Source organism: Furipterus horrens, unplaced genomic scaffold (genome assembly GCF_987537825.1).
Source record: "Furipterus horrens unplaced genomic scaffold, mFurHor1.1.pri manual_scaffold_2, whole genome shotgun sequence".
NCBI classification, from domain to species: domain Eukaryota; kingdom Metazoa; phylum Chordata; class Mammalia; order Chiroptera; family Furipteridae; genus Furipterus; species Furipterus horrens.
Genome location: NW_028327172.1, coordinates 203,653,296 through 203,719,667, shown reverse-complemented (window position 1 = coordinate 203,719,667; position 66,372 = coordinate 203,653,296). Strand labels below are relative to the sequence as shown.

Genomic DNA, 66,372 nt, shown 5'->3' with positions numbered 1-66,372 from the left:
GGAGACCGGATATAAAACACCAGTTAATCAGCTCAGTACTAGGCAGTTGGGGAAAGAGGGGAAGGGTAGTTATTTGGACCAAAGTATCTGGCCATCCATGAGGACACGAGCTGCAGGCCACATTCAGGCCAGCACTGGCACAAGTCCTAGAACCAGAAGCCACAGTGGTGATGATAAGTGGTGGCAGGAGTAACAATTATAATGACAAACGTTTGTGGAGAGGTTAGCCCTTTACAGAGTGTTGCCACATACAATCCCATTGCTGCAGTTGAAAATCCTTAGATACATAGGGCCTAAGGGCCATGCAGGATCCATCCATCCATTCACTCATTTATTCATTCACATATTCACAAACATAGAGCTCTAACTTTTTTCCAGGTACTCTGTTAGGTAATCTTATTGGCCAGGATTCTCCAGAAAAACAGAACTGATAGGAGGTGTGGATATAAAGGGACAGGTTTGTTTATTGTAAGGAATTCACTCATGTGATTACAGAGGCTGGCAAATCTAAAATCTACAGGGAGAGCCAGCAGGCCGATGACGACCCAGGAAGAACTGATGTTGCAGTTCAAGTCTGAAAGCTGTCTGCTGGCAGAATTCCTTCTTCCTCAAGGGAGGTGAGTTTTTGTTCTGTTCAGGCCTTCAACTGATTGGATGAGGCCCATTGACATAGTGGAGGGCAATCTGCTTTACTCAGTGTCAACCAATTAAAATGTTAATCTCATCCAAAAACACCTCGAAGAAACATCCAGAATATTTGATCAAAACCTGGGCACCATGTCAAGCCAAACTGACAGAGAAAATTAACTATGATAATAATGAAGGGACGGAGGTGACTAAACCCAGCCCCCAAGAAGATCACAGACTAGCACTAGAAACAACAGCGTGCATTAGAATAGTCGTACAACACACCAAGTGATGTGGGCTATGAAAGAGACACAAACAGCAGTGCTAAAAATATGAATGCATTTCCTTTGACCGTGGGGAGGAGGTGAAGGAGCAAAGAGCTCATGAAAGGCTTTTGGGAGGCGGAGAGTTTGGAGTGGGATCCTGAAAAACTGTAAGAATTTGGATGGGTGCAAATAAGGAAGAAAACATGCCATCAGGTAGGTGGAAGAGCACCCGCAAAGAAAGAGAGATTAGAATCTGTTCAGGGGGCAGGCAGCCAGGAATATATTGTAGTTGCGTAAAGAATTAGCAAGCTATATGGCAACCAACAGGGTATAAACAAAGGGCATTTCATTGCAGCCTGATTCTTTCTTGCCCAATCCCACCTTTCTCTTATCTATAGTCTGATTTATTTCTTTGCAGAAATTGCAAATTGTGGGAGGCATGCATTCACTGGGTTTGCCCCAGCGCCCACTAAACCCCACCCACCGCTTCTTTTGGGGAAGCCCCTGCCTCTCCGGCTCCCATACTCTTCCGTTCGCTCTCCACTACTGGCTCTGAGATGGACCATGTGACCCAGCCCTGAGCCAATCGGAGCCTCACACTTGCGCTGTTAGCGTGATTGGTCAAGGATGACCACGTGACACCAGTGTGGTCAGTTACACCCTGTGAGCTGGACTTCGCTCTCACTCTCACCGCGACTGTGAGAGGTGAGAGGAGGGGAGCTGATGTCCCCGCGGAGTCTGAGGCTGAAGCCCACACACGGGCGGGCAGAGCAGAGAAGGGCGCGGTGCTTCCCGGTACCGTCAAACACGACCCGCAGCACATGGAGGAGGCGACACAGACAGAACGTGAGCCCATCAGCATCGAATGATGATTAAAACCTTGAAAATAACATTAACCACAGCCATTGATTGAGCACTCACTGTAAGTCAAGCACAAACGTATTTTGTCTCTTTTACTCCTCTCGGCCTTGCGAGGTCATTTCTGTTATCCTCCATTTTACAGCTGAGAAACAGCCTCAAAGACTTCACGAAACTTCCTCTCAGGAGGCAGCAGTAAAGTCAGGTTTCAAACCCGAACCTCCTTGATGTTGAACCCAAAACTCGTGCCACCTCGGTGGATCAGAAACACCTGGGAAGATGTTCAGAAACGACATAAATCTAGAGATTTGGGGCACTTGGTCTGGAGTGGGGCCCGGCACTGGTATCTTTTCCAAGCTCCCCTGACACGCCTACGGGGCAGCCAGGTTGGAGAGCCCAAGGTCATAGAGAACACAGTTCTTATCTCTCTCAGGTAGTGTCAGCCACTTGCACAAAGCCATGTGACTCCAAACTCCTGGCAGCTCAGGGCAACCCTAAGTTCAACTAAACACCTCCATTTGTATCACACGGGCCAGGCCACCCTCGCCATCTGATCCAGGGGAGTCCCAGTGAGGGGTAGCGGATGGGCCAGGCGGAAAGCAGAGAACGCTCCTTCTCTTTTTTATTTGGCCTGTCATTTTTAGAAAACACACTCTATAGTACTAGGCAGTGACAAAATGCAGCTGCAGTGGGGAACTCCGGGGACAGCGGCTCCTGGCTTGTCACCACTGTGATCCCCGTTCTGTTCCACAGCACTTACAAGCACACATGTCCCTGTGAGGTGCAGGGAGCAGGTATGCGCTGCTGGTCCCGCAGCACGGAGAGCAGTGAGAGGGTCAGCAGAGGGACTGGGATTTTTCTTTGGTTTTTCAGTTGTTGGAGCAATGGGGCTAGGGGTGGGGGTTGGTTGTTGGTTTTCTGTGGTTGGCCAAATGTAATCATTCGGAAGTTGCTCTCTGAACATTCTTCCTTGTTTAAAAAAAAAAAAAAAAAAGCCTGGATTGCAATTTTGTTTTTATGGCCTCTCCCTTGAGATCAGCTTTTATTTCAAAAATAAAACCCAGCACAAAGGGTAAGGAAGCCTGCAAACCTTTGAGGATGGCTGCATAGCACAGGGTTTCATTAAAACACTTCTGCAGCTCCCGTGCTACCGCTTGTTCTGAAAAATCTCCAGTTTCCTTGTGATCCTGTGACTTGCTCATGTCTAGCACAGAGCCTGGCACATAGTTGGTGTTAAGCAAACATTTTTTTGTTTGAAAGAACAGCAGAAAAGAATGCCTATTGACCAAATGGTTTCCTTCTTCATGGGCCAGATTCTGCAGGGACTTCAGTCTTAATGAACCGTGAAATGAGTACCAAACTGTTCAAATTTTGATGACATATTTCACCATGGAGAGAAAACTTAAGAAAAAAATGCAAAAAAAAAAAAAAACTATCATACGCTTATTGTTAGTGTTAAGGTGCTTCTACAAACTAACAAAAAGCCTTTAATACTATAGTCTGGGTAGGGGAGAAAAACAGAATAATAAGTGCAATGCTGGGGAGGATGGTATCTATATCTAAAAGGCAACAGAGAGATGTTTGGGCCCAGAACCCAGCTCTTAAAGCCTTCCCCTCAAACAGGTCATTATCAACATTCTTTGGAGACAACCAAGGATGAATTGACTCCTCTGTGCTACATAGCCAAACTGTATTTCTCCTCCTTGCTCAAAAGGCTATTGTGGCTCTGATAAATATTTCACAAGCTCGAGGTCCACCAGGTCTTTATTATTTTCCAAATTTATATTAACCCATCACCAAAAAGAGATAAAGTGAGTTTGGCATGACTTGTTTGTAGTGAACCCATGATAGTACTGGATAGTATATGTGTGCCCCAACTGTCTAATGTCTTCATAAGGGATTGTTATCACACTGCTCAGGAGTTTCTACAATTCCCCCTTTTCTCCTTGAAGAGGAAAAGCTCTTTTCATCTCTGGCTCTCTCCTACCACCCCACTACCTCATGATTCCTTACGGCACGCTGACCCCAGTTCCGTGGCCACGTCAGCAAGTTTTTCAGTGTCCTGGGTTACAACGTAGCTGAGCCTTAGGAATGGCACCAAGTGAGAGGAGCTTGATACACTTTCCTGCTTCTTCTGGTCTTAAGAATCAGTTCACTGTTCCCTGTACTGATGTTTAAAGGCAAGCCTCCCTGAAGGAGCGAGAGGCCACGTAAATGTGGTCAGGTATGTTCTGGGCCTCCCGTTCACCGGCTCGCGTTCTGCATGACAGCGGCAGCATTTCCTGAAGAGCATGCAGTACGCGGGGCATCGTTCTGAGGGCTTTACTTCCAGGCTCACCGGTGACTCTTGCACCAACAGCTCAGTGAAGTAAGGATAGCTATTAACCCCCTTGTGCAGGTGACGAAACTGAAGCACAGAGTGCGTAATTTGTGTGTAGCACAGCTGGCATTCAATCCCATGTCCTGAACCACTACGCTACACTGATCTGGAATTATGGAAGTTGATTTTTGGTGTCCTGTTAAAATTTTTCTGCATCAGAGTTGTTTTAAAGCTGTTTTAGGTGGCTCCAGCTCCACTGACTGGCCCCTGTGTTCATGGAGGTCTAGCCTCCTTCCCCCCAGCCCCCAGTTTCCTGCCTCCTGAGCTCCTGGTTTAGGGCCCCTCCCTGCTTTGCCCATCTCAGCTCATCACAGCCAGGGTTGCTGCCCTTTTCCATTCTTTACCAGGACAGCCAATCAGGCTTCTTTGCTGCCTCCTGTCTCATTCGCCATTGGTCCTTTCAGGAGCCACAGGCCCGGACTAAGTCGGTAGTGACAGCAGTCTCTTCCCTGCAGGCATCATCCACAGGGAAAGACTTGCTGTTATAGGATGAATTGCACACACACACACACACACACCCCACCCCCAACAAAATGCACAGGTTGAAGTCCTAACCCCAGCATCTCAGAATGTGACCTTGTTTGGAAACAGGTTAAATGCAGATGTAATTAGTTAAGATGAAGTCAAACTGGAGTAGGATGGGCCCTAATCCAATAGAACTGGTGTCCTCATGAAAAGAGGAAGTTTGGACAGACCCACACAGGTAGAGGCCGTGAGGAGGGGTGAGGGTGAAGGCAGAGATCGGGGCGATGCAGCAGAAGGCCAGAAACACAGAGGATGACCAACCCCCAGGAGCCAGGCGAGGCCTGGCAGTGGCTCCGTCACAGACCTCACAAGGAACCAACTCCGCCGATACCCTGACCTGACTTCCAGCCTCCAGAACTGGGAGACATTACATTTCTGTTGTTTTACCAGAATTTAAGTACTTGGTTACCCTAGCAAACGAATACACTGGATATGAAATAATAAAGAGGAAAGAAGGAAATCCCAGTGAATGAAACCCCTGGACTCCTCACTTAGGTGCCCCCCTCTCAGGAAGCTCCCCGAGCCCCAGTGTTCCCCAGGAGAGGGGGCTGGGGCAACTCACAGGGAAGAGCAGGTCAGGGGACAGGGCCAAGCCGGTGTCCCAAAGGTCATTTGCTGCTTACGTTTACTGGGGTGCCTTCGAGAGGGCGCATTGTGAAACTGGGAGGAAGTCACCTAAAGGCTCCCACCTGGGCCCCATCCTGCCCCACCCCCACCCGAGTCTGGGAGAGGTATTCTTCCCACGTGCTCCACAGCACCTACCACTTCTCCATCTTCACGTCCTCACAGGGCTTTGCTTAGCAGCTCCCCCACTAGACTCAGCTCTCAGGACTGAACTGAGGTCAGGCCCATACCCACTCGGTCCCCATTGTATCTGCATGGCTAATTGTGTGTCTGGCCCACCCCACATCTCTGCCAGGTGGAAAGATAGGTGGATGGATGGGTGCATGTGTGCATGATTGACTGGGGGGCAAAGAACTAAGATGGAAAAGAAGAAACAGCATATTTTTAAAAATAGATTTTTTTAATGGGGAGGTAAAAGGGAGAGACAAAGGAAGAAAGAGAGAGAGAGAGAAGGGTGAGAAGCATGATGCTGAGCCACCTTTCTGATGTGCATCCACAGTTCCTTACCCGATATCTCGGGACCAGGTAGTCCCCTGTTCAGAACGTTGGGGGTTCTAAGAAAGGTGCTGTGGGGCATAGCCCATACGGGGTAGCCTCTTGTACACGAACACACTGGTATTTCTGCAGCAAGAATGGAGGACCATTTACACCAGGTAGGATCAATGCAGACTGGAGAGACTTGCACAGGTGTCAAGTCGGATTGCAAAAAACTTGAGGTTTTCAGAGGTTTGGGATAATGTTAACAGAGCGTGGCTCCACACTGGCGCAAGGCCAATCTGAGAGCACCTCTGCTCACATTTCCCATTTCTAAGAAGGGAAATGCTCACGGCACAGAGCCCTTGCCTGCGCTGTGTTCTAAGGTCACAGCCGGGGGGTCCCCAAGAAACTGTTGGGGACAAACCATTTGTTCAATGTATAAAAAGGGCTTTGTTCTCAGTCAAAGCCAACTTGAACAATGAGAGGCCGGAGGGAAGACTTCTCATTGAAAATCAGATCCTTCCTTTAGTTCCAGATTCCTCCCTTCCTTTTCCCCCTAATAACCTACATTTTCCATTGTTCTCCTTTTCTGGGAAATAGTTCTTCCCAGCTGCCCAGAGCCCAGCTGTCCCAAGCTGCAGACAGCCTGGGCAGTGTCTGGGCGGGGCCCCCAGGGGACCTCCTGAGACCTGCTGAGCATTGAGAACGTTCCCATCCTAAAGGATTTGTCCTTGGACCTGGCTGAGCTTATTCTCAAAAGACTCAAGACACCTGCAGACATACATTTGCTGTCACTCAAGGGTCCAAAACTCATGCAAGCCCAACTCCCTCTGTCACACCAAGGGGTGAGGGCTAGACTGGGGCACAGGAAGGGAGGTAAAATGCAAAGCCAGGCAGGCCTGGCCTCCAGTTGTGTCCTTGCCACTTGCCTTGTGACCTTAGGCATGTCATTTATATCTTTCTCAGTTTCCGTATCCCCTCTGCTTTGCAGGATTGTTGTGACGACTAAGCCAGATAACATATGATAATACATGAAAAGCCTAGACCCTTAATAAGTAACAACCTTTCCTCTGTTTACTGATCCATGAACCATCTCTTGATACTTCCTGAAGCCAGTGGCCCACTGTTTCATAGGTGGGGGTGATGGGATGTTGAACTTGGAAGACTTTTGGAGCAAGGCCCAAGTTTCTCTTGCACTGGTCCACACACCCCAAACCTCAGGCAATTCCACAGCTTTTAGGACCCTCCACGGATGCCCCTTAGAAGGTTGTCCTGGATTTGGAGTTAGTTCCTGTAAAGGTAGGTTGACCTCAAAACCACTCTTAGAAAATGTCAATGCTTAGCAGCAGTCCATTAATGCTCCCATCAGCTCATCTGTGAGCTCATGGGGACTGGTAGACCCACCCCCCAGGACTGGTCCTGCCTCAGCACAGACACTCCCCTGTGCCTGGGCAAATCTGTACTGGGCACAGCCCCTCAGAGACAGGGAAGGGACTTGGCCAGCAGGGACCACTGATATTGATGTCCAGGCAGCACAAAGCCCTCCTCAGCTTCCCAAATCTCAGAACACACCCATGTTAGGTTAGGTCTAGAAAGACTGGCTAAACATGGTCCCTATATTTGTGCCATGTTCTTGGCTCCCGGTGTTTCTGTGGAATCTTCATGGTCCAAAATAGTTGCTTGAGCTCCAGCCATTACATCTGTGCTCCTCGTTTCCCAGGGGCCTCCCCAGCCAGTGTTACCATTACTGAGACAGTTTATTGATATGTGTGGTTGTTTCAAACATGTCCACAAACTCTTTGATACTCTTACACGGAAGGGCAGAAATCTGTCACCTCTCTCCCTGAATCTGCGCCAACTTTGGGACCGACTTGTTACCAATAAAAGGCAATGGAAGAGAGGCAGCATGAGTCAGATCAGAAGGATCATGCAGCTTCCAGCTGGTACTCAGGTCAGGAGGCCGGCTCAGGAAAGAGGGCTGGGGGAAGCAGGAGCAACCACACTTCAGTCCCTGCCTTACCCACTCCATCCCATGTGGAAGGCCCCCGACCACTGCCAGAGCTGTCCCTGGGCGCGGAAGAGATGACTGACAGGCGGGGAGGCTGATGGAGTGGGGACAGCCAAGGACAGGGCTGACCTTGTTCCTTTGCACTTCACCCCAGGGCTTCACCTGCTTCATCAGTGATGCTTCTCACTAACCACCACCTCATAAGGCAAAATGTCACCTTCGGTCCTGGTCAGCGGGAGCGTCAGCAGTCCTGTGGGCAGGTGCCCGGAGTCCAGCTGGTGAGTGGGGAACTTCAGGCCAGGGAGGCAGACACCCCACTCAGCCTCTTGGGTCCCAAGAGCCCTGCTCTCTCCCCTGGACTGCAACCTTCCAGGCTCAAGGGTGTAGAATCAGCCAGGAAGGTTGGTCTATAGAGGGTTCAGAAGCAGGTGCCAAGTCACAAGCTCCTGCTCCTGAGAGAGGCGAGCTGGGAGCCTGATATGGGAAAATCTAGGCCACATGCTGAGTGGACAGACTCAGGACTTTTTCTTGGATTGGGCTCCTCAGCAGCTTTCTGTGCTCCCAGGCTTCTCCCGCCTGCCTCCATCCCTGCCTTCTCTGCTGACGTAGGAGCCCGGCAGACGGTGACCCTGGCCTGGGCTGAATCCCCCGGCTGCCAGGAGCAAGGAGTTTCCACAGGTCACAGTCTCTTAGTCCTCGGGTATAAAAGGTGCATATCTGGCTAACAGACAACCCTCTGCCCGCCCCCCCCAACCCCCCCATTAGGAACGAGGCTGGTCTCCAGAACATAGGCATGCAGAGGGGCGGGCAGGCAGGCTTCTTCCCGTGCCCTGGGATCGTGCTCGTAATATGCTAAGCACGGTGCTCTGCGTCTCCGCAGTCCTGCGAGGTAGAGACTATCAGCATCATCCCCATTTTACAAACAAGGACACTAAGGCCAGAAGGCAGAAGCTCCTTATCCTGAGTTCCTGTCAGCACACCAAACAGGCCGCCTATTTTCATTTCGTTTGGGCCTTTCTGTCACTGACAAGTTAATATTTTATAAAGACTTATCTTTGGTTAAAAAAAAAAAAGTATTCCTGTAGGCAGGACTGGATGTCCCTTCCACACACAATTTTTCATTAGCTCCAGGTGCGGAAAAGTCTGAGGTGCTTTTAAGAAGATTAGAATCCCCCTTCGATGTATTTTGAGAGGACAAACTATCCTCCGAACCCAGCATCATCGAATCATGACATCTCCCATCTACTGAGGGCCAAGTGTCTAACAGACACTATGCTAGACACTGTACAGTCCCTGCACTTCACCCTCCAGTCCCTAAAGGCAGAAGTCACCACTGCTCTACCAGTCTGTGGGCACGGAGGCTTACCCAGGTATCTGTCCCAGTCACATCAGAAAGGGTGGCCAGCTCTACATGAGGGTCAGCACATAATGGCCTATGACAAGAGCCAACCCAGCTTCCTATTTTTGTATGGCCCACGAACTAGTAATAGTTATTACACTTTCAAGTAACTGAAAAAAAATCAAATGGAAATAGTTCACAATGCATGGAAATTATATGAAATTGAAATGTCAGTGTCCATAAATAAAGCGCTATCGAACCACAGCCACGCCCATTCCTTTAGATACCGTCTGTGGCTGCTTGCGAGCAGCTGCAACGGGGGCCTCATAGCCTGCAAAGCCTAAAGTATATTTACTACCTGCCTGGCCACTTACCAAAAAAAAAAAGCTTACCAATCCCTGCTCCAAAGTGCAGGATTGTAACCCTTATTCCAAAGTTTCCAAGAAAGCTCTAAGGCCCGCATCCGAGCCCTGAGCACCAGGGTTTCTAGATCCTTCCCCTGGAGTGAGGCCAGATAAGGCATCTAAGTCACCCAACTTCTCTGGGGCTTAACTGCAAAATGTGAACCATCAACACGTCCTGCCTGGCTCCAAAGCCTGTCAGAAGATGAAAACAAGATAATGTATGTGAAAGCACTTTGAAATCCAGGAAGCACTCTATAGAAGCGGGAAGGATTACTGCATGATTTGATTCAGAGAAAGGAGGCTGGGATGAGGGAAATAAGCCATCTGGGGGAGGGGGTAATTCTGCCTTGCTTTTGTATGATTCATTAATAAAACAGACCACACCTGCTAGACGTGGTCTTTGTTGCAAACCCCGGGCCCCTCACTCATGTAGCAGTTTCCTTTGGTCCTGAAGACTGGAATCATTCCTCAAGTATTCAAATTTGGGGCCAGTGCCGCTGCCTCAGAGAAATGGCGGGCCCTGCCAGGCTTGGCTTCTTTCCAAGTAGTCTTCATCACCCCCCACCCCCGCCCCTGCTCCTGGGGAATCTTAAAGGTGCTGGGAGGACTTCCCTTCCCCAGACCCGCCCAGATTCATTCCTATCTTTACTCCAAATGTGTTAAAACAACTATTTCTGGAATAGGCTAGCATTAAACCCTGTTGGTTATTTCTCTAGTGTGAACAAGTTAGTTGTTCATTTGTTCGACAAATATTTACTAAGGTTCTCCCATGTGCTGAGGAGAGGAGTTAAGTGTAAGTAGATCAGTGATCCTCAGAATGGAGGCGATCTGGGGGACAGGCAGGGGAAGCTAACGGGGTGCCATCGAATCTGGTGCCGCTGCCACTCTGCTGAACCAACCCCGTTTTTCAAGGTGTCTAAAAAAGTGCAAGGTGGGGAGCAAGGAGCAGGGAGAGCTCCTGAAGGTATGGTTAGGTTCAGAATAGTTTTGCAATTGAGAAGGTCAAGGGTGTGAGGCCCATTTTGAGTGTGAAGAGGCACTTGGGGCTGCTGGCTGGGAACTCTGGCCGGGGCCACTGCCACAGAACCTCCTCCCACTTACCGGAAACCTGCTGCCCGGGGCGCTCTCAACACAAAAGCCAATCTGTAATCTGACAGCAGCCCTGCTCTCCCATGACTGTGCCTGAGTCCCCCCGCTGGCACCGTGCAGGCCTGACACGCAGCCCATCTTTTCCAAGTGAGAGACAAACAACACTGTGTGCAGAATTGGATGTTTATTTCCACCATCTGCGTGGCAATACAAGTTCAAGTTATAATGGCATCCGCTCTCCATCAGTATTAGGGAACCATTTAAACATCCACAGCCATTTACTGATTATAAACACACACTAAAAAAAAGGCGTCAAGTGGCATGTGGCCCTGCACCTGCTGCCTTTGTGTGCCTTAGTCAATTTCATGCCTAGGAAGCCTGGGCTCCGTGGGGATGGCCGTATAAGCAGTATGGTTGGTTGTGGGTTTTTCTTTTTTTCTTTTTTTCCTGGGGAACAGCATAAACCAAGTTGGCTCAAAAAAACAAAACAACAAAAAAAAAAAAAAAAAAAAAAAACACCCCACATTGTAAATAGATGGAAATAAATGGAAAATAGACAATGATTATAAATGCAAACAAAAATTGCTTATTTTCCCAATGTTAAAAGGTGTATTTACTTATAATTAGTACATTAAAACTGAAGAGTATTTTTATTGGCCTTCAAGAAAAGTTAGCAGGGGCTGCTGTGTAAAACGCTATCTCCCACTCCAGAGCCCTCACGCCCCGACCCTGGACAGTTTGAGCCGCTGGCAGTGACAGATAGGGGACAATCTGGTGAGAGCAGGCATGGGGAACTGAAGGAACAAAGCGGAATTGATGCATTTTACAAGGAAACAAAGACCATTTACCTAAAAGGTGTAAAAATGTTTTCTTGGTGGCTCCTGCCTCCAAGATCCACCTCAGTCTGTCCTGAAATTGGCGGTGTGGCTTTGGGTCATTGTTCTCAGAATCTGTTTTCTCACTGGAAAGAGCTCCAAAGTGGGGGTTTCACTAGAGCCACGTACCCAGGAGCTTTTTGGGTGGCCCATTTCCAGGTCACTTCTCTAAGCAGAGGGTTGTTTCGGCTTTTTCTTTCCTTTTCCTGTCAGCTTTCTAACTGTAAGTACTTCCTGCCTCTATGGTATAACAGGACCCTCTTACTGCCTGTGACCACAGTTTTTGGAGGGGGGAGTGGGTAAGAACATTCAGCTTTTTAGTAAGTGAGGGAATGTAGTGTAAAGCAAAGGGAATAGTTAATAATATAATAACTCTGTATGGCGACAGAACGTTCCTAGACTTACTGAGCTGATAACTTTGTAAGGTATACTGATGTCTAATCACTATGTTGTACACCTGAAACTGATGTAATATGGTGTGCGACTATAATTTAAAAATAAATTTTTTAAAAGCTAAAAATAAAAAATAAAAAAAACGAGTACAAAAGTTTTGTGAGGGAGCAGTGCCCTATGAAAGAAAAGGGGGGAAGCAGGTTGGGCAGGGAGAGCCATCAGCCTGCGATGTAGGCCCCACAAAGTTCAACCGGCCCCCAGGGGGCTCTGAATCCAAGACTGCCTGTTAGAAAAGTTGCATCGGATGGAAGCAGCCAGGCCCCTGTACACCACCTTGCTCCGACATTGACTTGGGCTCAGAAAATGAGTTTGGAGTTCACCAGGAAGCACCTAACAGCGGAGGCCGTCAGCTAAGCACACTACCTGCAGCAGGAAGCAAGTCTTCACTACAAGGGGGAGTAGAGCAGTACTGTTTGCGTCAGCCACCCGGAACAGAATTTTTAGAGCTTTCTTCTAAAAGCAACGGGAAACCACTGAATAGTTTCAATCAGACAAGCTGGGATTTCATAGTTACATAAATATTTAATAATGCCTATTGAGTCATTCACACAAAAGTCAAGTGTCTGTCATGTGCCAGGTGTCTAGGTGCTTGGGATACATGAGTGAACAGAACTAAGATCCTACCGTGGAAAAGCTTATGTTCTATAGAGAGGGCGAGAGACAAACAATAGGACATAATAAATATCTCTATTACATAGTATGTTGGGATTCTGCTCCTCAGTTGGTCCATGGGTTTGCTAGCAATGCCAGCCTCACCCCAGACCTACTGAATTCAAATCTGCATTTTACTGAGAACCCCAAGTGAGTCTTATGCACAGTAAAATTGAGGCTCCACTCTCAATTTTAAGACAACTTTTAGACAATGTGAAAAGTGGGAGAGGTGACTACACTATTAAAAAAATGTACTCTAGATTTCCAGTCAAGATGGAGGCGTAGACAGACACGCTTCGCCTCCTCACACAACCACAGGGAGAATTACAACTATATCTCTAAACAAGTAACAAGCACACAATTTACAGGTGCCTTTTCTAAGACAGGGAGTCAAAGCAGCTCCACCTAATACAAAGAAACAAACACAGGGAGGCTGCCGAACTGAGAAGACAAAGAAATATGGCCCAAATGAAAGAATAGAACAAAACCGCAGAAAAAGAACTAAACAAAATGGAGACAACCAACCTGTCAGATGTAGAATTCAAAACACTGGTGATCAGGATGCTCAGAGAACTCACTGAGTTTGGCAAAAACATAAGGGAAGAAGCGAAGGTTACACTAAGTAAAATAAAGAAAAATCTATAGGGAACCAACAGTGGAGAGGATGAAGCCGAGAATCAAATCAACAATTTGGAACACAAGGAAGGGGAAAACATTCAATCAGAAGAGCAGGAAGAAAAAAGAAATGCAAAAAAATGAGGATAGGCTTAGGAACCTCTGGGACAACTTTGAACGTACCAACATCCAAATCATAGAGGTGCCATAAGGAGAAGAGAAAGAGGAAGAAATTGAAAACTTATTTGAAAAAAATAAGAAAGAAAACTTCCCTAATTTGGCAAAGGAAGGAGACATACAAGTCCAGGAAGCACAGAGTCCCAAACAAGTTGGACCCAAAGGGGGACCACACCAAGACACATCCTAATTAAAATGACAAAGGTTAAAGATAAAGAGAGAATCTTACATGCAGTGAGAGAAAAATAGAGTTATCTACAAAGGAGTTCCCATAAGACTACCAGCTCATTTCTCAAAAGAAACTCTGTAGTCAAGAAGGGATTGTCAAGGAGTATTCAAAGTGATGAAAAGCAAGGACCTACAACCAAGATTACTCTATCCAACAAAGCTATCATTTGGAATGGAAGGGCAGATAAAGTGCTTCCCAGACAAGGCAAAGCTAAAGGAGTTCATCATCGCCAAGCCATTATTACATGAAATGTTAAAAGCACTTATTTAAGGAAAAGAAGATCAAAAATATAAACATTAAAAGGGGAACAAATTCACAACTATCAACAACTGACTCTAAAAAAACAAACTAAGCAAACAACCAAAATAGGAACAGAATCACAGATATGGAGATCATTTGGAAGGTTATCAGCTGGGAGGGGGACAGGGGAGAATGGGGGAAAAGGTACAGGGATTAAGAAGCATAAGTGATAGGTACAAAATAGACAGGGGTTGTCAAGAATAGTATAGGAAATGGTGAAGCCAAAGAATTTATATGCATAACCCATGGACATTAACTAAGGGGGGATAGCTGGAGAAAAGAGGGGTACCAGGCAGGAGAAAAGAGGGGTAGCCAGTGGAGGTGGACAAAGAGGGAAATATTGGGACAATTGTAATAGCATAATCAATAGAATATTTTTTTAAACGTAGTCTAGGTAGACCTCATTGAAAAGGGAAACTGATTAAAAACATGAAGGAGGTGAAGGAGTTAGGCAAGCATCTCAGTTGAGATGTCTGCAGGCAGAAGGAATAGCTGGAATCAAGACTCTAAGGCAAAAAATGCCTGCAGTATTTGAAAGCAGGATGAGAGGAGGGAGCTACTACCGTAATCCAGATAAGAAACATTGGTCCTTCAGAGCTGGTTGGTAGCAAAGGAGGAGTTGAGAAGTGGTTTGATTTTGGGTAAGCTTTTAAGGTATATCCAACATGCCTTCTTGATGGATTAGATAAAGGATATGAGAAAGAGAGAAACTGAGGCTAAGTCCAAGGTTTTTGGCCTAAGCAGCTGAAAGAACAAAAGTGTGAAAGAAATCACGTGCGGAAGGCTGTGGTGGAACAGGTTTTTTGAGGGGAAAATCAAGGAACCATGTAGAAGTTGAGATGTCTACTAGACATCCAAGAAATGATCAGGCAGTTTCACACAAATGTAGCATTCAGAAAAGAGGTCTGTCTGCTAAAGATGTAAATTTGGGAGCCATGATCAATCATTCCACTAGTCATCTAAGAATAGGACTAAATATGATGAATTCCTGCCATGCTTGCAGATCTGCTAATTATACCAAAAACTTTGGTTAGATAATACAACCAATGTGGAATTCACTGCGACACAGCTTTTTCTGTACATCCCTCCTGAGTTGTGATCTGAAATTTCAGGTGCATAAAATAGTTAATACATTTTAAATATGTTTTTTTTTTAAAAATTCTCAAATAGAAATGCAAAACAAACGGTAACTCATAGAAACCAAAATTGAAAAACTGAAAATAAAAAGATGGGTCATCAAAAATCAACTATATACTTTTTAATTTCCATTGGAGAATGGACAAAACTCTTTGATGACTCCCTCTCAAAAATTTTTTTACTAAAATAAATGTTCTACTAAACTAGATAATGAATGTGTGTTAATTAAAATCTAGCATCACTTGGTACAGTATAGCTTTGTGTAGACCATTACAGCAGTTAAAAGTGCTATGTTGTAGGCAGTGAGTTAATCATTCATATACTACTATCTCACTCAGTTCTCAATCCTATAAGGTTGTAGAGTACTCCCTCACTTATTGCAGGTATTACATTCTAGACACCCCCACGATAGGTGAAAATCCGCGAAGTAGGAACCTTACATTTGTTTTAGTATTTATATATATTTTAAGGCTTTATAAACCCTTCCCACACACTTATAAACCGTTCCCAGTCCCTTATTAACCTTTCCCATTCCCTTATTAACCTTTTCCACACTTTTATAAACACTACTTATGTTCTTAAACATATTCTGTGCTCTTAAACCTACGTAACTTTAACAACATACATATACAGTACCGCAAAATCCCGTGATATAGAGAAAAATCCGCGATAAATAATTAAATACAATATTTTTAAAAATCCCGCGACACAGTGAGGCCGTGATAAGTGAACCGCGATATCGAGAGGGACCGCTGTATTCATTTCACTTATGAAGAGAATGAGATTCAGAGCAGTTAAATATGTGAGCTCACATGATGAGAAAGGACCAGAGCAGGAACCTAACTGCAAATGAAATGGAAACTATGTACAAAATTCAAACAACACAACTGAGAAACGAAATCTGGGACAGAAGGAAGTGATACTAATCTACCTTATTTTCAAATAAAAGATTAAGTGCTTCTTTTAGAAAACATTAACTTCTGAGCATCCAACTTTCTATAGTCAACAGACCCTTTACAAAAGTGGTTGCTGAAATGTCATCGTTTTCCTCTTTTTTTTTGTATTTTTTGAATAAAATAATCTAACCACCCCTCCCCCCACTATGACTCATGATTCTCGTTATAGGTATGACTTTTCTTGCTGATATCTAGGCAAGGTGATACTGATGACTGAATCAAAAATGGGCAATTAAAAAAAAATCTTTAAAAGAAAATTACTAAATTCAAGTGGAAGCGACTGGGTTAAGCGGTCGCATCAAACAGACTAGAGCTTAAAGACAGACCATGGCATTGAATTTTGTGTTAGTTATCTGTACTTTCAGATTTTACCTATGGCAATGATTAGGTAAAATATGATGTATTGTCAATGATTTATTAAAAATATATATCATGTAATAAATTATATAATTCATTTTAATTTTTAATCAGTTTATACCAAAGAATATTATTGGGAACATCTTTCTTTTTTGGTAAAACAAATAGGTTAGCAGGCTGACGTCAGCTTCAATTCTAATGACTAAAATCCCCACAATTATACAGTTAAACATAGCCTTTCTTCACCTTTGTCTAAAAGTTCAAGTTGATACCACTTGATAAAAACAACTGAACTGTAGAATATTAAGTGGGAAATTATAAAGATATAATCATTAGCCTTGAACTCATCACCTTACAAGTGTATATACCGTAATGTCCAAAAGGAGCAAAAAGTTAAAAACAAAAAACAAAAAAAGAAGCCACAAAAGAATACAATGGGTAAGTCTTAGCCCGGTATATTACAAGTGGCCATAGAAGACATATCATCGACACAATGTGACAGACAAGGAAAAAAAAGTTTATAGCAGGTTTTGTTTCTTTGTTTTTCCCTGCTAACAAAGCAAATTAAATTGTTCTTATCAAATTATTCAGAGGGTATCAAACATCTGTGTACATAAGCTGGATTATTTTTTAATTACAAAATAAAGTTGGCTTTATGAAAAGTACAAGATAACAAAACCATTTAAGGGCTTGGCAGAAATCAGTACATCTTTGAAAATAGGAAAAGAAAACCCAGCTTTTATATGCACCAAATGGATATATATTCAAAAAAATTTCAGTGTAACATGAATGAGACTTATCAGTGTTTGCTGTTTTTGTCAATTGTTGGCTATTCTCTTCCTTGAAAGAATTTAACTCTCACGATGAGCCACTAATTCAATATTAAAGCAACATCAGTGGTTAAAAAATAACTTTTTTAAAAATTTACCTTTGTTTAACTTAAATTTTACTAAAACCTATCCTAGGCATATAATCTAAAAGTAAAAGCACATTCTGTAGCTTAGGCCTCGTTAAAGTTCTTCTGATAGGATAGTTAAAGAAACAGAGCCACAGTAGAGTTATGTGCTGAGGCAAAATATTGAAAATTATGTATATTTACATTTACCATTCTGTATATCAAGTGCCTATTGGTTGAACAGAACTGTATTCAATAATTCATATTCTATAATTCTATTCAACCAACAGAAAAAGCTAAATAGAAAGATTTATTGTTGAACAATGAGTTCCTAAGGCTGGTATCACATATCATTCCCTGATACAGTGAGAATTCATCAGCTGAGAACGTAAGAGCCAAACTGAGAGTTGGATTTAAAATTCCTTTCCCTGCTGTGCGTAGAAGGAACACATTGTGTAATGACCTAAAGAATATTTTGTATTATTCAATTTTCTTTTCTGGGCAGACTACCACAGCCCAATGACTTTAAAAACCCAACTCCAAAATTCTACCTGATAGCCTGAGGAAGAGCAGTTGGATCATAAAGACGGAAGAGGTCACCTTAAGTCAATGATTGGAAAATGCATCCTCCACCGCCCCTCTGCCAGTTCCAGGGTAACAAAGGCCAATTATGAGCGTTACCAATCAGTACTAGCAATTTAAAATAAACAATTCTGTACATACCTTTTTAAACTTATATGTGGAAATGGGAGTGAACAAGGAAAAACAACATTAAGGTAGGGGCAAAGGAAAGCCTGAATATACAGAACCTATAACATCCCTTCAAAAACTCTTAGAAATTCTATAATCTCAAGGTCAAATTTAAACCGGCAGGAATAGAACTGGAATTCCGAAATCTCTGAAAAGAAAGTGCTAATAATAAAAACTGCAGCTGATTTTATGCACCAGGAATGTAGCATTATAACATATCTATCATTCACATGTGGGTTCATGTAATTTATCTTCAATTAGAATTATTATCTATTCAGCAGCTGAAGCCCAAGAACTGCTGATACACTGCAGATGAGACAACATTTGCTAGTCCCTCGGCTCTGGCCTTTCTTAAGCTAAATGATGATCACACAGCATAGATCACTTGTTCTATAAACCAGTCCTGGCCTACGTGGAGGGCTAGTGCACGGCCAGCTTTTACACTGGCAACATCCCTTCACTCCCTTTCATAGACTCTAGAAGTTCTGTGGAGACTCTTCAGCTTTACTGGTTCTACAATTCAGTCCCAAACTCACACAGAAAACATTGCATAATGTTTTAATCCAGGATTTACTCCTTTAAAATGAGCTATTAAAGCTATTTTTAAAGAACAGATATTTTAAATATTTAAACTCCAAAGATTCACTTAAAAGTAACTTTTATGACACTTATAATTAAGTACTTTATCTCAACAGTCTTGACTCCCAAGGTTGTCAAACCCGTGTCTAAAGTCTTCTTACTTATACATGAGTGGGAGTGGTATCTGTCTGAGCTCATGTTGAACAGTTTACACTACAAAATCAATAGAGAAAAACGCAGCCCAGAAATGAAGGCAGCATTCTCTACTGCGGCATCTCAAAAGTATGTTCAATGGATGTAAGTCTTCAGACAAGGATACATTCAAACTGGTTTCAAAGGAATTCTCAGAGCCTTTAATATGTCAATAGGCAGGTTTACAGAGTCCCTGAACTATTTGCCAACAGAATCTTTTATCCCTATGAGCACTTCTTAGGAACAACGCTCCACAAAACAGGTCTTAAGAAACACGGCTTCACCGTCTGGTGTATTCAGAGGCTTCACTAATTTCTCAGACTGTGAGACATCAATCTATTTCTTAAAATTAACCACAAAATAATTGCTACAGCCAATAGGTCTGGAATTTCAGACTCAAAAAGTGAGCATGTGGGCAGGGAGGGGGAATACACCTGTTATCATACTACATCATTTTCACCCTCCTAGAAAAATATGTTCAAAAACACCCATGGTTACACTCTTGCTGATGGCTGTGCACAATACCCAAACACACTGACCAATGTACAAAGTCTGCTCAAAGCAAAAACAGTGGCGTCAAGTTTTCATTTGCCCAAATGGAAAAATGCACAAATGCCATATAACACAATTTATAATTACACATTTAGAGCTGGTAACCCTGGCTATTACTTAAGACTCTACAGTATATACTGAGATCACATGATACGGCTATCTTCTTTGAAGCACTACTGAACACTTAAAGTTGCTATGGAAAACTCTTTACTTGAGGAGTTCAATTACTTTAAGAGCAGTGTTTCTCAACCTCCGCGCTGCTGAGGTTTGGGACTGCATTAGTCTTTGTTTTGGGAAGTTGTCTGTTCCACTGTAAGATGTTAGATGCCAATAATATCCCACCGGTCATAACAACCAGAAATGTCCCAGCTATTGCTTAGATAGAAGCAAACCATCCCCAGTTGAGACCTACTATTGAGAGAAGATTACAGCTTACACCTTGACTCTGCTTCCCATTTTACAGGCATACCGTGACTTACACATATCAACAAATCTAGTAATCAGTAGCATTTGAGATCTTCTAAATTTGGTATGATCAGAAACATAAGTAGCTTGTGAATGGCAGAGAACGGTTAGGAAGAAGCAGTCTACGCATTTCAAAGCGTATTGAGGTTATCATACGGCCCTCATATTAGTAAGAGTTATCTGAATCATAGTGTTTAATTGACAAATATTCTCACAATTAGAAAAATTCTGTTATAATCTGTTAAGGATCATAATGATTCAAGCACTGTAAGAATACAAAATGTAACAGTCATCAATGGTCAGATCGGACCATATTTATTCCCCAACCAAACATGCTCCATGACATTCTCAATTCAAATATCTCAAGTCTCGCCTTTAAACTGCTTGCTTGTACTGTCACCTCATCATTTCTTTCAAATTATCAAAAAGAAACCCTTCACATGTCATGAGGAAGAATCCTGGTAAGTGTCAAGAATTACATTACTACGTTCTTCAATATCCCCATCTTCAGTTTCGTCCCCATTGTCAATTGCAGATGCATCACTCTCTCTATTTTGTTCTTTTCTTACTGTCTTTAAACACTTGTCAAGTCTCTGGATGAACAGGTCCACATCCTGTGTCTTCATTCCAATGGCTGACGCAGCATTGAGGTAAGCACAAGGGTAATCATCTGTATGGGACATAAAGCCTCGGAAAGTGTAGCCACTCACGGTTTGCACAGACCCAAGAGGAACAACTCTAAAATGGAAAAAATTTACCAATTTAATATGTCTGGTGATACTGATATACCGCCCATAAACAAAGGATATCTGTGTTAGTACACCTTACATCGACTTATTTAGAGGTTTATAAATAGCCATACATCATGATCTATGAAAAAAGACTGTGTCAGCCTTACACTAAAAGCTATACAATACACCCAGTTTTACATGGAAAAGTGATGACCATGTACTTATCTTTTATAAAAGAGATACAAGCTCTAGGAATTACAAACATCTGTACAGCTTCTTCAAAGAGGTGAAAAGGAATTTGTTTTTGTACCAAATATGAAGTGTGACTTCACATATACCAACTTTAATGGAATGGTGAAACTGGTAAGCCAAAACCACTTTGATTAATTGCCATGTGTCACCTCAAATAATCAACAAAAATTACACCTATCTAATCAGTGCTATGCAATAAGGGTTTCAGAGCAAGGATCTAGAAGAAATTATGTAACTGCTTACAGTGGGTTGGTGCTCGACAATCAGTAATATTCAGCAATGGCACATGTATTTTTTAAGCTTGATTTCATTGGCATACTTGATATAAGCAGATTTCTAAGAGTCCTCTCATTTTTTTCAAAGAAGTCAATTAAGATCAACTTAAAGGCAAAGAGTGGCAACACTAAAAACAAGGCCAAGAAAAGCATTTTAGAGGTGTCCAACTATGCCATGTTATACAGGCACTGTTCATCAAGGTAAAAGCTCAACTAATCAAATGTTTTTTTCTTTTAAAAAGTTCTTTGATGTAAAAATCTTTAACCTCTGGTAGTCGGAGAAAAATAATAGAAGAATGTAAAGAAGAATACTTAGAACAAGATGTTTCTTTTCAAGTCCTTTTACTCTGACATCATCAAATAAAAAATTAAATTAATTTTTAAGCCATATACATAAAAGAGCAAAAAGTACATTTTTCAAAGGCAAAACTTAGATAAAAATTGCATAAACTGTCCTGACCAGCGTGGCTCAGTTGGTTGACTGTCATCCCGCAAAGCGAAAGGTTGTGGGTTCGATTTCTGGTCAAGGCATATGCCTGGGTTGCAGGCTAGGTCCCCGTTTGGGGCATGTGAGAGAGGCTACCATAATAGACATTTCTCACATTGATGTTTCTCCCCCTCCTTTTTTCCCTCCCTTCCCTTCTCTCTAAAAACAGATAAATAAAATCTTTTAATAAAAAATAATTTAAAGAAAAGAACTGCATAACCTTTTTTAGTTTAGAAAACAGGCTTTTCTTTAAAAAACATTTTCTCTTAAAATCAGTAATGAAGATGACTTATTTCTAACACCATTAAATGATACCACAGAAGATTATGTAACCACAGAAAATAAAGACAAACATCTATACAGAGAGGTAATGGACTTTTGTTTCTGTATGTCTATTAAAGCAAACAAGATTCATATCTTTCTGTGCCTATTTCAAGTGTAGGCAGTCCACAGGCACATATACAGATTCTCCACCTCATCGTTCTTTTCTGCACAATGAAGTCTCAGGGGTAGTTCAGCATCTACTTGGGGGACTATTGTTAAAGAAAGGCACTTTACTAGAATTAACTTTTAAAAGGCGAATCAATCCATGCCCCTTTTAAACATACCTGGCTCCAGAAACCTGTCTGGTAAAAAGCATCGAGCCAAGCTGAGTGACAGCTTTGTCACAGTGTTCATCTATTGTCTTAAGTGTCACAGCTGAAAAGGAAAAAAAGTATCCCAATGAGCCTCAAAAAAAAAACAACACATAAATGGAGACATTACTTTTTGTGTGTGTAAAAGTATACTAACCATTTTTAAGTGTACGTTCAGTGGTATTAAATACATTCACTTTGTTGTGCAACCATTACCACCATCCATCCATCCCTATAATTCTTATCATCTTGTAAAACTGAAACTGTATACCTATTAAAGAAGTGACTCCCAGTTCTCCCCTCCTGGCAACCACCATTATGCTTCCTGTCTCTATGATTTTGACTGCTCTAAGTATCTTATTAAATGAAATAATGCAATATTTGTCTTTCTGTAACTGGCTTATTTCACAGAGACATTACTTTTTATTCATTGTCAAGTGGCATAATTTTACTTGAATGCACTTAATAAATTATAGTAAGGATCTGTTTGCATATCAGACAAAACTATGTTAATATAAATTAACATACTCAGAATCGGACAGAATTTCCATATCACCCCTCTAAAAAGTGAATTTTTCAATTAAACAGATGGAACTATGACATGATCCATATGGCAGTTTATCCAAATTCAACCATGTTTTAAGAACTTGCAAAATAAGAATGTGGGATATATTTCAGCACATATATAAGACTAACTAATAACAACTTCTCCATATGGATATAAAAATTCTTTCTGAGGTTATGTGGGTAAACTACTCTATTCATACCACCAATCACTGATACTAGGTACCATTTCCAGAGGACAGACTTACCAAACTAGACAGTTTAGAAATATAACCTCAACTATTCTTTAACAATTTTGCAGGTAAGAGATCATTATCTATTTTATAGATAGGAGAAAGGAAGTTAGGGGCTAGGACATGGCAGAACTGGGATTCAAACCGTACTATATCACCTTCTATAACATCTACATAGGTTATAAACCAGCAAAGGACCAACTAGAATGAGGTTTATTATATATTAATAGCCAACACAGTTTTCCATGGAAACCCATTCCAGAAAAGTTTCAGTTACAAATGACTGTCTCCTTACTTTCCTCAGATATATATGAAATATGAAACATATTACACTGCATATATTCACAAATTAAAAGGGATAATTATGAAGCTTAAAAGGTACTTAATGCATAAAAGTCAACATTCATATTATTGTTTAGTAGTTCTTATACTACATGACAAAAATACATAGTCCTTATACAAAGGAAATTATCACAAATACAGAATTCTCTAACATAGAGATTCTCAAGAAAACAAACTTCTAATATTACAGTGTTTTGTTAACTGCTAGAAATTTTTTATATAGAGTCCTTGCTATTGACCAACCGATTTTCATTAGAAGCAGGAGTTAAAGTATTATTTTCTGTCAATTCATTATCATACTTAATATTGATTTGGATTCTTTCAGTATATAGTTTTTTATCTTACAAATACATTAAAGCATTTCTAAAGGCTAACTAAACCTTTTCAATTTACAAGTTAATACTGTAATAAATTTAGAAATAACACTGTAACCAGAAAGAATTCATACTCTTGCTAGAAATACCAACTTCCTGCTGGGGATGGTTCAGAAGTGCTGATTTTTTTTTTTTAAAGGAAAAGAAAATTACCTAAAGATATGGGATTGTGAGGTGTATGCAACAGTCTTTCATTATAGGCTTCTGACAGCTTCTTTAGTTGGATGGACAAATATGAAAACATTTCCTGCAATAACAAAATGTTACACTTAAAGAAAATCAAATAAATATGTATTGCAAGTTGCCAAATTAATAAGACAAGACCTGACTGGTGAAAGTCTGTGATGTAAATTAAATTAAACTCATTCATGTGTCTAGGAGCAATTCTTTCTTTTGCTGTAATACTGCATAGTGAGATTCGAAGCTGCCACAATGATCGGAAACCACAGGATTTAGGTAAAGAAGGTGATGAACCTGATTTGCGGCTATTACATATCTATCACCAATTGATCCTCTTTTCAGAGCCTCCAGGGCTGCTGTGCTAGTCCAAGCATCTGTCAGCCTCTGCCCTGGACCACCGCAATACATTCCACGTGATTTCACTGCCTCCTTTTCCACCCCTCTACAATCCCTTCTACATACAGAGGCAAGAGTTGTCTTTCAAAAGCATAAATCAGATCATATCCCTCCCAATGACGTCCTCTTTTAAGTATAAAAAAAACAAAGTCTCCACCTATAAGGCCCCAAATGATCTGGCCTAGTCAACAAGCACAACTCAGCAGCTGTCCTTGCCCCCCACTTCCTACGGCGCCAGGCCCATCAGCCTTCTTGCCGACAGCTGAACATACCTGCTTCCCCTAGACTCGCAGAGGCTCTCCTCCCAGGCCATTCCATGAGGGTTCCTTCTGACACAGACTAAGAAGACATTCCTTTATTCCTTCCCTATAAAAGTAGCTCCGACTCTGCCCGTTCCCGGCTCTCACTCTCACTCCAACACCATTACCAATTTTGGTTCCTTCATTATACTTGTCACAATTTGAAACTGTCTCATTTATTTGCTAACATGAGTATTACCTATGACAACCTAGTAGAATGGGAAAACTCCTTGAAAGAAGGGACTTTGTCTTCTTCACCACTGTTTTCTCAATACCAAGAAAAAATGTGCCAGGCTTTTAGAATGCAAGTAACTCAGGAAGAAGTATTTTAAAAATGTATTTCTTTTAAATCATATAAACTTAAAATCAACAATTCTCTAAACTCAATTAAAAAATATAGCAACTAAAAACTAAAAATTGGGGTGAGGGAGAAAAAAAAAAACAAAAAAACCCCTAAAAATTGTATTCATGATCCTACTCTAGAAAACAATGTATATCTAACAGTAGAAAATAAAATAAAAATAGGTATATTTTATAAGTATAAAATTTCATGTGCACATGTAAGAAGTTACAAATAAATATTAAGTGGGCAACTGTTTGACTGAAAATTATACTTTCTTCTCTTAGTAAGCCCTTTCAAAAGTATTAAAATGAAAATCTGCCCACAAAAGTCTGCCCCTGAACAACCCATCCTCCAGCCATAGTCAAAACTGATAAACTCTAAAGACACACCTAAGAGCCAAGGCCCAAGAGAGCACCCTGTTGCGGAGACAGCAGGAAAGGATCCTTCTCTAACGTCCACGGCCACAAAAGCTGCTTCAGTTTTCTGCAGGGGAGGGGTTGTAGACTCTGATCCCACACTGGGACTCAGAATGGCTTTTTCATATCTAAAGCACATAGATGACTAACTATTTTGTTAGGTAAAGATTAAGAGAAGAGGAAAATTCCTATCAAGTTTATGAATTATTAACGAGTCTACTGAAGACCACAAACATTTTTACCCTTGTTGAGGCACAGTATATTTTATATTCTGACCTGAAAAAATATTTTTGACTAATAGTTGTTCTTAAATTTTTATATTTTATCAAGTCGCTCTCAACATATCAGAATTATGAAATCTCAGATTAAAAGAAATTGGCTTTTTTTATATTTAAAAAGTCAATATCTGTATTTGTCATACCTATTGAATCTAATGATATATGTGATGTCTTTTTATTTTGTCATTTAAAAAAAGCGTAAAGAAATATTTAAGGAGACAACTGTACTGTTACCACCAGAAACAGAGGGAAAAAAAGTTGTGGTAGGCATATTTTCTTAAACACATAGAGATTTCTGATCCCTTCTTCTTAAGTTAATATTTCAACAGTCACTTCAGAAGGTGAAATGATAATCAAATACAATAAAGAAATTAAGAGTTTTTCCAGCAACTGGAATAATTCATAATGTTTTAGTACCAGACCAGTGTTGATGAAGAGCAGAATTCCTGGGTTTCTTTTATATATTTTTATCTACTAATAAGTAACTAGGTAACAAATTTAAATGCTCTGTATTGTTTTTTTTTTTAAGTTGAATTTTAATTTAGATACCAATTGCTGATTTTCCTTCATCCATACTATAAACCAAAGTCTTAACCTGCATCTCTCTTACTCTCCTATCCATCAACCTCTCATAAGCAGAAATAAATCTAATAGCCGGGAAATGCCTTTTAAAGACTCCTACATTTCCCCTTCAATGTAACAAAAACACTTTCAGAGGCAATAACCTATTTAAAATATTATTCTATCTAGTACGGCTGCCACTACAATCACCAATGTGACCTCACACTTGTAGAGTACAGCTGACCCCTGAGCAGCACAGGTTTGAGCATTGTGACCCGTGGTTCAGATTGTGGGTATGGAGGGCCTAGTATATACATCGCTCTATGCCGGTTTATATAGGGACTTGGGCATCTGCAGATTTTTATATTTATGGGGGAGGGAAGGTCCTAGAAACAATCAATTTCCCACAGATGGCCAGGGCCCACTTAGTTACGTTTCAGGGGAGTCAAAAGTTGTATGTGGACTGTCAACTGCATGTTGTTTGTGTCAACTGTACTTAATTTGTACTTAGCTATTTCTAAGAAGAGAAAAATGTTCCCTTCATAATAGCCCTCGCAGTGCTTTTAAACTTACTACTGCATGCACGTCTACTAAAAAAGTGAGATTTTTCCCAACACTCAATTTCTAATACTTGAATAAATTAGTTCTATCAATCACTTGGTAATGGCACTAGAATTCAGTTTTAACTGCAACTAACATTAGGTTAAAAATTTTAGACAATAAACATAACACTAAGGTAACTAAATCTTGTATCGCTACTGTGGGAGTGATTAGACACACAAAAAAGTATCTGTGAGTCAAGTTCACATTCACTTGCAAATATTTATAGTATCTGTACTCTGTGTAAAGGGTTATGATAGGTAATCCAATAAGCAAAGAAGCTTAAATTATCTGAAAGCACAATATACTGAATCTTATAATATTCCAGATATTAAGGTCCTAAATGCTCTCCCATTAATATCATTACATTTAAAATATATCATTTAGGAGACTGTATCACTATTTACTACACCTATACTTAGCTAAGCAGTTTTTTACCTGATATATTAAAGGCATTACAGAACCTGCACTACGTTTTTTTTTTTTTTTTGCTACAATCTATAACTGACATTTATTATAAAATACTTCTATAAAGGGAGAAATTTATTAGCACCCCAAGCAAATGTATATAGAAAGATCTTACTTAAAAGAAATGAAATATTATTGATTTTCTATGTCTTTTTTGCTGTATTTAACTTAATTTTAAAAGACTCTTCACTAGAGATAAACTGAGCTGTATACCTGAATGCTAATGTCAGCTATATTTCCAAACTAAAAATACAAAACTTTACACCACAGTTCAAGATGTTAATGGAAGAGAAGTTGAATTATATTAAGCATTACCTTTCCTATGGCCTTTTGCAAACTGATTTGCAATCATGAAGCCCAACATTCAGCTTATCCCTCCCCATAACCCAAAGATGTGCATAATTCACTAAATTTTAAAGCAAATGGTCTTATGTAATCATGTTTTTTTTTTTTTTTTTTTTTTTTTTTTTTTAAGATTTAATGTGTTTTATTGATTAAAATATTACATTTGTGCCACTTTCCCTTCCCTCTGCTCCCCTCCACCCGGTGGCCCCCTCCCTCCAGTTGTCCCCCCCTTTTAGATTATGTCCATTAGTTGTGCTTACAGTTCCTCCCAACCTCTCTCCGTCTATTCCATTCCCTCCTACCATGATCTCCAATTCCTATATCGTCTCCCTCCCTCTCCCCACTCCCCCTCCCTGTTGACCTCCCCCCACTATATTTCCCTTACCCACAGTTCCTTTTCCACTCTCGTTGCCTGTTTCGTTTGCCTTTGTTTCATCTCCCTAGCTTCTGTTTTTTAAACCAGTCCCTTTAACTTCTCATATAACAGTGGTTTGGATCTAATGAACTCTTTCAGTTTTATTTTGTCCTGGAAACACTTTCTCTGTCCTTCTATTCTGAATGACAATTTCGCTGGATAGAGTATTCGTGGTTGTAGGTTTTGGATTTTCATTACTTTGAATATTTCTTGCCAGTTCCTTCTTGTCTGTAGGGTTTCCCTTGAGAAGTCAGCTGATAGTCTAATTGGGACCCCTTTGTACATAATTCTTTTCTTCTCTCTTGCTGCTTTTAAGATTCTCTCTTTATCTTTAATTTTTGACATTTTGATTATAATGTGTCTTGGAGTGGTTCTCCCTGGGTCCAGTCTCTTGGGAACTCTCCTTGCTTCTTGGACCTGCAAGTCTATTCCCTTCCCCAAGTCTGGGAAGTTCTCCTTTATTATATTTTCACTCAATTTTTCAAGTTCTAGTTCATCTTCCTCATTCTCTGGCAAACCAATGATTCTTATGTTGGGCCTTTTATAGCTGTCCCAGAGGTTTCTGATCCTCTCATTGTTGCTTCCCAATTCCTCTCGCTGCATTGGTTGACTGCTAGTTTCTTCTCCATATTCCAGTTTGTTGAAATGGACTCTGGATTCCTCACCATCTGTCTCATATGTGGTTTTGTTCCTTTCGTTATGAAAGTTTTTCGCTTCTTTCATATCTTTTTCCTGCTCTTTTGTGAATTCTGTAAGCCACCTGATAACAATGGCCCAGAACTGAGCCTCTGACAGGTTTCTTATCTGTTCATCTGTCAGGTTCTCTATCTGGTGTCTGGTGAGTTGTGTTACCGGTATTTCTAAAGTTGCCTGCCTCATTTTGACAGATGCGTTTTGTTTTCCTGGGCTGGCTGTCGGGAGCAGGGGGCAGTGCCTGCGTACGCGTCACAAATCAGCGACCGGCAGGCGCGCGACCTATTTCGCAGCCCTGTGGTGCTTTCTGTGGGGGCGGGGGTCCAAGATGGATTCACACAGTTATTCAGCTAGGAGACCGGGGTCCGTCCTCCCGCCCCCCTGGGCCTCACTGTTCAAGGCGATGCTGCGGCTGCCCCCCAACGCCGGAGTCGCGCAGGAGTCGCGCAGGAGTCGCGCAGGCCAGGGGCTTGAATGCCTCCAGGATTTTTCGCCGCCCCGCCCCGCCGCTCCGCAAGCAGCTTTGCCTTCTTTAACTCTTACCTGCCCAAATGGCACCGCTGGTTTATAACTTCATATGTTGGGCTTCCGTGTAGCTTTATTTTCTGGAATTTCTAGTTATCCTTTGTTTTGAAGTAGTTGTATTCCACTATAGTTGTAGAGGGAGACCTAGCGTGTCCGTCTAAGCCTCCATCTTGGCCGGAAGTCCTGTAATCATGTTTTTTGAAACATACTGTTTCATGTTATAGGATAAGATGTAAAAAAGAACTCCATATATTATTACAGTATGCCTCATAAGATGGATAGTAAATCAAAAGAGAAACATAACAAGTAGTCCAATATTTCAGTGATGACATGAAAGGATGAATGGACAAAGGCTGCAGACGTCCGTATCTGAAGGTAGTAGTACAAATGCAATGTGCTGCTCTCTGACTGTGGCCAGATTAAAGGATCCAGGAACACTCAGCAGCCTTTGCAACGTTGGCTAAAGCACTGCTTTCAAACGCTTGTTGAGGCCCCACAGCCAGGCTTGAAATTTCATGCTTTTGTTGAGATTCAACTACTCCATTTTTAGGGCTGCAGGCATACTAATGTGTCCAAACTCAGCTTTATTGTGAGAGATTGTTTGAAGTAGATATCTGATGTCCTTTTAGAATTTAGTCTGTCCTCTGAGTTTCACCTAAGAAATTCCGGCCACTGGAGCAGCCATTCCCCTACCATTTCTCTTCTGCACTTGTCCGATTCAGCAGCCATTTGCAACCATGATTACCTGCCTGCCCCGTTCAACAAAACACTCTTCTAAGAGGAAAGCTAAGCAAAATAATGGTTTTCTCTGGGAGCAAAACAGAAGTGAGGATAAACTTCTAGGACTGATCTTTCATTTTGCTAAGATAAACTCAAAGAAACAGTCTCTTAAATTTTAACTCCTTTTCTTAAAGGCTGCTTCAGTTAAATTCACGGTCATTTCTCTCCCCCATGAAGCAGATGTGTTGATCAGGAAGGGGCTAAGGGCAAAGAGGTTCAATTCACACACACAGTTCCCCTTCCTCTGATCCTTTCACCCTTCAGAAAAGATGGCTTGAGAAGGAATGGCTTCAAGCTGAGTTCTTATCTGCCTCTATTTTGAAAAAAGAGAGTCTTTTCTGAAGGGATATATGAGATGAAACAACCTCTAAAAATATCATTGTGGTGAATAAGGGCATAGAATAAAAAAATCCTAAGTTTTCTTTTAACATTCCTTTTTTAGTGCGCAATAACACCAATAATATAAAAAGGAGCTCTCAGTTGATGGTATATAAATAGCTCTGGATGGAGCAAAATAGCTTTGCCTCAGCTTCTTCAGAGCTGAACCAATAAACTATTACAATTAAATTTTCACAATTCAAAAGCAAGTCCATTTAAACAAAAGAGGCCCTTACTTCTGCAACAAATCCAATAAAAAAACAATATTTATGCTACATATATGCAATTATGGTTTATGGAGGACATCGACATTTTTCAATGAAAAGACTTGCCTGATGAATGAAGTTGTTAAAGAACAATTTTATTCACTTACAGTGACAGAGTTCTCAAATGAACATTCCAAGACTTGGAAGGTTACTACCACAGATAGTCTCTATTCTAAGTAAATTCTATACAAAGAATTTTAAATAAAACCAATTAATTCAACAGAGCCTTTGGGGGTTTCATACCTCCACCAGATGAGAATGCAGGGGGAGTCACAAGATCATCATCTTTACGACTCAAGTGCCTAGCCCCGAGCAGGTAAACATGCTCTCCATAGTGGAAGCAGCGAGAGCAGAGTGGTAAGACAGAAAGCACCGACCTGAGTTTCAGTGGCAGTTCTGGCACTTACATGTGGGCGCTGCTAAGTACTTAGCTTTTCTGAACCCCAGTTCCATCTGTAAAATGGGAATAATAGCTACTTCGTAAACTTACTCTGAGTGATATGAAATAATGAACATAACAACAATCCTAGCAGAGTTCCTGGAACACAGCACACCTTCATAGAAATGTTTGTTCCCCTCCCACCTACTTTTCCCCTAGCCTAAAAGAGTTTTCAGGTTAAAATAACTAACATTAGCTAACAGGACTCCTACAGACTCACGCTAACACCCATTAGCTATAATTCTATTCCTGTCCTGTCTCCGTTTATTCCACACTGCTCTACCTAGAAAAAAGGAAAAGAACAAAGTTCTGGGTGTTACCACTTGACATCTGAGATGGAGCCACCCAATTCTTAAGTATCCCTAAAACATAGAATTTCTCCCATGAAATATGTATCCAATGACTAATAAAGAACAATGCCCCAATGAGAAGCAGGGCTAGGCTGCCTACTGGAGCCATTCACCAGCTGAGCTACATCTCTTGCAGGTCATTCTCAAAGCAGGTGGACTGTCATTCACACTAAGTAAATTGTACACAATCACGGGTCCCTGAATCATCTAAAAGTAGCTGAAAATTTTAAAGTCAAACCCTAAATGTCAAAAGTTAGAAGAACCATGGCACAACAGAAATGCTTTGATTCCAACATGATCACAGAACACCCCTAAAACAAGAACTCCAGAATCCTGACATAAGGAAAGTGCTTTGGAAGGAAGTTCTACTCGCACAAGTACAGTGCCTGTTATACACAACAGGCAATCACCGTTTTAACTCTTTCCTTTTCACAAGTTTTCAACTATATTCATATAGGGGAATGTTTCCATAAGAACATCTAATTTAACAAAGTCAGCATCAAATGTTATTTGCTTTCTAACTAATTTTCCAGAAAGATGCTTACTCTGTGTAAAAAAAGAAATGACTATACAACAGTGAACCTATGTGTTCCCAAATACGCTGCACTGGTTCATTCAAGAAACATCTGATGAGCATCCACCATACATCAGGCAAAGGGTGCCAACAATAGAAAGATCAACGGCAAACCCCAAGACGGACACTAGCCTACTAGACTACCTACAGTCAAGGACCAGGTTTCATTTCCAGACATCTGATGGTAATTTTTAGGGGTGTACACTAAAATAATCGGTTTAATTGGCTAGTTAAATATGGGTAACTACAAAATCATTTTAAGACTTGCATTAATTTATTATAGCAAATATTTAATATTATTAGCTATTTAGTTTCAATTCAAGAACAAAATCAGGAAATAATAAATAGTATGTTTATTTGTTGTAACAGCACATAAATTTTTTAAATTTCTATGTATCAATATGTAATAAATTATATTCTTTAAATGTCTAACTTTGTGTAATAGTTTTGTTGTCACATCTATTATATATTTCACAGTGATCAATATAAGGCAAAAAGCAGCTATAACATAAGGCAAGACTACAACTATGAAAAATAAAAAAGACAACTAAGAAATTATATTTCCAAGCTTTGATATTTATGCACTCTTTGTAAAACTACATAAAATATTACCTACCTATTTATAAGTAACTAAAATGCTATGACAGGGTTCTGGTCAAGATGGTGGTGTAGGTAAATGCAGTACCCACAACTAGGCCCAACACTAGCAACAGGTGGCCTTGCTTCACAGTTGGCCTCGCTAGGGTACCTCCAAGCCCCGCACAAGTAGCAGCTATCTGCAGATCACTTTGTATCTCATGCAGGGTGGCCCTGGGCAGGGCACAGGTGGCAGCTGACCTTGGTCTGCACTTCCCAGGAGACCCCAGAGTTAGCACACCCAGTGAATAGCTTTAGACCACGTCAAAGCACCACACAACATTCTCCATAAGGAACACGCTCAACGGGCGGACTGAGCAGGCACCAGAACCCCGATGGAGTAAGCCCTGTTCTGCAGAGTTGGCCCTGCAGCTGATCCTCCATGGTGGCTGCAGCCAGTTCTTGCACCAATCGATCTGGGGGTAAATCCTTCCCATTGAGGTGCCAACAGTAATCAAGACTCAACTACTAAAGCAAGGTATACACAGCCCTCAGGTGCATGCGCCGAGAGTGCCCAGCTTGCGTGATGGGGAGGCTATGCCTCTGGATCCCACAGGACATCTACTATATAAGGCTACTCTCTACCAAGCCCAAAAGACATAGTAGCTCTACCTAATACATAGACACAAACACAGGGAGGCATCCAAAATGAGGAAACAAAGGAACATGTCCCAAAAGGACAGCGCAAAACTCCAGGAAAAGCATTAAATAATAGAGACAGGTAATCCACTAGATACAGAGTTCAAAACACTAGTTTTAAGGATGCTCAGTGAACGTGGAGAGTAGACAAACTTAGTGAAAACTTCAACAAAGAGACAGAAAACATAAAAATGGAGATAGAAAATATTTTTTAAAACTGGCCAAAAATAAAAAGTACTCTAAAATGAATATATTACAGATTCAATAGTGGTGTAGAGGAAGCAGAGGATCAAATAAGAGATTGGGAAGATAAAGAAGCAGAAAACGCCCAATCAGAAAAGCAAAAAGAAAAAGAATTAAAAAAAAAAAAAAAATGAGGATAGTATAAGGAGCCTCAGGGACAACTTCAAGCATACCAACATTCACATTATGGAGGTGTCAGTGGGAGGAGAGAGAGAGCAAGGAATAATTGAAAACTTCAGTGCAAAAATAATGACAGGAAACCTCCCTAACTTGGTGAAGGAAATAGATATATAAGTCCAGAAAGCACAGAGTCTCCTAAACAAGATAAACCCAAGGAGGCCCACACCAAGACACATCATATTAAAATACCAAAAATTAAAAAAAAAGAGAGACTCTTAAAAGCAGCAAGAGAAAAGCAGTTAGTTATGTACAAGGGAGCTCCTATAAGACTGTCAGCTGATTTCTCAACAGATACTTTGCAGGCCAGAAGGGACTGGCAAGAAATATTCAAAGTGATGAAAAGCAAGGACCTACAACCAAGATTACTCTACCCAGCAAAGCTATCATTTAGAATCAAAGGACAGATAAGAGCTTTCCAGAAAAAAAAAAGCTAAAGGAGTTCAACACAATCAAAGCAGTATTACAAGATGTGTTAAAGGGTCTTCTTTAAAAAGAAGAAAGAAAAGATTAAAAATACAAATAATGAAATGACAATAAGTACATCTTTATCAATAATTACTTGCAATGCAAATGGATTAACTGCTCTAATCAAGAGACATGGATAACAAAATAAGACCCTTACATATGCTCCCTACAAGAGACTCACTCCCCATCAAAAGATACACATAGACTGAAAGTAAAGGGATAGAAAAAGATATTTCATGAAAATGAAAAGAAACAAAAAAGCTAGGATAGCAATACTTATACCAGACAAAATAGACTTTAAAACAAAGGCTATATAACAAGAGACAAAGAAGGACTCAGCAATTCCACCTCTGGGTACGTAGCCAAATAAACCCAAAACACTAAATCAAAAAAACACACATCCATATGTTCACTGAAATATTATTTACAATAGCCAAGATATGGAAGCAACCTAAGTGTCCATCAATAAATGCATGGATAAAGAAGTGTGCATATATACAATGGAATATGACTCAACCATAAAAAAGAATGAAATCTTGCCACCTACAACAACATGGATGGACCTAGAGGGTATTGTGCTGAGTAAAATAAGTCAGAGGAAGACAAATACCATATGATTACACTTCTATGCGGAATCTAAACAAACAATGAGAGCCAGAACAGACTCACAGATACAGAGAACATTTTGACAGTTGCCAGATGGGAGGGGGTTAGGGAGACGGGTGAAAAAGGTGAAAAAATTAAGTAGCACAAATTGGTAGTTACAGATTAGTCGTGGTTATGTGCAGTATAGCATAGGAAATATAGTCAATAATATTATAATAACTATGTATGGTGTCAGGGGGGTACTGAACTTACCAGGGAGATCACTTAGTAGGTTACATAAAGTCTAATCATTGGGTTTTATACCTGAAACTAACATAATATTGCATGTCAGCTGTAATAGAAAAATAAAAAATTAAGTTTCCTCTTCAAATTTTTGTTATTTGAAACTCCTTTATTTTTAAAGATTTTATTTATTTTTATAGAGAAGGAAAAGGAGGGAGAAAAAAAGGGAAAGAAACATTGATTAGTTCCCTCTCATGCACCCCCAAACAGGGACACGGCCTTCAACCTAAGCATGTGCCCTGACTGGGAATCGAACCAGTGACCTTTCAGTTTGCAGGATGACACCCAACACACTGAGCTACACCACTCAGGACCATTATCTGAAATTCCTTTGCTGGTCCCTCTTCTTCTCCCAGACTCTTTCAGAGCTCAGTTCCTATACTTCTTTTCTGTTTAGACTTGCTCTCTTGCAATTTCATCTAGTTTCTTGGCCAATTAACTCCCCCAATTTTTATCTCCAGCCTCGCTCTACCTCTTAACACAAGACTCATTTCCCATTCTCTACTTGACATCTCTATCTAGATGTCAACGGATGTTTTGACTTCAATTTGGTCAGAAACTGAACTCTTGGCCTTCTTTCTAAACCCACAGGCTTACCCACCTCAGCTAATGGCTCCTCCACCGTTTCAATCACTCAGGTCAAAAATCTCAGAAGTATTCCTGACTTCCCTTTTTCTGTCATACAATACACCCATGAGGAACTCCTACTGGCTCAAAACAGATCCAGAATCCAACCACTTCTCATCACCTTCACTGTCACCATCTAGATCCAGGCTAACCTCACTCCTAGACTATTCTAAAAGCCTCCTAACAGGGTCCCAGCTTCTACCTTTGCCCCTTTAATTTGTTCTCAACACAGTAATCAGAGTGGTCCTTCAAAATACGTCAGATCACAATACTCCTCTATTCAAAACCCTCCAGTAAGTCCCTACTCCATTCAAAATATGAAGCGAAGACTTCACTGAGGCCTAGAAAGGCCTACATGATCAGCCCACCCCCATTACCACTGCGACCTTTTTATTTCAGTGTAGACAATTTTTATTGACAGGTGTTAAAAGTGCAAAATAGTAACAGGAGGCAGGGTATGGCTCTCCTCCCCAATGTGAGAACGCTGTAACCAGGCCAGGGGGGTGGGAGCACTTGACTGTGGCCACTTTAGGCCCCTCTTAAGAACAAGCTCCCAGGCAGGAGGGTTCCTCATGACATGGAGGAAGAAAGCAACACTCTGGAAGGGTCATGGGGTGTGCCGCACCCTGGGCCACTTGGTTCCTGCCCACTGCACACCTTGACAGCTCAGGTTAGGGGTGTCAGGGGACTGGCCAAACGTACCCCTCTCCAGGCATCTGCCTCATGCTTCCCGTTGCTCCTTTACCCTCTAGCTCACTTTGCTCCAGCCACACTGGCCGCTTTACTGCTCCTTAAACACACCGTGTCTGGCTTTCTGCCTGAAACACTGTTCTCCATCACATGTGTATATTCCCTCTAACCACTTCATGTCAACTCAAATGCCACCTTCTCAGTGAGGACTGCCCTAACCACTGTATTTAAAAACAAGTCCCATCACCACCGCCACATCATCATCTCCATTTTCCCTTATTTTACTCTATTCTTCCTTTCTTTTCCAGAGCACTTCTCACCTTCTTAATTTATGTAGTAAGCAAACTTTACCATTTGTTTTATGATACTCATTCATTGCTGGTCTCTCCATTCCCCTGTCTCTCTAAAATTAATAAATTAAAAAGAAATGCAAATAAATACTTTTCTATAGGCTGAATAAGCAGAGGTAGAGAAACTAGGGTAAAAGAGGGCACAAAAAATTTTAAATTTATTCATATTCATAAAGCTGTCGAGGGGATCATTCTGATAACATAAATGAAAAAATTTAAAAATATATGTAAAGTACTATTAGAAAACCCAAGGTGCTATAATTGCTACTAAGCATTCAAAAGTTATACAGATACAAAAACTGCACCAGGGGCCTCTAGCTCTCCGAGAAGAAAGATGAATAAAACATCTTAGTCTGGCTCACCTGCCAACACTGTCTCTGTCTACAGTTTTGGAGCCGTCCTAAATTAAGCTAGTTTTTAAGTGGTGGAGACAAATCCCAGTTTTCAAACACAAATGTCACTTTTCTTTTCACAGTCAATATAGCCAATGAGTTCAACACTCCAATAATGGTATGGGATACATTTATTATTTTAGAATGAGAAGCTGGCCAGCTTCTGACCTGGTTCTCCCTTCTTTGACTGATGTCTCATCCCTAAACAAGTATCCAGGCTTCCAAGAACTAAAAAGAGAAGCCTTTTCCATTTGTCTTTCAAGAACTTCTAAGTGATAAAAGGGTTGAATTTTACTGGACTATTAAGAAACCCTGATGTAGACGTTTCTAAAAAAAAAAGAAAGAAAGAAAAGGAAAGAAAAAGAAAAAAAGTAAAGAAAAAAGCAAAATCACCTGTCCAAGATTCCTTGGACGATCTGGGTAAACAGGATGACAATGATTAATTGCAAACCACGTAGGGTGGTTCCAGATCAAATTAAATCCTGAAGGACCACACTGGATAACTAAATACAATCCAAAATGATAAACCAGTAGGCAAAAACGCCAATAATTTTGAGTGCCGTTCTAGATAGGATTATTATAGAATTATTATTGTACACCTGAAACGGAAGCTTACCTTCCTTTCTTTTAACAGCTTCTTGTAGCCATTTGATCCGAGTGATAACAAAGTAATAAGGACATCTAAAGAAGGTGAAGCTGAAGCTCTTCCTGAAATTAGAACCAGTCACACTCAGGAAGGTAAAAAAGCTTTGGAAATTAAGATTTATTATAGTATCCTCTGTACAAATGGATTTTTGTTAGTTACTTTTTCTGAAGAGCAACTAATTTATTTACCTGGATACATCTTGCTGATTTCCTGAACGAAGGAATCATTAAAGCCAGCAATTATAGCGCCACCTACTGGAACCATAAAATTTTTGTCCAAGCTCTGAACGAAAGCATCTATTCTACCAACCCGGGCTCCCTAGAATGAAATAACATGTAGTATTACATATTAGTTTCTAGAGAAGAAAAGACAACAATGACTATTAACAAATAGACACCATGAAAATCATGCATAAAAATCAAAAACAGATAAAACATTTGTATTCTTTGCAACAGTACCACTAAAATAGTTTTAAATATTAAACTGAGTTTTAAAATGCTGCTCCTTATATGTGGAAGAGCACTTTAGAGTTTACAACCTGCTTCAGGGTTTCAGTATCAACTCAGGTGGGAACTATATTGAAACAGCTTTTCGCCTTAAAACTGGGTAAGAGAGAATGGATTCCTCCGGTGCCGATCATCTGTGATCTTCTTTTTGACAATAAAGGTCAACAGTGGGCCCTAAAACTATTAAGTAATTTTAAACACCCTGCGTGAGGTTAAGAGTGGCCACCGTGATCTAATGGACTGCAGCCTCCCACGCTGCTGATCAATTAGTGACACATTTAAGTGCCTCTCTTTGGTTCTTGGGTAATCTACTACCTGCATGACCACTGAAAGCAGTAACTCTGCTCCTACCACCACTCAGATCACGAGAAGAAGAAAAACTTTATTTTAACATCAACTAATGGAAATTCTTTTTAACTCTTGGCAATGTTTCTACATTAAATCATGTTTCCTAATGTTATCATCTTAGATGATCTCATTCTACTGCAAATGAACTTCAAGCGAAAATCTAATATCTGGTGAAAAATTGAATACTTACTTAACTGAAATAAAAAACCAAGTTCTAGTTCCAACCCGACATAGTCTATGACCTTCTAATGTGCTTCAATTTTCTCCTCTTAAAAACAAAGATACTATCTAAATTTCAACTAAGATAGTCTTTTTTCCCTTATCTGTGGTGACACATTTTTCAATCTGTATTCAGAATCTACATTCCTATTAATATTATAACCACATTTGACCTTCAGCTTCACACTTTCTCTCCACGTCTGTATCTCAGGAAAAATAGGAGCAGCAGATAGCTGGCCTAATCTTAGAGACCAGATCCAGGCAACAGGTAGAAGCAGCAAAAGCTGGAGGCTATCACTGGATTGTTTAAATCTCAGCCTTCCCGTTACTTTTCTAATTTCCTCATAAACTGAGATCAGAGAAAAATCTCACCATATCACAGGAAAACAGAGGCATGTAAGACTGATAGAATAAATAACTGAAAAACATGCAAAATAGTAGCACATAAAAATAAAATGGATTAGGTATAGTTGCCTTTTCTTAACATTTAAGTCCTGTCAAAGGCTTCCTGAGAGAAACTAGAACCTAAATTGGGAGCAGGATTATGAAGAGAGCAATCAGCGCCCCAGACTTGGCTAAACCCCTTCATCACTAAAACACAGAACACATCGGAAGGGCAGCACAGCCTGTGGCAAGAAAACAGAGGCTGCACCCATCTCAGGAAGGACATACATATTGTATATTGACCTCATTCTCCACACTTAAGTCAGAGGCTATTAAAAAGCGGGAAAAAAGCTTTGTGCAGTGGCAGTATCGTAGCCAATGAGGTTTATCCGAGGCGCGATTATTGATAATTGAAAGCGGGGAAAAAACACTTGAATGTTGGAAGCGTTTAAACAGGAAACACAGAAGCATGTTCTATGAAGAAAAGAACTGCTGTTTATCAGTTCATTCATTTACTCATTTATTCATTTAACATGTGGATACTTATCATTGGTCAAACACTGTTCTAGGTTCTGGAGAGAGCAGCAGTGAATGATTATACAGATGACCCTTGAACAATGTGGGGATCGAGGGTACTGCACAGTCAAAAATCCACATATAACGTAAGTTGGTCCTCCGCAAAGGCAGGTTCCCAACCCCGATTCCAGGAGAGGATCCTGGATCGATCCATCTACTCTGACACTCCTCCCCTCCAAAATACGAGAGCATTAACCAACTCCTGTCATATTTATTGTTTACTGTCCGCTTCTGCTCCGTGAGGACAGGCTTCTGCTGTACTCACTACTGCATCCCCAACGCCTATCCTGGTGCTTGGCACATCAGTGGGAACGCTGTCAATATTTGTTAAATGAACTAACAATTAGGTATGTGAATAAACAGCATAAGACCTACTTCTCTCAAATTCTTAATAAGCGAAGTTGCGGCTTCCCACGCTTTGGATCTTTACAATCCATTCTGACTCTAAAATAACTAATTCTACGTATTTTTGTAATTCTACTATATCTCCCTCCATTAAGCTGTCCTAACATCCATATTCCATGAGTCTCCTAAATTAGTCAGTGTAGGTACTTTAAAACTAACTTCCTAGAGACAACATGTACATACAGAATGTTCTATGCTCTGCATTAAGTCATTTTGGGGCACTGCCTAAAAAACATAAAATGAAAGGAATCCTGACACATTTTAGTTATAGCTCCTCACCGACTGCCTCATTATTACAATATGAGCTTCCCAAGAAAGTACTTGCAGTTTTAGTACTTTGTTTCTTAAGAGCAAAATATGGGCCATTTTGTCGCTTCCAATTTTGGGCAAGTCACTTACTCCTACTGAGTTTGTTTCTTCATTTGTAGAATAGAAACAATAAGAAGTATACCAAACGTCAGGGTTAAGTTAATAAACTGTGAAGGTCTAGCAAGATGCCTGACACACGGTGAGTACTCAGTAAATGGCATACATTACTAATAAAGAACCATTGGGAAGAATTAAAGCTAACTAATGTCAGAAACAGCTATCAGCACTCAGTAAGACCCAAGTACTTACTGACCTAAAGCAATTGCGCCACCATCTCTATTTGTGAGGGGCAATTTGGGGAAAATGAAATGTTTGGGTACTGCTTTTTTAAAATTGTGAATAAATGACAATTTTAGAAGGTAATACAATATCTTCAACAACAGAATAGCTACATTTAAAAAATTCATTCACCGCCCTGGCAGGCGTGGCTGAGTGGATTTAGCGCCAGCCTGCAAACCAAACGGTGGCAGGTTCAATTCCCAGTCAGGGCACATGCCTGGGTTGTAGGCCGGGTCCCCAGTTGGGGGCATGTGAGATGTTTCTCTCCCTCTCTTTCTCCCTTCCTTCCCCCTCACTCTAAAAATCAATAAAATCTTTTTAAAAAATTCACTCACCAATCTTACAGTGTTATTTTCTGGTTAAAACTTTAGTAAAACCACATCGTGAATGAAGAGAGCTGATGACAGAGTAGGGTATTCCTGATTCACAACTACAAGGGCACCTTTTATAACCTACCCTGGAGGTCTATTTTTTCTTTTTTCTTTTTTTTTTTTCTTTTTTTTGTCTTTATCTCTTCAAGCACACCACCAGATTTCTAATATTCAAACATATGGGTGAGCACCAAAACACAGAGAACTTCCAGGTTAAGTAAACATTAAGGGACCATTCAAATGATCATTCTAAAACTTTACAGGCGGAAAGTATAAAACTATAATCTGAGTTTATATTTAAGTTTGAAAATTAAACATACTTTTCACTGTTTTTAAAAGCTAATTATAAATGTACACAATGACTATATTTTAAAAAGCAATAAATGTATATAAAATAAGAAAAAAGTGGATTCATAAATTACTATGAGTATTCGTTAGGGTAACAGGGTTATGAATGAGCTTTTACTCCTTCCTTCCTCCCTTTTCTAAACTTTTAGTAATGCTGATGTATTTGACTTTTAAAAGAACTGAGGCTGCTAAAAATTAAGGAGGAAGAGAAGGGGAAAAGGGAAGGGGAAATAAAACTAAATCACTGAAATAAAATTATCTTTTAATATTTTCAGCACAGAGAATTAAACAACCTTCCTCTGCTACCACTCAAATTAGATATAATGTAGTTTAAATTTGTGATGAAACCTTAAAAAGTTAAGGAATAACAGTCCTGGCTGGTATGGTTCAGTGGATTGAGCGACGGCCTGCGAATCAAAGTGTCACGTGTTCAATTCCCAGTCAGGGCACATGCCTGGGCTGTGGGCCCGGTCCCCAGTTCGGGAGCACGAGAGGCAACCACACATGGATGTGTCTCTCCCTCTCTTCCCCTCTCTCTAAAAATAAATAAGTAAATAAATAAAAATCTTAAAAAAAAAAAAAGTTAAGGAATAACCAAAAAGGATATCAAGAAAATGGTACTTTTCCTCCAAAGGTCTTAAGAAACACTATCATACCATTGCTATAATGTACTCTACCCCTAGACTTCTTATGTTATATAAATAAACCTATTTCCTTATTGGTTACACTAATTTGAGTTGGAATTTCTGTTACTTGCCGCCTTGTACCTAACAGGTACAACTTTTGAGCAAAGAACTTAGCAAATCAGCTATTACTATCATATAAAACCACACTTATGTCAGAGATGACACTCGTATACTCAAATGATTAAAAAAAAATTTACTAGGTAAGATTTACTGGGCTAATAAGCCCTCACCACTATGTTGGAAAAGACCATAGATAATCTGTTAACAACCTATATCTACAAAACGTAAGTCACATGTACTTCAAAACTGAATATGTGATTTGTGGGTGACCGGTATGTATGGTACAGAGGGCTGTAGCCGCTGTGTGGAGCTGGGACCAAAACATGGGCCTGTAATCCTTGACCAGCTGGCAAACATGCCCCACATACCATGCTGCCGATCCCACAAGCTGGAGGGTTTTAGAAGTAGAATAGGGATGCAATGCACTCTTGGAAGCTGACGAAGCCTGCTTGCTCTGTGTAGCCCCAACTTCTTATCAGTAGGACGTGGAAACAAAATGTTTAAGGAAAAAGAGGCTTCTGGACTTCTATGATATGCCTTGGCGCCTCCCAGACTTGCTACCGATCTCCCTGTGCTGACGTGTGCTTCCCTTTGTTCTTACCCCCAACCATTTGGTGGAGGTCTGCAGGCTTACCCCGTGCATTTCCGCACGCAGCAAACTCAATAAAAATCCTGACTAAGGGATCTGCAGGATCAGATACTCTCATGGCGATTAACATCATTATTCACACAAATTATATAACTCACCATTCACAGGTAATATCTACCCATATCCTAGTACAGTATGAATAACTAATCATTGTAAGTAAATATACTCCATTTAGTCATTCCCTTTTTTCAGTAACTAGTTATTGAGTGTCAGTTATGTACCAGGTACTGTGTCCTAAGTATTGAGGACATAACAGTGAACAAAACAAAGTCCTTGTCCTAACAGAAACTTAATTCTATATTACTATCAATAACTAGATGATAAATAACCTATTGAATGGCAGTAAGTGCTATGGAGAAAAAGAGCAAGAGGCCATCAATTTTCAGAAGCAACGTTATTTTACATACCTGTGGGTAAGAAAAAACTGCCAATTAACACTTACAAGACACCCATGACTGTAAAACATACCAATTTCAGAAGTGTTACAAAGTGAAAAACATGCATCTTAAAATCAATGAAAATGGTAAAACAGGAAAAGGGGGACAGAAACAGTGGCAAGGGAGAGGGAGGTGTTATTTTAGATAAGAGTGTCCAAGAAGGTCTCACTGACCTAAAAAGAGTAAGAAGCCATGCAACGCTCTGGAAGAGCAACCCAGTGAGAGGCGTGAGCAAGAGCAAAGAATCCTGACAGTGCACGCACACGTGGACCGATGGAGGAACAGGAGGAAGGCGTGTGCAGCGAGAGAGAAGCGGGCAGAGGAGAGCAGCAAGAAATGAAATCAGAGAAGCTGCAGAGGCATGACTACACAAAGCCTAGCAGGCCATGGCTGTGACTCTCATTCTGAGTGGGATAGGAAACCCAAGCATATTTCCAGGATAAGAATCTAAAACAGGAGACCGGGATCTAGTAGATGCTTATACAAGTAAGTCATAAAATTTTTTAAAAACTTGCTTACTCCATACTTATAGGCTAAAATGTTCATAAATGAAGTCATTTCCAGTCTAGGATAAGATAAAGCGATTTACTTAAATATTAAACACAGAACAAATCATCGATATAGTTTTAATAATACTATAATTCAATATATTAGAAAAATGAGAATCCCAGTAAGTAAACATTCTCAGAAAGTTAAAAACTAAGCTCCTGAAGTATTTCTATGTTGGTTCTGACAAAAGCTATTAGTCCAATTACCACCATACTACCAAAAAATGACTTCTACTGCTCTGGCTGGGTGGCTCAGTTGGTTGGAGCTTTATCCCATGAACCAAAAGGTTGTGGGTTCGATCCCTGGTCAGGGCACATACCAAGGTTGCAGGTTCAATCTCCATTGGGGTGCATACGGGAGGCAACCAATTAATGTTTCTCTCTCACATCAATGCCAGTATCACTCTCTCTCCCCCTCTTCCTGTCTCTCTAAAATCAATTTTTAAAAAAAGACTTTTACTGAGTGAATATTAGATGCAAATTTCTAATGCTCCATGAAGTAGAGGGTGTTAGATAACTGTTTTTACTATATCAGGCTGCAAGAAAAACAAAGCAATAATCCTATATGTTAAAATCCATTTTTTCTTGACATATTTTTTAAAACTCTCTTACCTGCTGAATGAGATGCATGCACTTTGAAGACTGCAATCCGTAAGCATTGTTGACTATATGTGGAATGCCATAATTAGCACAAATCACAGCCAGTTCTTCTAATCTGTAAGCAAAAATATTCAGCAGAAAGATACACTCCTACTGTGCTTTTATAAATTACAGTGTGAAAGCTAATTTAATAGTTAATATTAATGTATACTAGGAAAAAAATGACAAAACTGAGATTTCTACGGCAGCATTTTAGCATATAATTTGGCAGTTTGGCAAGACAGACTTTAAAAAGCTTTAAAATTTATAATGTTATTAATAAATGAGAAAATATGTATTTATAAAAAAACTGTATAGATGGTAGCTTTTAAGCCACTTTAAAATTTCCTATATAAAATGCAAGAAGCAGATTATTTATAATGATCCCTTATAATGCAGTATGGTCATGTTTAAATGCTTTTGGTTGCTTATCATACTAAAAATATTATCTGCAATATAACAAGCATATCTTGAAATCTTTAAAAAACTCACATTAAATATCTTATAATGTAAAAAATACATCTTCAACTAGACTTCAATGTATTAAAAAATACAGAACATTAAAATGTTTCAGTACCAAATAAGATTTTCCAACAACTTGGATGCTAAAGAACCTGGTTTTAAACTCACTCTTACTTTCTCATTGACACCCCTTCTGTGAAGACAATCTGACACGGGGATGGAAGCACAGCACAGGGAATACGGACAATCACGTTGTGATACCTACATATGGTACCAGGTGGGCACTGGAAATATCAGGGGAAACACTCTGTAAAGTACATGGTTCTCTAACCACTATGCTGTCTACCTGAAACTAACACAAAATAATAGCAAATGCAAACCGTAATTGAAAAATAAAATTTAAATTAAAAAAGAAACATTAAAAAAAAGACAATTTGAGAGTCTAACTTTATGCAAAGGTAATTAAATTTTAATTGGAGTATAATAAATGATATCCCTTTGCAAAACCAAATAATACTTGGGACAGAGGTTATCTTTAACAAAAATGTCTTCACACTATAAAGCTAAGACTAAACTCTATGGTTTAATAAAGTTAATTTTTTTTAAAAATACTCTTTCTACAACTTTATAAAAGAGTTTGGAATCAAAGCATTCTTATACAATAAAAGTTCCTTCCCACAGGATGTATTTCAAATATATACCATATAGTTTTATTATTTATTTATGCACAATTTATTCTTCTTATAGATGTGCATTAATGTGTTTTTAAACTATAACAGAAATAACTTTGTTCATCTGTCAGAAGTTTTCAGCTTCCTTAGTTTTATGAATTAAAAATTCATTTCATCGTTCATTTTCATAAGTCTCACAAAACACAGAAAACCTATTAAACTAATCAGATGTTGTTTTTAACAAAATAAGACCTTCTGAAATACACAGTATTTTTTTCATAAAAGGTATTTCCAGATGTTTGCCTTCTAACAAAAGAATTCCTTAATAATAAACTTCCTTGAGAGTAAGGCACCACAATAACAAAAACACTTTTTTAAAAAAATCACTTCTGAGCAATTTTAAGTATTCTAAATTAATCAAATCTACTGATATTGAGGGTGTATATAAAGTTATTCAGTGAAAAGCAAAGGGATACTGAAAATATATCTTCCATGTGAATCAAACTGTATTCTAACTTAGAGGCTAATTTAAGGTGTTTATCAATTAAAGATATGAAACCCTTCCTTCTTTTAACTTTTCCTTTGGCTGATTTTGCCCCACAATGCACTCTGTTCAATTAATGAACTAATAAAGGCAATAGTTACCCATTCAAATTAAGACTACAAAAGAATTAAGCTTAATATGAAATCAAAATGTATTTTTTAATAAAATAAAAAATTCAAACATATTACTAATAACAGTGCATCATTTTCCTAAAGTTCACTCTAATCAGAAATAATCATCATATAATACCACTAAGAAATGGTATAGGAGAATTTTACTAATAACAAACTTCATGATACATGTAGAATACTTAATATTGAAGCAGGCATGCTACAAACATCCAGAAAGATTTAGTCAAGGTGAAACAAAAACAATACTATCCTTAAGGATAAATAATCTAATATAAACATCCATATGCTATTTTTGGAAATGTGTTTTCTTTCTGTTGCATTAACTTTTTTCTAGATAGCAAAACCATCAATGAAAAAAGAATAGAGATGTTTAACATTAAAATTTCAATATAAATATAAAACACATATGATTGGTAAGTAATAAAACATATACAATACAGGGCGTGGCAAAAGTAGGTTTACAGTTGTGTGTGAAACACAAAGAATTTATTCTTATTTATTATTGCATTATTTTCAAGATATTCTTAAAGTAGAATTCAGACTCATGATTGAAACAAGGTAAATTTTTAAGAGCATGGTTTTAAAATTGTCTCTCAAAGTCCGCCTTTAAGATAGTAAAAGCAACCATGCATTCACTACTAACAAATTAAGTGATTCCATGGAAACCAAAGTATAACTTGATGCTACAAAAAGAGTACTAACAAATTACTAGCACGTTATTCAAAATGTCACAAGGAAACAAAGACTTGCTGTCAAAACTAGAAATCTGGTCCTGCCTGGTGTGGTTCGGTGGATTGAGTGCCAGCCTGCGATTTGAAAGGCTGCTGGTTTCATTCCCTGTCAGGGCTCATGCCTGGGTTGTAGGCCAGTCCCCAACTGGGGGCGTGCGAGAGGCAACCAATTAATATTTCTCTCACATCACAGCACTGTTTCTCGCCCTTTCTCCCTCTGTTCCCCTCTCTCTAAAAATAAATTTAAAAAAAAATTTTGTTTTTAAACTAGAACTCTGTATTCCTGTACCTAAGACTACTACATTTTCAGAATAAAATTTGTGGTCATCCTTTAGAAAAGTAAACATTTGCTTTGCTTTTCATTTTGCTTTTATTTTCTTAAACATTCGCATTTTTCTCAGAATGCAAGGACAACCACTGTGTACACCTAAGTGTACACCTGAATTAATCTTCCAATTAAAAAATAATCAAAGGGCTGTAAATAACTCTAAATATTTCTGTTTAAAATCTGTTGTAACTATAGTTCCTACATATAAAAAGTAACTATAAGATCCAAGAAGTGGAGATAGTAATGAAACCCAATATTTAGCTTGAAATTCTATTACATAATGAGGAAAAGATGCTAGGAGATCAGAAACAGAAAGAAGAGCAAGAAGACAGGTGCTCTGCATCTACGCAGGTGATGAAGGAATCTCCACTTGGTATTCGCTGTTTTCCTTCTCATATATCGGATTTTTACTTTCTCCAGAGGTGACGCTGTTTCTCCATAAGGTCCGTCTATTCTCTTGAAACAGTCCATTCACCTATTTACTGCCAAATGTTACTTAAGCACCTCTGAGGATTTGTTTTTGTGTATTTTATTTAACAGACTGATGAATACCCAAGGAACCATATTCACAAATCACCTACCTATCAGGCACCCTCGGAGCAAAGCAGGAAGTGGTAGAATGAATACACAGCACTTTATCAGGCCCGAGTTCCTGGACTTTCGCTTCCACTGCTTTCAGGTCTGTGCGCAGCTCGTCACCTTCCAAAACGTTTTCTATAACCACAGGCTCAAAACCTGACCAAGCCAACCAAAAATCAAAATATTAGTGTAGACTAAAATAAGAGAAGATTCTGGCACTCTAGAAAGCAGCGCTATTCTACACAAGCACTCTAAATATTTATTTTGGCCAATGAACTCTCCTCTAGCAATAAAGACCTGGCTCAATATTGGGATGAGTTTAAGGCAGGTCAAAGGGACAACTAGACCACAATTAGAACCACAAATCTATTTAGCACTTAGATATGACAAGAAAGATTAATTCTGGGAATTAAGGGACACAAATGTTAAATAGATACCTATAAAAGTAGTAACAGTCATGATGACAAAAAGGATCCCTTGGTCCAGGTCAATTTCAGTCCATAGACAAGTAAATCTACACATTCTCTGGCAATGCTTGAGTTTTATTTTAAAGTTCACTTTATTTCAGAGATGAACAAAAATAATAACTCAAATATTGAAACAAATCACAATCACTGACTTAATGTTTCATCTCTAAAGAAAAGTGTGATGAATTTTAGTAGTGTAGGGACCACCGACTCATCTCAGAGTTTAAAGGGCCTTCTATCTCCTAAATATAAACCTTGTTTTTCAAATTTCAATTGAATTAGTACACTTAACTATGATGTGATCAAAGAGCCACCCAAGTAATAACTATGTAACCTTGTATGGTAAATATTTACGTATCCATAAACTTAAAAAGTTGTATAAGCAATATATATACTAAATAATGTACTCTGTGATACTAGAAACTACTTAGGGTAAAAGTAAGTCCTAAGTGTTGAAGTCTCAGAAATTGGATAGAAAATAAACCTGGGAAATTTTGCACATAAAGTTATATAGTTCCATCTTCAGTTTTCCCAAATACCAAATTTAGCAGCATGTGAGATTCATGGATTTAAAAGCCTAAAGGCATTTAAAAACCATTTAGCTCAACTCATTCATTTCAAAGATGAGGAAGCCAAAGTTCAAGAAGATTAAGTGGCTTCCCCAAGATCACACTGCAAGTTAAAACAAAGTGAAAAGCAAGTAGTTTTCTTTTGTGTTTTAGAATCCACATCAAGTTACCTGAATTCTATCTACAAAAACATAAAACCTTGGCCACTATAAAATCATCATTTCAGATGTGTGGTTTGGAGATGTCCAGGTTAATTCATACCCTCAAATATTAAAACAAACATACAAAACTTGACTTAAATAAGTAGCTCCCCGAGGACAGCTCATTTTCCACTATTTCTCAGATTCTCTAGACCCAACACTATTGTGGCTTTCAAACAATTAAAATACAAGTTCTTTTTAAGAATACAACTATCCTTCTTCCTAAGAATAGAGGCTATCCTGAAAAAGAATAAACTGTAAATCGTAGTCCAAATTATAACATCTTTTGGAAAATAGTTCCCAGTTTTTCAATAAGGCAATCTTTTCCCTAAGTTTGGTTATCAATTATTTGATTAATAGGATATAAATTAACAGACTTGACAACTTTATATCACTTAAAATAAATCAACATACTTTCAAAAGTCCATCAGTTTCTGATACATGTCCTTATTATAAGTACCTTTACATGAGTTTTTCTAGGATTATTTACATGTATGCAGTTTAATTAGAGCCCAACACTGTTTATTTCATACAACAGACTGAAGCCACCAAAAACAGCCTTAAATATTTAAATTCAACTTGAGTTAAGCAAGTCAAACTCTAAAATACCAATGTAAAGTTTGTCTCATCTATACTTAATAATCTGTTGTCCTTGCACTTTGATTTATGATAATAATTGATGTGTATTCCACTCCTGTAAGTACAACAAGCATTTCAAAGTATCTTTCATGCTCCAGGAATTACTGTTGGGCATTTTATGTGTCATCCCATTTAATCATCAAAACAATCTAGTGAGGTAGCTAATCATAACCCCATTTTAAAGAACAGGAACATACGATCCAGAAATTTCACTTTTGAGTATATAAGTCAGAAGAATTCAAAGCAGGGACTCCAGCAGTATTGGTAACACTCATGTTCACAGTCACATTATTCACAGTACCCAAAAGGCAGAAGCAACCCAAGTGCCCATCAGTGAATTTATGAATGAATTAACAAAATGTGCGATAAACACACACACACACACACACACACACACACACAATGGAATATTAGTCAGGCCTTAAAAAGGAAAGAACTTCTGACACATGCTATACTATGGATTAAATCTCAAAGTCATAAGCCAGTGACAAAGGACAAATACTCTACTTATAAGAAAGACCTAGAATAATCAAATTCATAGACAGGAAGTAGAATGATGATTGCTAGGGACTGGGAGTAGCGAGGAGGAAGTGGTTACTGTTTAATGTGCAGAATTTCAATTTAAGAGGATGAAAAGTTCTGCAGATGAATGGTGGTTATAGTTGCACAACAATGTGAATGTCATGGAACTATACCTTTAAAAATGGTAAATCTTATGTATATGTTATCACAGTAAAAAGAAGAAATAGGAACAGGTTCAGTTCCTTTTCATTTATCTATCTTTACATTAAAAGTCTGGAATGTCTAACTGTGATATTGAAGACATTGTACACAACACTTCTCTTCTTTTACCTGCAGTGATCATGGATTTAAAGCATGACTTCTGGTCTATTCGTGGCCAAATGATATACTTCGCCTTTGGTCTTTTGTGTCGTAATGTTAAGAAACACAGAGTTAGACTCATACCAGTTGCCATAGGCACTACAAAGCAACTGGTCACTGCATAGACACCTAGGAATAAGAAGTAAAACAGAAATTAGTTATGACATTGAAAAACCAGCATCTTCTTGAAGAAATGATATACTTCTAGCAAATAACAAGAGTTACAGATTTAGTGCTGCTTCTCTTATACTTACTCTTAGGAAGTTCACTGCCAAATTCATCCTCCATGCTTACAGCTCTGATTTTCTATTTTATTCTAATGGTTTTTATATATACATATGTCTTTTCAAAAGCCATTAATAAAAGAAATAGGGAAAAGAGTGTGTGGCTACTCAGTCAAAAGTATTATGATTAACACAGTACATACCAGCCATCTTTATGATGTCCAGGACCAAAGAATTGGTAATTTTGTTCAAAAGGCTAGAACCTGCAGCTTTTGGTTGCACAGCAGAAATATCACCTGATCGTCCAATTCCATGAATGAACCTAAGCAAAAAATGGGCCAACAGCTGGACAAAAATAATCTGTGTTCTAAGTAATCCACTGTATAAGTATATAAATACAATAACCAAAGAAATACCAGAAGCAATACTTGACTACAGTAGGTATATTTCATGAACTATTACTGTTATAAAAATATTCTATTAAATTGAAATAGATTCATCAATTACACTGTGATATCTAGTCTCCAAAGACGGCCACCATCAATTCCTTTTCTACCTATGCCCATATGGTATTGCCACACCAAGAGATGGAGTCTAATTCCCTCCACTTGAATCCAGTCTGGCCTTAGTGACTTGCTTGGCCAGAAAGAATCTAGCAGAAATGATGGTCCGGAACTACTGAGTGAGATCATAAGAAGCCTTAAAGCCTTTCACCAAGCCTCTTGAAGGGCTTGCTCTTTGGGGCTCCCTCTTATAATCCAGATGCCATGCTGGGAAGAGCCAAAGCCAAAGCCACATGGAGAGGTCACGTGAGCTCCCAGCAATCAAAGTGTGTCAACTTGGATAAATTGCCCAGTTGAACCTTCAGATGACTAAATACCTGACTACAACTACATGAGAAACCCAAAGCGATAGTCACCCTCCTGAGGTCAGTTTACCCACAGAACTATGAGATGATAAATGATTATTTTAATCCACTAAGTTTTCAAGTAGTTTGTCGTGTAATAGTAGAAAAACAAAATATATGCTACATTAAATTCTCTTCTTTCTTTCCTTTTCCCCTAACCAGAGCAGGGGGCTAAGTTCCAATGGGGATTAGTTAATATTTCAAATATTGCTTTAATCCATTTTTTGAAAACTCATGTGCAAATCCACTCATTTTAAATTAAATGCTATTCGTTATTTAGAAATACCTCTGAATAGTCTTCAAAATCAAAATCTATTTCTAATTTACAGTAAAATAAATCAGAAATTTTACACATTGGAATTACCACAGAACATTAGTTTCACACTTCATTACCACTGAAACCTCATGTACAAAGGATATTTTACAGATAGTATTAACCATTATTAATCCATTTTTAATGTGACTTTTTCACCCAAGTTATACATTCATTATCATTAGTTTTAACTGACACAAAAACTGACATATAACATCATATTAGCTTCAGATATACAAAATAATGACCCAATATTTGTATATATTGTACAACGATCACCACAAGTTACTTTATATCCATCATCACACAGAGAAACAAATTTTTCTTTCTTGTGATAAAAACTTTTAAGGTCTACTCTCTTAGGAACTTTCAGTTATACAGTATTATTAATTTGGGGCACCATACTATATATTACAGTACATGCTATGACTTATTTTATAACTTGAAGTTTGTACCTTTTGATTGAACCAGAAGTTTGGTGGTTGTGATTGAAATAAAATTCTACTACATAATGTAAAATTTCATTATGATTTAAAATTATGGAACAAAATAGTTTTTAAGAGTATACCCGTATTTCACAGAAAGATGGGGGAATAGAGAAATTATTATATTTGGAAGCACTATCAATTAAATGGTTATTAGAATTAAAGAAAAGCTTTTTGCACAAATACAAGAGTGACTTAATAATCTAAAATTAAATTCCTACATCTATTGCAACAAAGCAAGGTGCCCATAAAATGGGATTTGGTTTAGAAGCAAATGATCAACGCATTAAAGTTCTACTTATACACTGTTCTCTAAAAAAACAAAAAAACTTGTAACTATAGAGAAGAAACACGGAAAACTATAAATAATCTTAACACATTTTAAACTCTTACAAACAACAGGTTTACTGGGTTAACTGTTCTTAATAAAACATATAGCTAGTAACAGAACATATAGCCCAGAACCTGTCAAAAACTTTTACCCTACTCTCTTGAAAAGCAACTACTCAGATTAAATTGTTGCATCTAGTTCACATGCCCATTTGAGTAAGGAAGAAGTAGGTTCCAAAAAACAGTTTTATAATCTAATATAAATACTGCCACCGTTTTTAGGGGAAAAAATAATTGTTTTCACATGGTATTTGAAAAAGATACCTGTAATGACGCCGAGCAACTAACGCTGACGCCACTCTCCCTTCCCTCTCTCCCACACCGCAATTGCCCAGGAAATTGTTGCTATCCAAGATTGCAAGTTCATGCAGAAAGAGTTCAAGTGTACTTTCATCCCAACCATCCTCTGGACATTTGCCCTTAAAACAAACAAAAGAAACATAAGTACATTGAATTATCATTGAATTATATTTAAAATGGTTTCATCATTGCCCTGAGCCCACTTCAATGAAGTTTAAAACTTCTTAATGTGTTATTTTGCCATGCTCAGACAAAAACTGATTACTGTGAAGAAACCCCAAATAGGCAAAACGTTGTACGTTACATAGCGGAACAATCATCTACAGGTTGCAAGAAGGGATAAACGAACACCATGAGAGATTTACTCAGGTTTCAAGTTGCAGTAAGTTAAAGTAACTGAAAACCAATAAAACCTAATCTTCAACGAAGTTTCGCCAAACTGGAGCGTTAAAACTAGAGGCTGTCAAACTGGAGTGAAATTAAAATTCGGAAATGCTGGCAGAAGGGAGACTAGGAAGGTTCCGAGGCAGCACTTAGTTCAAGTTGGTATATTGTGGTTTACAAACACGTGTTCCCTGAGTCCTTGGTGGGAGGGGCAAACTTTGCCCTTTCCACAAACAGAAAAGTAAACCAAGTGGGACTTCCACTCACTTCCGCATCCCGAAGTCACAAAAAATGGGACTCAAAATCTCGACCCCCAACACTCCCCCTAAACACACTCGTGGATTTTGTCGACTTTGCCGAGATTGCGAAGGAGCTGAGCGCAGCCAGTTGGTATAGGGCAGGCCAAGCTGCGACAGCCTCTGGGGACAGCACTCCGCTACAAAACGAGCGAGTGAAACTGGGCTCAGCAATCACGGAGGGGGGGGGGCGGGACGGAGCCTGGGGGCGCGGCGGCTGCGGAGGGACCCGACAACTCGGTACCTTCTCCAGAAGCAGCCGTATGCGGTGCTCATGCGAGCGGCGGGCCTCACAGCCCTGCCGCACGTAAGCCGACGACACCAGCCTCTCGCCGGCCGCGAAACTCTCCCGATTCATGGTGGCGGTAGAATGAACTATCGCCACGAGACGGACACACGCAGAACCGGGACGCAACTGTCCGCCTGGATGGTACGGCAAGACCGTCGGTCAAAAAGTTTCGTCTCGCGCTCGCACATGCGCGAACCGCCTCACACGGTGCTCCAGCAACTGCAGGGTTTGAGCATGCGCAGAGCTGTCACCACTTTTAGCGAGCTTCGGAGGGTTCTGAAAATGAACCCCGCCTCGCTGCCTCTGATTGGTCTAGTTAATCCCTAGTGTTCCTGAGACAGACTTGAAAGAAGGACTTTGCACTTGTGCAGAAGTGCAGAGGGAAGTGAAAGGCGATGGCTGGGGGTCCCTGAAGAAAAGAATTTCCTAAGTTGCTCGGTTCCAGTCCTCTTGAATGGTGATACAGTATTTGCGCAATCTGTGCTTCAGCCTTCCTTAGACCGTGTTTCTCAGATTCCAGAACATTTCGTCCTTACTTCTTACGTCTCATAAACCTTTATGAAATAGCAATTCTCCACTCCTTTTCTCGTTTGCACTACAGAATTTTTAATCCTATCACCCACCGGCTTATATGACAGAAAGTTGTTACACACACACACACACACACGGATGTAAACTCTCTAAAGGCAGTGCCTTAGTTTTTACTGTCAAATCCACCCACGCCCGATCCCAAACACCTAGAATAGTTCCCAGAATACAGTAGGGGCTAATTTTTTTTTTCCAATACTGCATTAATGATTTACATTGACCATTCAACAACCTAGCGCTAGGTACCGAAGATACAGAAATGAAAAGGCAGGATACCTGCCTTTGATTTCCTTGGACTCATCACCTTAGGTGAATCTACAAGTACTCCCTGACATTGCTCTTGTCCAGGGGTGGGCTAGAGCCCATTTGCACTGGTTCACACTCACTCGGTACTTTTATGAGCTTGTTTTTAAATACAGCTACTCTTTAACAAGAAATAAGTTTACAATTAAGTTAAATATATTAAAAAACAAAAATTATAAGTGCTCAAAATAATAACTTCCTAATTATTTTGCTACATTTTACTATTACCTATGATTTTGACATAATTTACATCGATTTTATCTGTACAATGGAAATAGGATATAATGGTGTGCTGCTACACATCCCTATGTGTGGCATCATGTTGGTGTCTTGAAATTGACCATTTACACCACGGAAATCAGCAAAAGCTAAAAATCAGACCCTTGCCTCCCTACCTCTACCCCACCAGGATTCAGTGGTTTAACATGTACTAACTCACCATTGTTCCTACTGCATGTTCCCAGGGTATCCTGCCATTTATGAACCATGGTACTTGTCTAATTGCATTTCAGTTGTTAACTTTGTCTTCCTTAACTAGACTCTGAGATCCTGGTTGACGGGGCTATATTTCATATCTATGTTCAAAGCACACATTGAATACATAATAGATGTTCGACAAATATTTGTCAAATGATGTAGACAATTTGAGAACTATGTAAAACTACACAGAAAGGTAAATTGCAAAAATAATGAAAATTTAGCTTATTTTTTAAAAATAGCATTAGCCTTCAAACTTTGGAAAAGCAGAGATCTTATTCTTAAATATGCAACTATTTTAAAAACTTTTCCTTTGGAAAAGCCTTCAAAGTTGGTTTGGTCGAGCACATGCAAAATGTGAAAAAATCCCAAGATCCATCTCAATACTGAATGCATACACTAAGTTTTGAGCCAGCAGTTTCTCTCACATTATTCATCAGTCTTAATTTGAAAAAAATATTTATTTCCAAGAACTAAATCCATCAAGACAGGCCACCATTGAAGGATTCAAATAACTCAGGCTGTAGAGACAATCTCAAAAGAAGTATTCCAAAATTATTTTATCTACTCACTAATCCAATGAAAACTTTTGAGTACCAACTATTTCTAACAGATAAGACAGCACCAAAGTAATTCTATGGCCTTTACAAGATATAACATAGTTAAAAACCGGTCCAACATTTATGGGTCTGAATTTTGCTTGTGTTACTAGCTGTATGGCCTTGAATACATTATTCATAGTCCCTGAGCTTTGCTTTCCTCATTTGTAAAATATGGACATGGAGGAGATAGTTATGATGATTAGATGAAATCTAACTGCTCAATGACATCTTCACCCTGATAGACAAATGGACAAGGGCCAGATGAGAATCCACACCCACAGCCTCTGCAGCAAGTAGCCCAGGGAGCCAAACCAAAACCCCTGCAGCAATCTGCCCAGAATAGTTAGATTACAGTCAATGACTGCCAGTTTCCCAATTTTTTCACCTGCTTCTAATTCAGAACAAACCAGAGATATGTACTCCCCAAACCAATGACATATGATATTCATTTCTAGTTAGCCAACCTTCATCTTCCCCTTTCTTTTGAACTTTTCCTCATTTTCTAAATATGTTTATTGATTTTTTTTCAAGGGAGAGAGAGAGAAAATAAAAAAGCATCAATGTGAGAGAGAAACATCAATTGGTTGCCTCCCATACGCACCCTGCCCAGGAGTCAAACTCCCAAACTTTTGGTGTACAGGACAATTCTCCAATCACCTGAGCCACACCAGCAAGGACTGAACTTTTCCTCAGTTTTTATCTATAAAGCTTTTCCACTCCCCTCTAGCAAGCTCTGAAAATCTGTTTGTTATTCAAATGGTCTTTGTTTATTTCCACAGTTTTCCTGAAGACTTCATTAAGACACAGTCTTCAGGGTCCATCACCATGGACCCCATCCGTCAGCCAGAGGAGGTACACACAGAGGCCCCTTGCACCTTGCTGTTTGTGGCTTGTCAAGTCTGTGCCATCATGGTATGTCAGTGCTGGATATGAACTCTACTGTCTTTGCATTGAGCTCCTCAGCTATTTATTCTAAGTTTGCTACCCAGGTTTTGTTATTGGTTCCCGTTTGTTTGGCATCCTTGGTGGAATCAAGCTACTCCTTTTCATCTTTGTTGGCTCCCTTTTGTAACTTCTATTTGGTATTGTGCTCCCTAAAAGTGTTGTTTGTCACAAGAGGTAGAATCACAGGGTGGAACACAGGCCCAGGCCCTTAGAAGCCTGTTGTTGGAGCAGCCTTATAGACCGATGGGTTTGTAGTTCTCTCCAAACTGGCTTCCATTTGGACAAACTTCCTTGGGGGTAACCAATAAAACTAGATGAGGTTCCTGCTGTCTTTACTTTTTTTTTGTACCATAATTTAGAGACAGTATTTGCTCTAATTTTCCACCTACCATGGGGCACAGGTTGTCAGGACTGCGTTCAGAAAGGGCCAACCATCAGGAGGGGGGGAGGTCTGAGACACTAAGGGCACAAGCATCACTTTTAACTACCCATTGCCAGCTCTCCTGAGGTCCTCCAAGCCTAAATCTTCTCCTCCTCCAGGAAAAACTGCTGCTGCTTATATGTGTTCTCATGACAATCCTAATTCAGGGGTCTAGCTTTCTAAGTGGTGTAGCTTCAGCAATGAGGATTGGGGCCTTCAGTGGCCACTCTGGGGGACATTTGATGTAAGTGAATTTTTTATTCAATAGGTGCCTTAGAACAGAAGGGGAATGAAGATTTCTCAGGTCAATAGGAAGCAGTTTTTGATTGGTATGTAGAGGCCTCCAAAAGAAATTCTGGTTAAAAAACTATTTCATGAAAAAATTCTCTGGCCAAAGTTAATGGGCAATTTGACAAACTTAGGCAGCAAGAAACTAGACTCATTTTCTAGTATATCCTGCTTCTCCTTGTTCCTCAGTTGCCTCCCTAGATCCAGTATCCCTCTTCCCTTTTATCCTTCTGATCTCCCTCTTTCCTCAAATACTCCCTTCTATTCCTCTTTACCAGATCTCCTACCTTTTCCCAACAACTCTGTGAAGCCCACAAAATGCTAGTTGCCTGTAAAAATTCATCCTTCCAATGAGTCAGGTGTGCAGGCAACTGTAGAATTTAAACTTGGGGCCCAAGATGAATCAAGAGCTGCAGTTAAGGATCTTCTCTACTCTCCAACAAGATTAACAACTATTCCTAGAAGAATTTAAATTTTGGAGGGCGCATATGATTCAGGGTTACTTAACTTACATAAATTTGTATACATGTTGTTCAGAACCTCAGAGACTAAAAATTGGATGGCTGATTGGACTGGCCCAGAAAGGTATCTATCTACAGGATCTCTCTTTCCACAATAAACCCACGGTCAGAAAAAAAAAAAGAAGAAGAAGAACTGGACCTGACCCCTGTATCTCAGTTGGTTGGGCATTGTCCCACAAAGTGAAAGGTTGCTGGCTCAATTCCTGGTCAGAGCACATGCCTGGGTTACAGATTTGAGGCAACCAACTGATGCCTCTCTCCCTCTCTCCCTTCTTCTCCTCTCTCTAAAAAATAAATAAATAAATAAATAAATATGTTTTTATAGAAAGGCCTGAAAAGTAGGACAAAGTCGCATAAAAGTAGTTTCCTCAAACATTTCCAATAAAAATTGATTGGGCCACAATTCAGTCATGCAAACAGAAAAAGATGAAAATATAGGAGATTTTTATGATAGACTAGAAAATACCTCCAGACATCATTCAGGAGTTAATGAAGGTGCAGGCGTGAAGGCAGCTCTTTCATCTCCTTCTGTCAGTGGAGTTAAACCTAAAACTGGAAGCCTAATTCCAAAATAGAAATTAGAATGGTAAATTGCACCTTTCCTGAACCAAAACACCTTTCAGAACATTGAGAGGAGGTTAGAATAAAAGTGAGACAGAATTCAAAATAAACTATGATCTTGCAAATCAAACAACTAAGTGGCCTACTTCCCAAGTCACCATATTTGACAAGGACAGTTGTAGATAGTGTAAACAGAAGGGACACTGGAAAAGAAAATGTCCCATCTTACAAAAATCAAGGCAATGAAAATCCCTCAGTTCTAATCAATGTGGGTGCTCTGAAGAAGGGAAATCTCCCAATATCCCAATTTACCCTTAAACACTCAAGTTCAAGATATATAGATGGTCAACCTTATCAATTCCTGGTAGATGGGTGCTACTCTTATTACATTAAACCCCTCATTTTTGTTCATCCTCTTTCTATTTTTCAAATCACCCACATATTTTTCCTATCTCCCAGCCCTTAACTGTAACCCTTGGGCCTTTATACAAAAAATATTTCTTCCTGCTCTTCAACATCACCCCTGCAAATTTAATAAGGAGAGACTTACTCTGCAAATAGAATTGTAATATTAAATGCTCAGCAGAGGAACTATTTCTTAAAGTTCCAGAGAACTTTTCTATTCATAATCAAGTTGTGTCTGCCCTGGATATACCTTTGCCTTGCCCATTATATTTGATGCATACCCAGATAATGGTTTTTAACATCATACCTGACATCATATGACCTTCAAAGTCCACTAATGCCGAAAAACATAGTAGGGGCAGTACCCAGAGAGTAGACAGATCCTGTTACTCAAACATCCGCAATATCTATTGAAGTCAGAAGCAAAGGGAGGCATCAAAGCTATAGTTCACAGCCTTATATCCAAAGCTCTTCTCAGACCCTGCACTAGCCCTTGTAACACTTTGGTCTTGCAAACAAAGATACCAAATGGGTAAGGGTATCATTTTTTTCTCAAGACCTCAGGACGATCAACAAAATTTTAGTCCCTCACTTGCCATTAGTACTGATCTTGGCATCCATTCTCCCTGAAGCTACTTGCTTCACTGTCCTGGGCCTTTGCTTGTCTTTTTTGATGTGTCAATCCAGGATATCACATTGCTTTCCATGATTATGTCTCCTTAGTTTCTTTGGTTTATGACCATTCCTCAGGGTGTTTGTTTGCAAGTTTTCCATGACTGTTGAGTTTTGAGGAGTGTTTGTCAGGTATTTTCTAGAATGTTTCACCCTTGATCTTGCCAATCCTCTTCGTGTTCTCTATTTTCCTAATTTCTGGTCTTGTCTTTATTATTTCTTTCCTTCTATTTTCTTTGGGTTTATTTTCTGTTCTTTTATTAACTAAAATCTTAGCTCAGAAAGGTTTGGGCTTTTTTTATTTTTTGCTATATGCTTTCCACCCCAACCCTCTACTATTAGCAAAAACCAATCATGGTTTCTGTGAAAAACTAATGGTGAGGTGAGAGGGAGAGTCCAGGTCTCAGGAAAACTGCAAGAAAGAAGTGAGTTGGGTGGGGGGTTGGGGGGAAGAGGTGGTGGATAGATATGCAGCAAGTGTCCAGGGAGGGAGAGAAGAGGCCATATTTTCAATGGGAAGTTTAAAATGAAATGTTGTGCACTCTAGAAGAAATCCTCATCCCCCATGTCCCTATAACATACTTAGTAAAATAGTTTTTTCTTGTTAACCTATGATGGGATTATTAGATCGACTTTGGGAATGCCTCAAAGCACTAAATTCTGCTGTAAAGGGGGTGTAGAGTGAAGGCATCTCAAGCACCTGGTCCCTCTGGCTTACACCTGAGCCTGTATGCCAGGTGCTGCAGGGTAGGTATGATCTTCCTCACCCCATTTTACAAGTGAAGAGGCCTTAGCCCAGAGAAGCCAGGTGAGACGGCACCATTAGTCAAGGGATATCACCAGGACTCACACCAGGTTGTCTGGCTCTGGGGGCTATGCTTTAACCACTTTCCTCCTCTGTCAGGGACAAGTCACTGCGTACTCTAAGGTTTGGGCAGGTAATTATGCAGCCTCAAAGTTCTGTCCACTTGGATGTGTATGGAGTAATGAGAATATAGCCAGAAATATAGAGAGGACAGGTTACCAAAAAGTGTATTATTAGTCATAAAGCCCATTAAATTCCATGGGCAGGAAAGATCCCCGCCATATTTGTGCCAGGATTCACTGATGCTGAAAACCAAAAAGGCATCTAAGACTCCTCTGCTCCATCACCACTCAGCTCTCCTCTATCAGCAATCTCATCAGGCCGAAGTCCACCCCTTTCTCTGTACCTCCCCCACCACCGCCCTCCGTCCTCGTCCTCTCCGCATTGCAGAGGACAACTGCAGTGGCCTGGCTGCTTTTACTTTTGCTTACCATCTTCCCTCCCTAGCGAGTTCCCACTCAGCAGAGAGAATTATCTTTTAAGTATCCATCAAATCACATTCTTTGCCTGCTTAGAATCCTTCAACACTTCCCCGTCACACTGAGCATAAACTCCAGACTCTTTACTTGACTTATAAGGCCCTATAAGGGCTGGCTCTCATTACTATTGGTCACTATCCTCCCTCCAGCTGGTGGGCTCCCACCTCACTGACCTCCTTGCAGACCATGAAATACACCAACTTTTTTTATTTTTCCCACCTCCAGACCTTCTCACATACTGTGTTTGCTGTATTAAATGATCTTTCCCTTCTCATCTGTATGGCTAACTCTTTCTTTTCCTTCACTGTAAATGTCACCTCCACCAAGAAGCCTTCCCTGACCACCTTACTAAAGTAGGAACCTAATTTGAAGTAAAATAATTTTTTTTTCAAATTTTTTAATGAGTTGATTATCAACTGGATTAGAAGCTTCTGAAAGACAGGAACTCTGACCTTTTACCTAGTCTTCCTAGCACCTAGCCTGTGTCTGGCACATGACATGCATTCAGAAATGTTTTTGAGTGAATAAAGATGACTTATCATTTGACGGTTGCTGAATAAACCCAAAAGTGGAAGTGGAGAGAGAGCAGGGACCAGGGACGAACAGGTGATACCTCATGGGATAAAGATACTTTAAATTGAAGACATGTTTTCCAATGGCGATGCAAATAGGCAAATAATGACCACATCACTTTGTCATTCCATTCACATGTGTTCTAAAATGTGTGGGGTAGAAGAAATGACAAGTCTTTTAAGAAGCATGGCAGGCTCTGGCTGTCATCAACCTCATTAATGAGGCTGCTCAAGCAATTTGAAGCAAAATAACTTCCACACCAAGGCCAAGCTTCAAAGAGAAGTTGGAAGGAAGAAGTGAGGGAGCAGTAGAATCAGTAACTAGGTTGTTCAGAGAAGTCTCCTGTGATTAGAAAAAGAAAAAAAAATGTAGTAATTACATTTTGCTGAGACTCAGAGAATTCAGAGAGCAGGGTCTCGCCTTCATCTTCCCTTTTTCAGATGGAGAGAGATGAAATAAAAGTAGATGTGGATGTAGCAGAAAGTAATTTTAGCCCTTCCCTGGGATGAGTAAAGCAATTCTCTCTCCAGTGGGAGGACAGGTAAGTAGAGAAAGCTTCCTCCAAGCAGTAAAGCTGCGCACTTAGTTACAAAGTTACAATACCCAGTTAAAAGCAGGAGCAAGAGAAGAGCTGCAGGAGACCTGTCAGGAGTCTGTGAACTGGCCCAGAGCCTGGGGCTTGCTGACATTTGAAAGAGAGTGAGGAAGAGTTTCAGAGGCCTTGGACTCGGAGTGATGGCGGGGAGTAGCGCAGTGATAACAGGAAGTGCTCAAGCAGTGGTGGCAATCGGGTGGAGTTCAGAGCCTGGCTCCTCTTCTTTCTTCAGCCCAAATTTGTGCAAAATTACCCGATCTCTGCAGGCCCGGCTCACTCCACTGTCTCTGTAGGCTCCTGCTCGCTCCGCTGTCAAAGCCGCCTAGTAAGAGTGAGCGGGAGGCAGTGACCGATGTACAGGGGTCAGCGCAGCCCGGGACACAGAGGGAGCACTCGGCAAATGTGACACCATGGTCTCCGCTGTGGCAGCCAGTCGTTGCCATGGTGGTGAGTAAGCCATAGAACGCTGGGGGTGCAGAGTGTGGCCTGGTTGGGTCGGCCTTCTTCTCTGGGCCTTACCTACAAACTACATTTTCCAGACTCCCTCCCAACGAACAACTCTTAATTCTAAAAGCAAGTTTGGCCAATTAGATGTACTTGCATGAGACTTCAAAGGCAAAGAGCATGTCCTGCTTCTTTCAACTGTGTGGTCTTTGGCAAGCTACACAGTAGAGACATGAGGTCTTTTCAGCTTTTAAAGTCCATCCTCCAGCCTCCTGGGTGTCCGGAGGCAGTGTGGCTTTCTGATGCCATAAACAGTCTCCGCACTGGGTTCTTGACATCAGTAGGCCTGGTGGTGGCCTCAGAGGTGATAGCTCCCCTCGTCCGTCAGTGCTACAGTATTCTGGGAGTCATTCCTAGAAGTCCAATCGAGAGCCCACACCCCGAGACTTCCCAGAGATTTTAAAAACACGTTATTCCTTACATTCAGTCCCTTCTAGGATCATCTTGTGAGAAACGCTCACAATAAAAACTGGGACACAGGACTTGAGCAGTAAAGTGAGGCCTTTATTCACGAGTCTGCAGAGCCAGGCGCACCCCCACAGCCAGGAGAATGTGCGCGCCAAGTAGACAAAGGAAACTGGTTTTATAGTCTTGGCTTCCCCACCCTGAAATTGCCACGCTGTAGTGAAATTGACTAGCTTGTTCGCAGTAAAGTGAGAGCAATCAGCTCCCCCGCCCTAACGCAACTAGCTCCCCCTCCCCTCTCCTCCTTCCCTGTTTCTCCATGACTGGATATTCCAGAGTTACAATCTAAGGCGTTCATCTAAATGCCCCTGTTGTGATTTGTGAATATGCCAGAGCTGTCAGCTCCCCTCTCAGAGACCCTTTAGTTACATTTGCCCTTTGTTACTAATGACTTTGCTACTGGTTTGGGAGTCACTATGTCCTTGTTTCCTACAATCTGCTTTCTGCACTCAATCTTGACTGCTACACGAGGTGTTTACATTTCTTTCCTTCATGGTTTCAATTGTGTACCATATATTTTACAAGTGAAAAAAAAGTTTAAAGCATTATTTGCTTCACCTGGTAATATATTATTTTTTCCTGCATTAGTCACACCTACAGAAAGACTGACCAATTACCCCATCCCTATATAACTAAGCCTAAGGCATTGTCATCCCCTGGTGACAGCTGCCCCAACTGCAGCTCTCATGCTGGGACATGAATAACCAGAGTCAGAATAGAGCAGACTTCACAATCCCAAACCAAGAGAGTGAAACCCAATCAATATTGATGTTCTCATGGAATATTGAAAGTGGAGGCACTGAGAGGAAAGAATTTCTCCAGCATTGCCCAAGAGAGATGGAGTGTTGATGACTCAATATGAGCCTTTCCATCAGCATGGCAGATTCAGCATTTTAATCAAGAGTGACTCACCATGCCTCAGTGGGGACTGTATTGCTTAAAAATAGCCACTCCCTTTACAGTGGGCTCCCATCCTTTATGGAAGGAGGCAGAAAGTAAACGCACTCTGCAACCTTCTCATCTTAACTTCATTTCCCTTTTGATAAAGCAGTAATTATACTGACCATCTGCTATCTGTGCTGGTATGTTGTCACTTCTTTAAGACAAGAGTAAGTAAGCATTCTAGATTACTCTTTCAATCTTTTGTGAGTCTGAAATCATTTTCTCAATGATTCAGTTCTACAGAGCCTGAAAACTATTCTACCGAGACCGGAGAACTATTTGCGAACCTATAGACTTGAGTAAAAATCTGAGCTCATGTCTGCAAGAAGCCCATTAACCCTGACACCTTCTTTTACCCCTGAAGCCTGACATGCATTCCCAACAAGAGGACAAACATTCCACTCCTTAGTCAATTCTTAATTATCTGCATGTGGTTTACTCAAAACCATTTATTTTGATTTAAGAGGAGATGCTGAAAAGGCCAGGTTCTGAATTCCAATAGATAATGGGTTCAAATCCTGACTCTGCAACTTCCTGGCTCTGTGATCTTGGACAAGCTATTTCATTTCTCTGTGTTTCACCTCCTAATCGATAAAACGGAGCCAATAAGAATACTTACTTTGTATGAGATAAAAGATATATAAAGTAACTACACTCAATAAATAGTAGCACTTAAGAAATAGTAGCCATTGAGATGATTTGCTGACTGTTACAAGAGTGCAAAGCTGAGCAAGCCACAATAAAAACTTTTTAGAAATATCTGATCTAGGAGGGGAGGATGCCACCTGTACATAAGTAAATATAAGAGTCTGAGTGAGATGTGCCATATGACTGAAGAACCCATCCAATTTAGATATCAGGCTGAAGTAGGAGTTAGCGTTGAAACGTGGTCTAGGGCTCCATTCAGAGGTAGATAGAAAGGGGTCCAGGAGGAATGAAGTGAATGAGCAATAGTGTGGAGAAAAAAGACTTGATAGGCCTCTCTGAGGAAGGCCTTGAAGGCCACTTTGAACTTGAATGTGCAGATTTCAAAAGCAGCTACAAATGCTTCCCCCTCCTAGTAGCCACACCCTTAGGTAATTCTGTCCCACAAATAATTTTAAAAACCGTCCTGATCCTTTGAAGTTGTATTTTCAAGAAAACTGTGTGTGTGTGTGTGTGTGTGTGTGTTTGTTTTCTTGAGAACTTTGAGTAGGGCCAAAAATGAAATTGCTTTCCCTATCTAGGTTTTGAACCAATTAAGAAAATAAGACAAAGCATAAGGCAGATAGAGGCCAAAATTCATCTTAATCACTGATAAAATCTAGGTTAGAGACAGTGTCAAATGGCTTTTTACACAGTATCCAGAATTAATCAGGCTTTTCTATAGTCAATGCTGGCACAGGGAAGTCTTGCTGCTGCCGTCCCCAAAGAGAGGGAAGAGGAAAGGCCTGGCTGGGGGACAGCAGGGGAAAGGAGGAGTGAGTGATGAGCTGGAGAGAGCCAGGAGTGCTCCCTCCACATAAAAGGAAACACTAGGAATGGGGACAGGTGTGTGTGCGGTGGTGACGAGGAAGACATGTGGCCGATTGATGGTATGATCTTCTGTTAAAATGAAATAATGAAGAGTATAATTTGTGGGGTTTTAAAAATGAGATTAGAGTTTAGGCTGAGTGGTATAAATAACAAAGAACATATTTGAAAGTTTATGAATAAGAATAGTGCAAAAACTGAGGTGAAAGAAATGCAATGTGGACTTGGAGGAAGAAGCGAAACTTGATTTATGAAGATTGAAATTTGGCCCCGAAGTGAAGAGAATCTTCAAAGACTTTCATGT

General features: G+C 40.0%; 1 protein-coding gene and 1 pseudogene across 1 annotated transcript; one reads left to right on the top strand and one right to left on the bottom strand.

The window, feature by feature from the left end:
* Positions 1-20,074: 20,074 nt before the first annotated feature.
* SEPSECS (Sep (O-phosphoserine) tRNA:Sec (selenocysteine) tRNA synthase) lies at positions 20,075-54,485 on the bottom strand. Its single transcript, XM_090268203.1, has 11 exons — positions 54,306-54,485; positions 53,346-53,500; positions 51,190-51,308; positions 50,733-50,891; positions 48,008-48,161; positions 44,533-44,635; positions 37,924-38,053; positions 37,706-37,797; positions 23,827-23,920; positions 22,134-22,224; positions 20,075-20,518 (listed from the first exon to the last, which is right to left on the bottom strand). The coding sequence occupies exons 1-11, from the start codon at positions 54,417-54,419 to the stop codon at positions 20,224-20,226; spliced, it is 1,506 nt and encodes a 501-aa protein (XP_090124329.1). The 5' UTR covers positions 54,420-54,485; the 3' UTR covers positions 20,075-20,223.
* On the top strand, positions 39,542-39,653 carry LOC150020298 (U4 spliceosomal RNA; annotated as a pseudogene).
* Positions 54,486-66,372: the final 11,887 nt, after the last annotated feature.

What these genes read in the sequence shown, in the direction of transcription:
- SEPSECS (XM_090268203.1), bottom strand. Translation starts at nt 54,419, where the DNA reads ATGAATCGGGAGAGTTTCGCGGCCGGCGAGAGGCTGGTGTCGTCGGCT. An exon ending in TAAATCCATGATCACTGCAG is followed by an intron (nt 48,162 to 50,732) that starts GTAAAAGAAGAG and finishes TGGCTTGGTCAG; the next exon opens with GTTTTGAGCCTGTGGTTATA. An exon ending in GCTCCGAGGGTGCCTGATAG is followed by an intron (nt 44,636 to 48,007) that starts GTAGGTGATTTG and finishes TTTTGCTTACAG; the next exon opens with ATTAGAAGAACTGGCTGTGA.